This window comes from Eschscholzia californica, unplaced genomic scaffold, assembly GCF_041429995.1.
Source record: "Eschscholzia californica isolate CP2 unplaced genomic scaffold, dmEscCali1.0.p SCAF_3, whole genome shotgun sequence".
NCBI lineage: Eukaryota > Viridiplantae > Streptophyta > Magnoliopsida > Ranunculales > Papaveraceae > Eschscholzia > Eschscholzia californica.
This window is the reverse complement of record NW_028238420.1, coordinates 46677421-46748631: the sequence shown is the minus strand read 5'-3', so window position 1 is coordinate 46748631 and position 71211 is coordinate 46677421. Positions and strand designations below refer to the sequence as shown.

General features: G+C 34.9%; 7 protein-coding genes and 1 long non-coding RNA gene across 8 annotated transcripts in view; 3 read left to right on the top strand and 5 right to left on the bottom strand.

The window, feature by feature from the left end:
* Positions 1 to 24828: 24828 nt before the first annotated feature.
* LOC147550938 (putative glutathione S-transferase) lies at positions 24829 to 26606 on the bottom strand. The gene is made up of 2 exons (XM_086671122.1): positions 25955 to 26606; positions 24829 to 25676 (listed from the first exon to the last, which is right to left on the bottom strand). Exons 1-2 carry the CDS (start codon positions 26264 to 26266, stop codon positions 25275 to 25277), a joined length of 714 nt encoding a protein of 237 aa, XP_086527248.1. The 5' UTR covers positions 26267 to 26606; the 3' UTR covers positions 24829 to 25274.
* Positions 26607 to 29730: 3124 nt separating this feature from the next.
* On the top strand, positions 29731 to 30859 carry LOC147550937 (glutathione transferase GST 23-like). Its single transcript, XM_086671123.1, has 2 exons — positions 29731 to 30142; positions 30323 to 30859. The coding sequence occupies exons 1-2, from the start codon at positions 29834 to 29836 to the stop codon at positions 30707 to 30709; spliced, it is 696 nt and encodes a 231-aa protein (XP_086527249.1). The 5' UTR covers positions 29731 to 29833; the 3' UTR covers positions 30710 to 30859.
* Positions 30833 to 35022, bottom strand: LOC147550936 (monothiol glutaredoxin-S10-like). The gene is made up of 5 exons (XM_086671125.1): positions 34602 to 35022; positions 34382 to 34455; positions 33616 to 33690; positions 31351 to 31377; positions 30833 to 31089 (listed from the first exon to the last, which is right to left on the bottom strand). The coding sequence occupies exons 1-5, from the start codon at positions 34892 to 34894 to the stop codon at positions 31013 to 31015; spliced, it is 546 nt and encodes a 181-aa protein (XP_086527251.1). The 5' UTR covers positions 34895 to 35022; the 3' UTR covers positions 30833 to 31012.
* Positions 35023 to 43104: 8082 nt separating this feature from the next.
* LOC147550935 (protein BLISTER-like) lies at positions 43105 to 52270 on the top strand. Its single transcript, XM_086671121.1, has 13 exons — positions 43105 to 43783; positions 44423 to 45077; positions 45231 to 45832; positions 46900 to 47019; positions 47473 to 47538; positions 48188 to 48298; positions 48606 to 48682; positions 48918 to 48985; positions 49788 to 49898; positions 50355 to 50545; positions 50726 to 50794; positions 51180 to 51335; positions 51825 to 52270. Exons 1-13 carry the CDS (start codon positions 43709 to 43711, stop codon positions 51903 to 51905), a joined length of 2382 nt encoding a protein of 793 aa, XP_086527247.1. The 5' UTR covers positions 43105 to 43708; the 3' UTR covers positions 51906 to 52270.
* Positions 52271 to 52294: 24 nt separating this feature from the next.
* On the bottom strand, positions 52295 to 55774 carry LOC147550933 (glutathione transferase GST 23-like). Its single transcript, XM_086671124.1, has 2 exons — positions 53267 to 55774; positions 52295 to 52896 (listed from the first exon to the last, which is right to left on the bottom strand). Exons 1-2 carry the CDS (start codon positions 53582 to 53584, stop codon positions 52540 to 52542), a joined length of 675 nt encoding a protein of 224 aa, XP_086527250.1. The 5' UTR covers positions 53585 to 55774; the 3' UTR covers positions 52295 to 52539.
* Positions 54338 to 55482, bottom strand: LOC147550934 (putative F-box protein At1g19160). Its single transcript, XM_086668510.1, has 2 exons — positions 54982 to 55482; positions 54338 to 54928 (listed from the first exon to the last, which is right to left on the bottom strand). The coding sequence occupies exons 1-2, from the start codon at positions 55480 to 55482 to the stop codon at positions 54338 to 54340; spliced, it is 1092 nt and encodes a 363-aa protein (XP_086524636.1).
* Positions 55775 to 60275: 4501 nt separating the features above from the next.
* LOC147550932 (F-box protein At1g20360-like) lies at positions 60276 to 61905 on the bottom strand. Its single transcript, XM_086669489.1, has 2 exons — positions 61692 to 61905; positions 60276 to 61578 (listed from the first exon to the last, which is right to left on the bottom strand). The coding sequence occupies exons 1-2, from the start codon at positions 61798 to 61800 to the stop codon at positions 60404 to 60406; spliced, it is 1284 nt and encodes a 427-aa protein (XP_086525615.1). The 5' UTR covers positions 61801 to 61905; the 3' UTR covers positions 60276 to 60403.
* An 8178-nt stretch (positions 61906 to 70083) lies between these two features.
* LOC147550931 (uncharacterized) overlaps positions 70084 to 71211 on the top strand; it is a 1211-nt gene continuing 83 nt past the window's right edge. Inside the window, exons 1-2 of the long non-coding RNA XR_015238382.1 lie at positions 70084 to 70401; positions 71036 to 71211. The exon at positions 71036 to 71211 is cut by the window's right edge and continues 83 nt beyond it. This is a non-coding gene — a long non-coding RNA (uncharacterized LOC147550931). The remainder of the gene's footprint in view (positions 70402 to 71035) is intronic.

The window sequence follows — 71211 nt, the reverse complement described above, 5'->3', positions numbered from 1 at the left end:
TCTATAAAGAACTCCGTAATTGAAGAGTTTGACCAAACTAAACAATTAAATCAATGGACCATACCCGCAATAAAATCAAATAAAATCTATAAAAAAGGATTTTTTGATTTCATTAGTCAAAATAATATCAAGACTCTTGAACAGTCAATCGGACTTGACCAAGAAGTCAAAACCCTTAGACTTTTGAGTCTTAAAGATATTGAAAAGTATTTAAAATCTAAATACAACTACCTGCACGTTGGATGCATTCAAATAGCATTCAAACCTTTGACTTTGGCCGGATTAAATGCCAGTATCTTATCCTATTTGCGAGATGCTAGGTGTTTGGATTTCTTACCATCTTTAATGGGAATAATCCAAACTAGTTTATGCCATGGACCGGTTTATTTTAATGTTTACCCGAATTTGACCTTATCTTTGACAGATAGAAATCTGTTTGAGGCCGTGTCCCTGCATATTCAAACACAGGGATATAATTATCTCCCTGGATCTGAGACAATATCAGTAATATATAGGATTCATTATAAGGTAATGAATACCTTGACTCCTAACGCAATACTGCGTAGTGAACCAGGCAAGACTATAGTAATAGATAGTAATTGCTTGACTACTAATATTGCAATTCCGAAGTTAATTAAATGGGAAGAAATTGACTTTCCACATGAATGGGTTGTACAGGATGCTGTACCACCTGTCAATATTATGAACAGGAATTTAAATCAAATAACCCAAACACCTGAGGGAGATGTTGAAATAACATTTGCCCCTAATAAAATCAGTAAACTAAGCTTAACTAGAAGCTCTTCCGCCAAAAGGATAGAAGACTATAAAGTCTCATATCCTAGTAGTTTATCTAGATACTCTGTATCAAATGATGAACTTAAAGAGCAGATCATCCGAGGATTAAAGATTTCTGATCAACAAATTCCACATGGAGTATATGTTGAACAGACAACTGAACAGGAGAAAGAACAAAGGACTTCTCCGACTCAATCGGAAATGAGTTTCCATTTATAAAATTTTATGGATTATAGTCCAGGATCAATACCTAGACAGTGGCTTAATCAGGAGTTCATGATGACAAAACATGAAGCTTTCCGAAATTGGTTTTTTGCAGCCTTTAATAGTAGGACTCTTGAAAATATTAAAAATATTTATTATCAAGAGTTAGAAAGGGATCAAAAAATGACAACCTTTACTATTTGGTTTCATAATTGGTACCCTAATCAGAAAACTATCCATGTTATAGAAGATTATACAAAAATGTGGACTAAGAATGATGGAACTAAGATTAATTCTATTCATCCTCCACCTGAAGCCTTGACTCTTAAAAATGACAATGAAAGTAAAGCACTAGAAGCAGTTCCATATGCTATACCTAGTGAATCAGTAACTACCGTCATAAAACAGCACAATCATACCAATCTAAGTCTTCAGACTATTGGTAGTCAATTAATCAGAATTGAAAATACTATTCATAATCAATTGAGTAGTATTGAAGAAAAACTTAAGGATACACCTCAAGTTTTATCTACCAAGGTTGAATCCACTTCAAAAAATAAAGACAAAGAAATTGTTGAAGTAGATGTTAAACCTAGTCCAGAAATCAAAGACTTTAAACTGTCTGATAAACAGGATATAGACTTTGCTAATTTAATCATTGAAAGAATGAAAAATTTAAAGATTAATATTATTAGCCAAGATTCTAGTACTGAAAACTCTGATCTTGAGTCTGGACCAGATATCAGTAAAGTTCAAACCATGTTATATAAACTTGGTAATGAACCTAATACAGGTTTTAAGACCTATTATAAAAGACCTACTCCTCAAGATCTCCTCTTTGAGGAAGACTTTTATCAAAATCAGAATTCTTATAATGGTCGTTCCATTTATGAATGGAATATTGATGGTCTTTCAGAATATCAAATTTATGAAGTTGTTCATAAAATGTTAATGTATGCCAGCATTTGCAAAGCTAGTGGTAATGATGATTCGGCTGTGGCTAAATTCATTGTTACTGGTTTTGTTGGTGCCTTAAAAGGATGGTGGGATAATGTTCTCACTGTTGCCCAGCAGACTGAAATTTTCACAGCTACAAAACTTGAACCAAATACTGCACAAGTTAAACCTGATGCAGTTTATACTTTACTTCAGACTATTCTTTTGCATTTTGTGGGGAGTCATCCTCAAAGGCAAGAGAAAAGTCGAGAACTTTTACAGAACCTTAGATGTCCATCTTTAACCCATTTTAGATGGTATAAAGATGTCTTTATCTGTAAAGTTATGCAACGCAATGATGCTAATTCTGAATATTGGAAGGCTAAGTTCATTGATGGACTTCCTCCTCTTTTTGCTGAAAAAGTTAGACAAAGACTAAGAGATCAAAATAATGAAAACATCATCTCTTATAGTTATCTAACTTATGGACATATAATTACTACTTGTGTTCAAACTGGATTAGAAATTTGTAATGATATGAAATTACAATACCAATTGAAAAAACAGAATTTGCATGGGAAAAAAGAAATTGGTGAATTCTGTAGTCAATTTGCATATGATATGAAAATTGATTATCCAAAATCTCATAAAAGGAATTCTAGAGATTCGAAAGAGTATTCTCGAAAATCTTATTATAAGAAAAGAAGAAAATACAAACAGAATAAAGAAATTTATTATCAGAAGCCTCGACATAAGAAAAGATTTAAAGGAAATTATATTCCTAATAAATCTGAAACAAAATCAGGACAAAAAACAAGTAATAAAACTTGTTTTAAATGCGGAAAAATAGGGCATTATGCTAATAAATGTTCTACAAAAAGAAAACTGAATGAATTAAAAATTGATGACAATCTAAAAGCTGAATTAAGCAAAGTTTTCCTGACCTCTAATACTGAAGAAGAATCTTTATCTTCTAGTGACTCTGAGGATGTCAATGAAATTGACTTTCTATCTTCTAGCCAATCAGAAGAAATATCTGAAAAGGAACCTTGTTCAGGACAATGTTCTAAAAACCAAGACTATTGGAAAGCCATTGTAGAAATGAATGGCTTAAGTATTAATGTTTTAACGGATACTCAATCAGAAATAATATCTATGATAGATAAAGTAACAGACCCTCTGCTAAAAAGTAAAATATTACAATTTTGCTTAGAACAGACAAAAAACTCTCCTAGTTCCTTTGAGAAACCGAATATTACTAAACATTACAGTATGAAAGAAGTACTTCAAAGACTTGAAGGAAAACCAGAAACTTCTTTAAAACCTTCTACTTCTCAAGATTTAAGAAGTGAGGTAAATATAGTTAAATCTGAAATAAAACTCATCAGAGAAGAGTTAGATAACCAGAATATCAGACTTATTCAATTAGAAAGTCTAGCTGAAAAACATCAATCAAAAGATAAATCGATTGCTATTCTAAACACAGAACCATCTAGTATTTTAGATAATAATCTAATCTTTTTAAATACTATGCAGAAAATTACCTATCAGAAATGGTATATAAGTATTAATATTGTTATCAACAAAGAATATACCATTACTAATGCAGTAGCATTGGTGGATAGCGGAGCTGACATGAACTGTATTAGAGAAGGTTTAGTTCCGACTAAATACTTCGAAAAAACCGTACAATCTCTACATTCTGCAAGTGGAGATAAAATGCCAATTAATTATAAGCTACCTGAAGCTTATATTTGTAATAAAGGAATCTGTATTCCACAAACCTTTATTTTAATCCGAAATTTATCTCAAGAAGTTATTCTGGGAACTCCATTTATTAATTTATTTTTCCCTTATGACAAGATAGATGAAACCGGATTATATGCTAGTTTTCAGAATCATAAAATACATTTTGAATTTATTACTAGCCCTGAAACCAGGACTTTAAATGAGTTAGAATATTTAATTAATTCTAAAACTGCTCATTTAAACTTCTTACAAGAAGAAATACATAATTTGAATATTTCCGAGAAATTGAACTCCCCAGAAATAAAACTAAAAATCAAAGAAATTGAAAATCAATTTCTAACCGAAGTTTGTAGCAATATTCCCAATGCTTTTTGGGAAAGGAAAAAATATATTGTATCTTTACCTTATAAACCTGAATTTGATGAAAAAACTCAGATTCCGACTAAGGCTCGTCCTAGTCAAATGAATGCTGAATATCTTGAACTTTGTAAGAAAGAAATTCAAGATTTATTAGAAAAGAAGCTTATCAGAAAAAGTTATTCACCATGGAGTTGTACCGCTTTCTATGTGAATAAAGCAGCTGAAAAGGAAAGAGGTGTTCCAAGGCTTGTAGTAAATTACAAACCTTTGAATGATGCTCTGAAATGGATTAGATATCCTATTCCAAACAAAAAAGATCTTTTAGATAGATTGCATTCTGCAAAAATATTTTCTAAATTTGATCTTAAATCTGGATACTATCAGATTCAACTAACTGAAGAAGATAGATATAAAACTGCATTTACTGTACCCTTTGGGCATTATGAATGGAATGTTATGCCATTCGGTTTAAAAAATGCCCCTTCAGAATTTCAAAATATTATGAACGATATTTTTATTCCGTATTCAAATTTTACTATTGTCTATATAGATGATATATTAGTATTTTCATCTAATATAGATCAACATTTTAGACATCTTAGAATTACAAAAGATGTTATCAGAAAAAATGGTTTAGTCATATCTGCACCTAAAATGAAACTCTTTCAAACTGAAGTTAGATTTCTAGGACAGAATATTAGTCAAGGGACAATAATCCCTATTGACAGAAGCATTGAATTTGCCTCTAAATTTCCTGATGAAATTAGAGACAAAAATCAATTGCAAAGATTTTTAGGAAGTCTTAATTATATAGCAGACTACTACCAGAATATAGCAATGGATAGTGCTATTTTATATGATAGGCTTAAAAAGAATCCATTACCTTGGGATGATCAGCATACCCAAGCAGTCCGAAAAATCAAACTTAGAGTAAAACAATTACCATGTCTAGGGTTAGCAAACCCTCAATGGTTCAAAATTGTTGAAACGGATGCCTCTGATATTGGTTATGGAGGTATTCTAAAACAGAAAAACCCTTCTACTAATAAAGAAGAATTACTTAGATTCGCATCTGGAATGTGGAAGAATGCTCAGAAAAACTATTCCACCATCAAAAAAGAAATGTTATCAATAGTCAAATGCATTTCTAAATTTCAAGATGATTTATTAAATCAATCTTTTCTACTCCGTATTGACTGTAGTGCTGCAAAAGATATTTTGCAAAAGGATGTTAAAAATTTAGTTTCTAAACAAATTTTTGCAAGATGGCAATCTGAATTATCTGCATTCGATTTTAAAATTGAATATATTAAAGGAAATCAGAACTCTCTTCCTGATTTTTTAACCCGTGAATTTTTGCAGGATAAAGATGGAACCACCTGATAAAGGAGCAGGAGGATCTAGATATCCGAAGAAAGTAAATCAGAAAAAAGGGAAGTTTTCTTCTCTATCAGAATTCCCTGTAGTAGGATCATCCTCTCAGGATAAACTCAATCCGAAACTAACTGCTAAAGATATCCTAAAAAAGGAAATCATTTATGCTAAAAAGTTAATAACTGAAAAAATTCTATCTGTATCCTTAGAAGATGTCCAGTGGAGACATGATCCATGGCACATCAAAGAACGGTACTTAGGAGTACAAAACTATCCTATCCAAGATGGCAAGCATAGATATATCTATGAAGCCATTTTGAATGAAACAGAATCTGTACAAATGGTACACCACCATTATAATCTGAAAGACAGTAAGTCTCCTATAACACATTCTAAGTGTTATATAGTAAAAGTCTTACATATAACAGAATGGGCTCTTGACCCCTCAAGACCCAGAAGCCTGAAATTGAATGGTCAAAACTATAATTATTGGGATTATGTTTTGGCATGGTCATTCATGTTCTATTATCAGAATCCGATCAGGAAACATTCCTGGTTTATCAGTATTAACCCTGAAATTGTTAAAGGAAAAGGTTTCCCTCTCTGGTTTCTGCATTGGTGGGAGAAATTCGGACCAGAACTGAGTTTCTTACCAGATACACTGAAAGACCCTTGGCTAAAATGGTATGAGTATCATCCAAAGCTCAAGGGAAAAACTGCAGAAAAAACCCCAAAAGGGTTATCAGCACTCTGTTATATGGCAGAGTTCAAAATACCATGGATATGGAGATGGGATCTAGAATTTCACTTTGATGATCTATTAATTCCATGTATTAGCAGAACTTTTCATTACAAATGGTGGGATGGATTTCCTATTACAGATACCCATAAACTCATTTGTCAAACTGTAATTGAGTATGAAAATGCCTATAAGGCTACTCAAAAATCCGTATCTATTTCACCTTCTGATAATATTTTCCAATTTTTATTGGATGATATTCAGAAAAAATATCCGAACCTTTCATCTGTAGATCAACAGATTAAAGCTATGGAAATAATTAAAAATCAATTCCTAGCTCATCATCAGAAGCAAGATATAGAGACTGAAATTCTAGATGACTCGTCATCTCAAGAAAATCAGTATGCTGTATTGGCTGGAGAAAGCCAAGATCCGAATGAGGATTTCGATGACTCAAAATCAGCAAAATCGGATACCTCAATGGCAGATTACTGGGATGCTATCATCGAAGTGCATTCTCAGAAGTTACTAAAATCTGCAAAAGGCAAACAAAAAGATCAGTAGTTTGCTACAGTTACTGTACAATTGTACAGTAAATCCGTATTTCAGTATTATTCGACAGTATCAGCATCTAGAAGACACTATTCAAAATATTGATTGTCAGCTTAAATAGTAAAGGTCAAGACTGTTTCGACAGGAAGAGTCAAGAACTATTTTGACAGGAAGAGTCAAGAACTATTTTGACAGGAAGAGTCAAGAACTATTTCGACAGGAAGAGTCAAGAACTATTCTCAATAATAGAAGGCGGCTTACTGTGCCAACAGTAGATGGCGGCTTACTGTGACAAATAGTAAAAGGCAAATAGTAAAAGTCAATTTTACTATTCACTATTCATCAGAAGACGACGAAGTAGACCTGGAAACCGGAACTGTTCCGGTCATCTAAAAATTTTTATAAATTCCGAATGTTGGTTCATTCTGAACCTAAGTTTTTTCTTCTAAGTTTTTCCTTTTCAAGTTTTTAGTTTCTTCTCTGTTAAGCTCTGTAATAGTAGTTTGTAATTAAAGCTAGAAGATTAATAAAGCCGAAGTATTTTTGAAGATTAAGTCTGGTTTCTGCTCTCCCATCTTTGTAAGTCTGGTTTCTGCTCTCCCATCTTTGTAAGTTTTTTTGAAGATTAAGTCTGGTTTCTGCTCTCCCATCTTTGTAAGTTTTCTCTTTATCTCTTATGTTAAACGATCCTTCTAAAATTGGTATCAGAGCCAGGTTAGCTTAAATCCGAATTAGAGGAGAATATGTAGATATAGACTAAATCCGAATTATGATAGTTAGAAATTTCCTTTTAGAAATTTGTACTTAAAAATAATTTATTATAATCCTTGAATTATGGTACGTCACCCAAGTCGCGTATGGGTTTAGATCCGTTGTTGCCGGGTAGGCGTTGAGGATCGTTTGATACCCTTTAAACCGTTGACAGACGTGTAATTTAATGATTATATATAAATATTTTTAAGAATATAATTTTAAAGGAAATTACTAAAAATCATAATCTGCTATTTATGCTATGTCTATATGATTTCCTCTAATTTAATTCAATGAATCAATTGGATTCTCGAGACTTAACTGAAAGTTCTATAAAGAACTCCGTAATTGAAGAGTTTGACCAAACTAAACAATTAAATCAATGGACCATACCCGCAATAAAATCAAATAAAATCTATAAAAAAGGATTTTTTGATTTCATTAGTCAAAATAATATCAAGACTCTTGAACAGTCAATCGGACTTGACCAAGAAGTCAAAACCCTTAGACTTTTGAGTCTTAAAGATATTGAAAAGTATTTAAAATCTAAATACAACTACCTGCACGTTGGATGCATTCAAATAGCATTCAAACCTTTGACTTTGGCCGGATTAAATGCCAGTATCTTATCCTATTTGCGAGATGCTAGGTGTTTGGATTTCTTACCATCTTTAATGGGAATAATCCAAACTAGTTTATGCCATGGACCGGTTTATTTTAATGTTTACCCGAATTTGACCTTATCTTTGACAGATAGAAATCTGTTTGAGGCCGTGTCCCTGCATATTCAAACACAGGGATATAATTATCTCCCTGGATCTGAGACAATATCAGTAATATATAGGATTCATTATAAGGTAATGAATACCTTGACTCCTAACGCAATACTGCGTAGTGAACCAGGCAAGACTATAGTAATAGATAGTAATTGCTTGACTACTAATATTGCAATTCCGAAGTTAATTAAATGGGAAGAAATTGACTTTCCACATGAATGGGTTGTACAGGATGCTGTACCACCTGTCAATATTATGAACAGGAATTTAAATCAAATAACCCAAACACCTGAGGGAGATGTTGAAATAACATTTGCCCCTAATAAAATCAGTAAACTAAGCTTAACTAGAAGCTCTTCCGCCAAAAGGATAGAAGACTATAAAGTCTCATATCCTAGTAGTTTATCTAGATACTCTGTATCAAATGATGAACTTAAAGAGCAGATCATCCGAGGATTAAAGATTTCTGATCAACAAATTCCACATGGAGTATATGTTGAACAGACAACTGAACAGGAGAAAGAACAAAGGACTTCTCCGACTCAATCGGAAATGAGTTTCCATTTATAAAATTTTATGGATTATAGTCCAGGATCAATACCTAGACAGTGGCTTAATCAGGAGTTCATGATGACAAAACATGAAGCTTTCCGAAATTGGTTTTTTGCAGCCTTTAATAGTAGGACTCTTGAAAATATTAAAAATATTTATTATCAAGAGTTAGAAAGGGATCAAAAAATGACAACCTTTACTATTTGGTTTCATAATTGGTACCCTAATCAGAAAACTATCCATGTTATAGAAGATTATACAAAAATGTGGACTAAGAGTGATGGAACTAAGATTAATTCTATTCATCCTCCACCTGAAGCCTTGACTCTTAAAAATGACAATGAAAGTAAAGCACTAGAAGCAGTTCCATATGCTATACCTAGTGAATCAGTAACTACCGTCATAAAACAGCACAATCATACCAATCTAAGTCTTCAGACTATTGGTAGTCAATTAATCAGAATTGAAAATACTATTCATAATCAATTGAGTAGTATTGAAGAAAAACTTAAGGATACACCTCAAGTTTTATCTACCAAGGTTGAATCCACTTCAAAAAATAAAGACAAAGAAATTGTTGAAGTAGATGTTAAACCTAGTCCAGAAATCAAAGACTTTAAACTGTCTGATAAACAGGATATAGACTTTGCTAATTTAATCATTGAAAGAATGAAAAATTTAAAGATTAATATTATTAGCCAAGATTCTAGTACTGAAAACTCTGATCTTGAGTCTGGACCAGATATCAGTAAAGTTCAAACCATGTTATATAAACTTGGTAATGAACCTAATACAGGTTTTAAGACCTATTATAAAAGACCTACTCCTCAAGATCTCCTCTTTGAGGAAGACTTTTATCAAAATCAGAATTCTTATAATGGTCGTTCCATTTATGAATGGAATATTGATGGTCTTTCAGAATATCAAATTTATGAAGTTGTTCATAAAATGTTAATGTATGCCAGCATTTGCAAAGCTAGTGGTAATGATGATTCGGCTGTGGCTAAATTCATTGTTACTGGTTTTGTTGGTGCCTTAAAAGGATGGTGGGATAATGTTCTCACTGTTGCCCAGCAGACTGAAATTTTCACAGCTACAAAACCTGAACCAAATACTGCACAAGTTAAACCTGATGCAGTTTATACTTTACTTCAGACTATTCTTTTGCATTTTGTGGGGAGTCATCCTCAAAGGCAAGAGAAAAGTCGAGAACTTTTACAGAACCTTAGATGTCCATCTTTAACCCATTTTAGATGGTATAAAGATGTCTTTATCTGTAAAGTTATGCAACGCAATGATGCTAATTCTGAATATTGGAAGGCTAAGTTCATTGATGGACTTCCTCCTCTTTTTGCTGAAAAAGTTAGACAAAGACTAAGAGATCAAAATAATGAAAACATCATCTCTTATAGTTATCTAACTTATGGACATATAATTACTACTTGTGTTCAAACTGGATTAGAAATTTGTAATGATATGAAATTACAATACCAATTGAAAAAACAGAATTTGCATGGGAAAAAAGAAATTGGTGAATTCTGTAGTCAATTTGCATATGATATGAAAATTGATTATCCAAAATCTCATAAAAGGAATTCTAGAGATTCGAAAGAGTATTCTCGAAAATCTTATTATAAGAAAAGAAGAAAATACAAACAGAATAAAGAAATTTATTATCAGAAGCCTCGACATAAGAAAAGATTTAAAGGAAATTATATTCCTAATAAATCTGAAACAAAATCAGGACAAAAAACAAGTAATAAAACTTGTTTTAAATGCGGAAAAATAGGGCATTATGCTAATAAATGTTCTACAAAAAGAAAACTGAATGAATTAAAAATTGATGACAATCTAAAAGCTGAATTAAGCAAAGTTTTCCTGACCTCTAATACTGAAGAAGAATCTTTATCTTCTAGTGACTCTGAGGATGTCAATGAAATTGACTTTCTATCTTCTAGCCAATCAGAAGAAATATCTGAAAAGGAACCTTGTTCAGGACAATGTTCTAAAAACCAAGACTATTGGAAAGCCATTGTAGAAATGAATGGCTTAAGTATTAATGTTTTAACGGATACTCAATCAGAAATAATATCTATGATAGATAAAGTAACAGACCCTCTGCTAAAAAGTAAAATATTACAATTTTGCTTAGAACAGACAAAAAACTCTCCTAGTTCCTTTGAGAAACCGAATATTACTAAACATTACAGTATGAAAGAAGTACTTCAAAGACTTGAAGGAAAACCAGAAACTTCTTTAAAACCTTCTACTTCTCAAGATTTAAGAAGTGAGGTAAATATAGTTAAATCTGAAATAAAACTCATCAGAGAAGAGTTAGATAACCAGAATATCAGACTTATTCAATTAGAAAGTCTAGCTGAAAAACATCAATCAAAAGATAAATCGATTGCTATTCTAAACACAGAACCATCTAGTATTTTAGATAATAATCTTATCTTTTTAAATACTATGCAGAAAATTACCTATCAGAAATGGTATATAAGTATTAATATTGTTATCAACAAAGAATATACCATTACTAATGCAGTAGCATTGGTGGATAGCGGAGCTGACATGAACTGTATTAGAGAAGGTTTAGTTCCGACTAAATACTTCGAAAAAACCGTACAATCTCTACATTCTGCAAGTGGAGATAAAATGCCAATTAATTATAAGCTACCTGAAGCTTATATTTGTAATAAAGGAATCTGTATTCCACAAACCTTTATTTTAATCCGAAATTTATCTCAAGAAGTTATTCTGGGAACTCCATTTATTAATTTATTTTTCCCTTATGACAAGATAGATGAAACCGGATTATATGCTAGTTTTCAGAATCATAAAATACATTTTGAATTTATTACTAGCCCTGAAACCAGGACTTTAAATGAGTTAGAATATTTAATTAATTCTAAAACTGCTCATTTAAACTTCTTACAAGAAGAAATACATAATTTGAATATTTCCGAGAAATTGAACTCCCCAGAAATAAAACTAAAAATCAAAGAAATTGAAAATCAATTTCTAACCGAAGTTTGTAGCAATATTCCCAATGCTTTTTGGGAAAGGAAAAAATATATTGTATCTTTACCTTATAAACCTGAATTTGATGAAAAAACTCAGATTCCGACTAAGGCTCGTCCTAGTCAAATGAATGCTGAATATCTTGAACTTTGTAAGAAAGAAATTCAAGATTTATTAGAAAAGAAGCTTATCAGAAAAAGTTATTCACCATGGAGTTGTACCGCTTTCTATGTGAATAAAGCAGCTGAAAAGGAAAGAGGTGTTCCAAGGCTTGTAGTAAATTACAAACCTTTGAATGATGCTCTGAAATGGATTAGATATCCTATTCCAAACAAAAAAGATCTTTTAGATAGATTGCATTCTGCAAAAATATTTTCTAAATTTGATCTTAAATCTGGATACTATCAGATTCAACTAACTGAAGAAGATAGATATAAAACTGCATTTACTGTACCCTTTGGGCATTATGAATGGAATGTTATGCCATTCGGTTTAAAAAATGCCCCTTCAGAATTTCAAAATATTATGAACGATATTTTTATTCCGTATTCAAATTTTACTATTGTCTATATAGATGATATATTAGTATTTTCATCTAATATAGATCAACATTTTAGACATCTTAGAATTACAAAAGATGTTATCAGAAAAAATGGTTTAGTCATATCTGCACCTAAAATGAAACTCTTTCAAACTGAAGTTAGATTTCTAGGACAGAATATTAGTCAAGGGACAATAATCCCTATTGACAGAAGCATTGAATTTGCCTCTAAATTTCCTGATGAAATTAGAGACAAAAATCAATTGCAAAGATTTTTAGGAAGTCTTAATTATATAGCAGACTACTACCAGAATATAGCAATGGATAGTGCTATTTTATATGATAGGCTTAAAAAGAATCCATTACCTTGGGATGATCAGCATACCCAAGCAGTCCGAAAAATCAAACTTAGAGTAAAACAATTACCATGTCTAGGGTTAGCAAACCCTCAATGGTTCAAAATTGTTGAAACGGATGCCTCTGATATTGGTTATGGAGGTATTCTAAAACAGAAAAACCCTTCTACTAATAAAGAAGAATTACTTAGATTCGCATCTGGAATGTGGAAGAATGCTCAGAAAAACTATTCCACCATCAAAAAAGAAATGTTATCAATAGTCAAATGCATTTCTAAATTTCAAGATGATTTATTAAATCAATCTTTTCTACTCCGTATTGACTGTAGTGCTGCAAAAGATATTTTGCAAAAGGATGTTAAAAATTTAGTTTCTAAACAAATTTTTGCAAGATGGCAATCTGAATTATCTGCATTCGATTTTAAAATTGAATATATTAAAGGAAATCAGAACTCTCTTCCTGATTTTTTAACCCGTGAATTTTTGCAGGATAAAGATGGAACCACCTGATAAAGGATCAGGAGGATCTAGATATCCGAAGAAAGTAAATCAGAAAAAAGGGAAGTTTTCTTCTCTATCAGAATTCCCTGTAGTAGGATCATCCTCTCAGGATAAACTCAATCCGAAACTAACTGCTAAAGATATCCTAAAAAAGGAAATCATTTATGCTAAAAAGTTAATAACTGAAAAAATTCTATCTGTATCCTTAGAAGATGTCCAGTGGAGACATGATCCATGGCACATCAAAGAACGGTACTTAGGAGTACAAAACTATCCTATCCAAGATGGCAAGCATAGATATATCTATGAAGCCATTTTGAATGAAACAGAATCTGTACAAATGGTACACCACCATTATAATCTGAAAGACAGTAAGTCTCCTATAACACATTCTAAGTGTTATATAGTAAAAGTCTTACATATAACAGAATGGGCTCTTGACCCCTCAAGACCCAGAAGCCTGAAATTGAATGGTCAAAACTATAATTATTGGGATTATGTTTTGGCATGGTCATTCATGTTCTATTATCAGAATCCGATCAGGAAACATTCCTGGTTTATCAGTATTAACCCTGAAATTGTTAAAGGAAAAGGTTTCCCTCTCTGGTTTCTGCATTGGTGGGAGAAATTCGGACCAGAACTGAGTTTCTTACCAGATACACTGAAAGACCCTTGGCTAAAATGGTATGAGTATCATCCAAAGCTCAAGGGAAAAACTGCAGAAAAAACCCCAAAAGGGTTATCAGCACTCTGTTATATGGCAGAGTTCAAAATACCATGGATATGGAGATGGGATCTAGAATTTCACTTTGATGATCTATTAATTCCATGTATTAGCAGAACTTTTCATTACAAATGGTGGGATGGATTTCCTATTACAGATACCCATAAACTCATTTGTCAAACTGTAATTGAGTATGAAAATGCCTATAAGGCTACTCAAAAATCCGTATCTATTTCACCTTCTGATAATATTTTCCAATTTTTATTGGATGATATTCAGAAAAAATATCCGAACCTTTCATCTGTAGATCAACAGATTAAAGCTATGGAAATAATTAAAAATCAATTCCTAGCTCATCATCAGAAGCAAGATATAGAGACTGAAATTCTAGATGACTCGTCATCTCAAGAAAATCAGTATGCTGTATTGGCTGGAGAAAGCCAAGATCCGAATGAGGATTTCGATGACTCAAAATCAGCAAAATCGGATACCTCAATGGCAGATTACTGGGATGCTATCATCGAAGTGCATTCTCAGAAGTTACTAAAATCTGCAAAAGGCAAACAAAAAGATCAGTAGTTTGCTACAGTTACTGTACAATTGTACAGTAAATCCGTATTTCAGTATTATTCGACAGTATCAGCATCTAGAAGACACTATTCAAAATATTGATTGTCAGCTTAAATAGTAAAGGTCAAGACTGTTTCGACAGGAAGAGTCAAGAACTATTTTGACAGGAAGAGTCAAGAACTATTTTGACAGGAAGAGTCAAGAACTATTTCGACAGGAAGAGTCAAGAACTATTCTCAATAATAGAAGGCGGCTTACTGTGCCAACAGTAGATGGCGGCTTACTGTGACAAATAGTAAAAGGCAAATAGTAAAAGTCAATTTTACTATTCACTATTCATCAGAAGACGACGAAGTAGACCTGGAAACCGGAACTGTTCCGGTCATCTAAAAATTTTTATAAATTCCGAATGTTGGTTCATTCTGAACCTAAGTTTTTTCTTCTAAGTTTTTCCTTTTCAAGTTTTTAGTTTCTTCTCTGTTAAGCTCTGTAATAGTAGTTTGTAATTAAAGCTAGAAGATTAATAAAGCCGAAGTATTTTTGAAGATTAAGTCTGGTTTCTGCTCTCCCATCTTTGTAAGTCTGGTTTCTGCTCTCCCATCTTTGTAAGTTTTTTTGAAGATTAAGTCTGGTTTCTGCTCTCCCATCTTTGTAAGTTTTCTCTTTATCTCTTATGTTAAACGATCCTTCTAAAATTGGTATCAGAGCCAGGTTAGCTTAAATCCGAATTAGAGGAGAATATGTAGATATAGACTAAATCCGAATTATGATAGTTAGAAATTTCCTTTTAGAAATTTGTACTTAAAAATAATTTATTATAATCCTTGAATTATGGTACGTCACCCAAGTCGCGTATGGGTTTAGATCCGTTGTTGCCGGGTAGGCGTTGAGGATCGTTTGATACCCTTTAAACCGTTGACAGACGTGTAATTTAATGATTATATATAAATATTTTTAAGAATATAATTTTAAAGGAAATTACTAAAAATCATAATCTGCTATTTATGCTATGTCTATATGATTTCCTCTAATTTAATTCAATGAATCAATTGGATTCTCGAGACTTAACTGAAAGTTCTATAAAGAACTCCGTAATTGAAGAGTTTGACCAAACTAAACAATTAAATCAATGGACCATACCCGCAATAAAATCAAATAAAATCTATAAAAAAGGATTTTTTGATTTCATTAGTCAAAATAATATCAAGACTCTTGAACAGTCAATCGGACTTGACCAAGAAGTCAAAACCCTTAGACTTTTGAGTCTTAAAGATATTGAAAAGTATTTAAAATCTAAATACAACTACCTGCACGTTGGATGCATTCAAATAGCATTCAAACCTTTGACTTTGGCCGGATTAAATGCCAGTATCTTATCCTATTTGCGAGATGCTAGGTGTTTGGATTTCTTACCATCTTTAATGGGAATAATCCAAACTAGTTTATGCCATGGACCGGTTTATTTTAATGTTTACCCGAATTTGACCTTATCTTTGACAGATAGAAATCTGTTTGAGGCCGTGTCCCTGCATATTCAAACACAGGGATATAATTATCTCCCTGGATCTGAGACAATATCAGTAATATATAGGATTCATTATAAGGTAATGAATACCTTGACTCCTAACGCAATACTGCGTAGTGAACCAGGCAAGACTATAGTAATAGATAGTAATTGCTTGACTACTAATATTGCAATTCCGAAGTTAATTAAATGGGAAGAAATTGACTTTCCACATGAATGGGTTGTACAGGATGCTGTACCACCTGTCAATATTATGAACAGGAATTTAAATCAAATAACCCAAACACCTGAGGGAGATGTTGAAATAACATTTGCCCCTAATAAAATCAGTAAACTAAGCTTAACTAGAAGCTCTTCCGCCAAAAGGATAGAAGACTATAAAGTCTCATATCCTAGTAGTTTATCTAGATACTCTGTATCAAATGATGAACTTAAAGAGCAGATCATCCGAGGATTAAAGATTTCTGATCAACAAATTCCACATGGAGTATATGTTGAACAGACAACTGAACAGGAGAAAGAACAAAGGACTTCTCCGACTCAATCGGAAATGAGTTTCCATTTATAAAATTTTATGGATTATAGTCCAGGATCAATACCTAGACAGTGGCTTAATCAGGAGTTCATGATGACAAAACATGAAGCTTTCCGAAATTGGTTTTTTGCAGCCTTTAATAGTAGGACTCTTGAAAATATTAAAAATATTTATTATCAAGAGTTAGAAAGGGATCAAAAAATGACAACCTTTACTATTTGGTTTCATAATTGGTACCCTAATCAGAAAACTATCCATGTTATAGAAGATTATACAAAAATGTGGACTAAGAGTGATGGAACTAAGATTAATTCTATTCATCCTCCACCTGAAGCCTTGACTCTTAAAAATGACAATGAAAGTAAAGCACTAGAAGCAGTTCCATATGCTATACCTAGTGAATCAGTAACTACCGTCATAAAACAGCACAATCATACCAATCTAAGTCTTCAGACTATTGGTAGTCAATTAATCAGAATTGAAAATACTATTCATAATCAATTGAGTAGTATTGAAGAAAAACTTAAGGATACACCTCAAGTTTTATCTACCAAGGTTGAATCCACTTCAAAAAATAAAGACAAAGAAATTGTTGAAGTAGATGTTAAACCTAGTCCAGAAATCAAAGACTTTAAACTGTCTGATAAACAGGATATAGACTTTGCTAATTTAATCATTGAAAGAATGAAAAATTTAAAGATTAATATTATTAGCCAAGATTCTAGTACTGAAAACTCTGATCTTGAGTCTGGACCAGATATCAGTAAAGTTCAAACCATGTTATATAAACTTGGTAATGAACCTAATACAGGTTTTAAGACCTATTATAAAAGACCTACTCCTCAAGATCTCCTCTTTGAGGAAGACTTTTATCAAAATCAGAATTCTTATAATGGTCGTTCCATTTATGAATGGAATATTGATGGTCTTTCAGAATATCAAATTTATGAAGTTGTTCATAAAATGTTAATGTATGCCAGCATTTGCAAAGCTAGTGGTAATGATGATTCGGCTGTGGCTAAATTCATTGTTACTGGTTTTGTTGGTGCCTTAAAAGGATGGTGGGATAATGTTCTCACTGTTGCCCAGCAGACTGAAATTTTCACAGCTACAAAACCTGAACCAAATACTGCACAAGTTAAACCTGATGCAGTTTATACTTTACTTCAGACTATTCTTTTGCATTTTGTGGGGAGTCATCCTCAAAGGCAAGAGAAAAGTCGAGAACTTTTACAGAACCTTAGATGTCCATCTTTAACCCATTTTAGATGGTATAAAGATGTCTTTATCTGTAAAGTTATGCAACGCAATGATGCTAATTCTGAATATTGGAAGGCTAAGTTCATTGATGGACTTCCTCCTCTTTTTGCTGAAAAAGTTAGACAAAGACTAAGAGATCAAAATAATGAAAACATCATCTCTTATAGTTATCTAACTTATGGACATATAATTACTACTTGTGTTCAAACTGGATTAGAAATTTGTAATGATATGAAATTACAATACCAATTGAAAAAACAGAATTTGCATGGGAAAAAAGAAATTGGTGAATTCTGTAGTCAATTTGCATATGATATGAAAATTGATTATCCAAAATCTCATAAAAGGAATTCTAGAGATTCGAAAGAGTATTCTCGAAAATCTTATTATAAGAAAAGAAGAAAATACAAACAGAATAAAGAAATTTATTATCAGAAGCCTCGACATAAGAAAAGATTTAAAGGAAATTATATTCCTAATAAATCTGAAACAAAATCAGGACAAAAAACAAGTAATAAAACTTGTTTTAAATGCGGAAAAATAGGGCATTATGCTAATAAATGTTCTACAAAAAGAAAACTGAATGAATTAAAAATTGATGACAATCTAAAAGCTGAATTAAGCAAAGTTTTCCTGACCTCTAATACTGAAGAAGAATCTTTATCTTCTAGTGACTCTGAGGATGTCAATGAAATTGACTTTCTATCTTCTAGCCAATCAGAAGAAATATCTGAAAAGGAACCTTGTTCAGGACAATGTTCTAAAAACCAAGACTATTGGAAAGCCATTGTAGAAATGAATGGCTTAAGTATTAATGTTTTAACGGATACTCAATCAGAAATAATATCTATGATAGATAAAGTAACAGACCCTCTGCTAAAAAGTAAAATATTACAATTTTACTTAGAACAGACAAAAAACTCTCCTAGTTCCTTTGAGAAACCGAATATTACTAAACATTACAGTATGAAAGAAGTACTTCAAAGACTTGAAGGAAAACCAGAAACTTCTTTAAAACCTTCTACTTCTCAAGATTTAAGAAGTGAGGTAAATATAGTTAAATCTGAAATAAAACTCATCAGAGAAGAGTTAGATAACCAGAATATCAGACTTATTCAATTAGAAAGTCTAGCTGAAAAACATCAATCAAAAGATAAATCGATTGCTATTCTAAACACAGAACCATCTAGTATTTTAGATAATAATCTTATCTTTTTAAATACTATGCAGAAAATTACCTATCAGAAATGGTATATAAGTATTAATATTGTTATCAACAAAGAATATACCATTACTAATGCAGTAGCATTGGTGGATAGCGGAGCTGACATGAACTGTATTAGAGAAGGTTTAGTTCCGACTAAATACTTCGAAAAAACCGTACAATCTCTACATTCTGCAAGTGGAGATAAAATGCCAATTAATTATAAGCTACCTGAAGCTTATATTTGTAATAAAGGAATCTGTATTCCACAAACCTTTATTTTAATCCGAAATTTATCTCAAGAAGTTATTCTGGGAACTCCATTTATTAATTTATTTTTCCCTTATGACAAGATAGATGAAACCGGATTATATGCTAGTTTTCAGAATCATAAAATACATTTTGAATTTATTACTAGCCCTGAAACCAGGACTTTAAATGAGTTAGAATATTTAATTAATTCTAAAACTGCTCATTTAAACTTCTTACAAGAAGAAATACATAATTTGAATATTTCCGAGAAATTGAACTCCCCAGAAATAAAACTAAAAATCAAAGAAATTGAAAATCAATTTCTAACCGAAGTTTGTAGCAATATTCCCAATGCTTTTTGGGAAAGGAAAAAATATATTGTATCTTTACCTTATAAACCTGAATTTGATGAAAAAACTCAGATTCCGACTAAGGCTCGTCCTAGTCAAATGAATGCTGAATATCTTGAACTTTGTAAGAAAGAAATTCAAGATTTATTAGAAAAGAAGCTTATCAGAAAAAGTTATTCACCATGGAGTTGTACCGCTTTCTATGTGAATAAAGCAGCTGAAAAGGAAAGAGGTGTTCCAAGGCTTGTAGTAAATTACAAACCTTTGAATGATGCTCTGAAATGGATTAGATATCCTATTCCAAACAAAAAAGATCTTTTAGATAGATTGCATTCTGCAAAAATATTTTCTAAATTTGATCTTAAATCTGGATACTATCAGATTCAACTAACTGAAGAAGATAGATATAAAACTGCATTTACTGTACCCTTTGGGCATTATGAATGGAATGTTATGCCATTCGGTTTAAAAAATGCCCCTTCAGAATTTCAAAATATTATGAACGATATTTTTATTCCGTATTCAAATTTTACTATTGTCTATATAGATGATATATTAGTATTTTCATCTAATATAGATCAACATTTTAGACATCTTAGAATTACAAAAGATGTTATCAGAAAAAATGGTTTAGTCATATCTGCACCTAAAATGAAACTCTTTCAAACTGAAGTTAGATTTCTAGGACAGAATATTAGTCAAGGGACAATAATCCCTATTGACAGAAGCATTGAATTTGCCTCTAAATTTCCTGATGAAATTAGAGACAAAAATCAATTGCAAAGATTTTTAGGAAGTCTTAATTATATAGCAGACTACTACCAGAATATAGCAATGGATAGTGCTATTTTATATGATAGGCTTAAAAAGAATCCATTACCTTGGGATGATCAGCATACCCAAGCAGTCCGAAAAATCAAACTTAGAGTAAAACAATTACCATGTCTAGGGTTAGCAAACCCTCAATGGTTCAAAATTGTTGAAACGGATGCCTCTGATATTGGTTATGGAGGTATTCTAAAACAGAAAAACCCTTCTACTAATAAAGAAGAATTACTTAGATTCGCATCTGGAATGTGGAAGAATGCTCAGAAAAACTATTCCACCATCAAAAAAGAAATGTTATCAATAGTCAAATGCATTTCTAAATTTCAAGATGATTTATTAAATCAATCTTTTCTACTCCGTATTGACTGTAGTGCTGCAAAAGATATTTTGCAAAAGGATGTTAAAAATTTAGTTTCTAAACAAATTTTTGCAAGATGGCAATCTGAATTATCTGCATTCGATTTTAAAATTGAATATATTAAAGGAAATCAGAACTCTCTTCCTGATTTTTTAACCCGTGAATTTTTGCAGGATAAAGATGGAACCACCTGATAAAGGAGCAGGAGGATCTAGATATCCGAAGAAAGTAAATCAGAAAAAAGGGAAGTTTTCTTCTCTATCAGAATTCCCTGTAGTAGGATCATCCTCTCAGGATAAACTCAATCCGAAACTAACTGCTAAAGATATCCTAAAAAAGGAAATCATTTATGCTAAAAAGTTAATAACTGAAAAAATTCTATCTGTATCCTTAGAAGATGTCCAGTGGAGACATGATCCATGGCACATCAAAGAACGGTACTTAGGAGTACAAAACTATCCTATCCAAGATGGCAAGCATAGATATATCTATGAAGCCATTTTGAATGAAACAGAATCTGTACAAATGGTACACCACCATTATAATCTGAAAGACAGTAAGTCTCCTATAACACATTCTAAGTGTTATATAGTAAAAGTCTTACATATAACAGAATGGGCTCTTGACCCCTCAAGACCCAGAAGCCTGAAATTGAATGGTCAAAACTATAATTATTGGGATTATGTTTTGGCATGGTCATTCATGTTCTATTATCAGAATCCGATCAGGAAACATTCCTGGTTTATCAGTATTAACCCTGAAATTGTTAAAGGAAAAGGTTTCCCTCTCTGGTTTCTGCATTGGTGGGAGAAATTCGGACCAGAACTGAGTTTCTTACCAGATACACTGAAAGACCCTTGGCTAAAATGGTATGAGTATCATCCAAAGCTCAAGGGAAAAACTGCAGAAAAAACCCCAAAAGGGTTATCAGCACTCTGTTATATGGCAGAGTTCAAAATACCATGGATATGGAGATGGGATCTAGAATTTCACTTTGATGATCTATTAATTCCATGTATTAGCAGAACTTTTCATTACAAATGGTGGGATGGATTTCCTATTACAGATACCCATAAACTCATTTGTCAAACTGTAATTGAGTATGAAAATGCCTATAAGGCTACTCAAAAATCCGTATCTATTTCACCTTCTGATAATATTTTCCAATTTTTATTGGATGATATTCAGAAAAAATATCCGAACCTTTCATCTGTAGATCAACAGATTAAAGCTATGGAAATAATTAAAAATCAATTCCTAGCTCATCATCAGAAGCAAGATATAGAGACTGAAATTCTAGATGACTCGTCATCTCAAGAAAATCAGTATGCTGTATTGGCTGGAGAAAGCCAAGATCCGAATGAGGATTTCGATGACTCAAAATCAGCAAAATCGGATACCTCAATGGCAGATTACTGGGATGCTATCATCGAAGTGCATTCTCAGAAGTTACTAAAATCTGCAAAAGGCAAACAAAAAGATCAGTAGTTTGCTACAGTTACTGTACAATTGTACAGTAAATCCGTATTTCAGTATTATTCGACAGTATCAGCATCTAGAAGACACTATTCAAAATATTGATTGTCAGCTTAAATAGTAAAGGTCAAGACTGTTTCGACAGGAAGAGTCAAGAACTATTTTGACAGGAAGAGTCAAGAACTATTTTGACAGGAAGAGTCAAGAACTATTTCGACAGGAAGAGTCAAGAACTATTCTCAATAATAGAAGGCGGCTTACTGTGCCAACAGTAGATGGCGGCTTACTGTGACAAATAGTAAAAGGCAAATAGTAAAAGTCAATTTTACTATTCACTATTCATCAGAAGACGACGAAGTAGACCTGGAAACCGGAACTGTTCCGGTCATCTAAAAATTTTTATAAATTCCGAATGTTGGTTCATTCTGAACCTAAGTTTTTTCTTCTAAGTTTTTCCTTTTCAAGTTTTTAGTTTCTTCTCTGTTAAGCTCTGTAATAGTAGTTTGTAATTAAAGCTAGAAGATTAATAAAGCCGAAGTATTTTTGAAGATTAAGTCTGGTTTCTGCTCTCCCATCTTTGTAAGTCTGGTTTCTGCTCTCCCATCTTTGTAAGTTTTTTTGAAGATTAAGTCTGGTTTCTGCTCTCCCATCTTTGTAAGTTTTCTCTTTATCTCTTATGTTAAACGATCCTTCTGAAAAAATTCTATCTGTATCCTTAGAAGATGTCCAGTGGAGACATGATCCATGGCACATCAAAGAACGGTACTTAGGAGTACAAAACTATCCTATCCAAGATGGCAAGCATAGATATATCTATGAAGCCATTTTGAATGAAACAGAATCTGTACAAATGGTACACCACCATTATAATCTGAAAGACAGTAAGTCTCCTATAACACATTCTAAGTGTTATATAGTAAAAGTCTTACATATAACAGAATGGGCTCTTGACCCCTCAAGACCCAGAAGCCTGAAATTGAATGGTCAAAACTATAATTATTGGGATTATGTTTTGGCATGGTCATTCATGTTCTATTATCAGAATCCGATCAGGAAACATTCCTGGTTTATCAGTATTAACCCTGAAATTGTTAAAGGAAAAGGTTTCCCTCTCTGGTTTCTGCATTGGTGGGAGAAATTCGGACCAGAACTGAGTTTCTTACCAGATACACTGAAAGACCCTTGGCTAAAATGGTATGAGTATCATCCAAAGCTCAAGGGAAAAACTGCAGAAAAAACCCCAAAAGGGTTATCAGCACTCTGTTATATGGCAGAGTTCAAAATACCATGGATATGGAGATGGGATCTAGAATTTCACTTTGATGATCTATTAATTCCATGTATTAGCAGAACTTTTCATTACAAATGGTGGGATGGATTTCCTATTACAGATACCCATAAACTCATTTGTCAAACTGTAATTGAGTATGAAAATGCCTATAAGGCTACTCAAAAATCCGTATCTATTTCACCTTCTGATAATATTTTCCAATTTTTATTGGATGATATTCAGAAAAAATATCCGAACCTTTCATCTGTAGATCAACAGATTAAAGCTATGGAAATAATTAAAAATCAATTCCTAGCTCATCATCAGAAGCAAGATATAGAGACTGAAATTCTAGATGACTCGTCATCTCAAGAAAATCAGTATGCTGTATTGGCTGGAGAAAGCCAAGATCCGAATGAGGATTTCGATGACTCAAAATCAGCAAAATCGGATACCTCAATGGCAGATTACTGGGATGCTATCATCGAAGTGCATTCTCAGAAGTTACTAAAATCTGCAAAAGGCAAACAAAAAGATCAGTAGTTTGCTACAGTTACTGTACAATTGTACAGTAAATCCGTATTTCAGTATTATTCGACAGTATCAGCATCTAGAAGACACTATTCAAAATATTGATTGTCAGCTTAAATAGTAAAGGTCAAGACTGTTTCGACAGGAAGAGTCAAGAACTATTTTGACAGGAAGAGTCAAGAACTATTTTGACAGGAAGAGTCAAGAACTATTTCGACAGGAAGAGTCAAGAACTATTCTCAATAATAGAAGGCGGCTTACTGTGCCAACAGTAGATGGCGGCTTACTGTGACAAATAGTAAAAGGCAAATAGTAAAAGTCAATTTTACTATTCACTATTCATCAGAAGACGACGAAGTAGACCTGGAAACCGGAACTGTTCCGGTCATCTAAAAATTTTTATAAATTCCGAATGTTGGTTCATTCTGAACCTAAGTTTTTTCTTCTAAGTTTTTCCTTTTCAAGTTTTTAGTTTCTTCTCTGTTAAGCTCTGTAATAGTAGTTTGTAATTAAAGCTAGAAGATTAATAAAGCCGAAGTATTTTTGAAGATTAAGTCTGGTTTCTGCTCTCCCATCTTTGTAAGTCTGGTTTCTGCTCTCCCATCTTTGTAAGTTTTCTCTTTATCTCTTATGTTAAACGATCCTTCTAAAATTGTACCAATTTTAGAAGGATCGTTTAACATAAGAGATAAAGAGAAAACTTACAAAGATGGGAGAGCAGAAACCAGACTTAATCTTCAAAAATACTTCGGCTTTATTAATCTTCTAGCTTTAATTACAAACTACTATTACAGAGCTTAACAGAGAAGAAACTAAAAACTTGAAAAGGAAAAACTTAGAAGAAAAAACTTAGGTTCAGAATGAACCAACATTCGGAATTTATAAAAATTTTTAGATGACCGGAACAGTTCCGGTTTCCAGGTCTACTTCGTCGTCTTCTGATGAATAGTGAATAGTAAAATTGACTTTTACTATTTGCCTTTTACTATTTGTCACAGTAAGCCGCCATCTACTGTTGGCACAGTAAGCCGCCTTCTATTATTGAGAATAGTTCTTGACTCTTCCTGTCGAAATAGTTCTTGACTCTTCCTGTCAAAATAGTTCTTGACTCTTCCTGTCAAAATAGTTCTTGACTCTTCCTGTCGAAACAGTCTTGACCTTTACTATTTAAGCTGACAATCAATATTTTGAATAGTGTCTTCTAGATGCTGATACTGTCGAATAATACTGAAATACGGATAGTATCCTCTCTCTTGCTTGCTTGAAATAAACAACCAAGTCTTCATGTTTGGGTAAGATTTCTTTAATTGCAGGAACTTCTTTAAACCTTTTCATCCATGAATTCAAGTGAGGGAAAGTATGAGCTTCAAATATCTTCACTCCAATTACTTCTTCAAAAGGTCCTAACCAATGAGCTATAACTACAAATGCCAAGTCTGCTAATCCAATTTCATTTCCCCCAAAGAATTTCTTCTCACCAAGTCCTGCATGTTCTTCAATGATCTTCAAAATTTCTTGGGTTTCTTTTATGGCTTTCTCTTGTTCTTCTCCACTTGTGAAGAAACATGTAAAGATAGCAACCTATATGCCCCCAAAAGAAAGAGAATATATAGTTAGGAAAGCATCTTATGTGAAACTACTAAATAAGAGTAGCTATAGGGTAGAAGTTAAGTCAGATAAAAGTTAGAAAGAAAATGGAATTCTGCCCATCATATTTTTTTCGGCTAAATTTTAGGGAGAGTACGTACGTGACAAGCAGGATTTAAAGAGAGAAAATGTCATGTCAATCCACACATACCAGTTGGGTTCAGCGGGAATATGTATTAGATAGAGTATTAGGATAGAAAAAAAAAACGTACCTCCTTTGTCTCCACAAATTTAGTCCAAAATCGAGCAACCGATCTTTCGTAAGGATCTGACGGTAACAATGGATTCTCAGGCCACGTCTCATCGATATATTCGACAATAACAGTAGACTCTACAATGGGTTTTCCTTGATGAATAAGAACAGGAGTTTTCTTATGAATTGGGTTGGTTTGTAAAAGCAATGGACTCTTGTTAAAACGATCTTCATCTACTAATTCACAACTAACACCTTTAAGTTTAAGAGCTGATTCAACTCTAAAACTAAAAGGACTGTACCAAAATCTCAATAACTTCAATTCTTCCATTGTTTGATTTTTGAGTGAGACTAGTATTGATGTACTTGTCTATTTATATTTGATTGATATTGGAGATCCATATTCTTAATAAAGATCAATTGCGTCACCCCTTAGCTAATATATCTGTCACAATCATATTAAAAAGTTCCTATCTTTTGTATCAAGTTTGTCCTTGATATACGTGATGCGCACAGTTTTGAAAATATATTTTCTATAACTATTATGTCTGAATTGGGTATGACTATGAGAATCGGGTTGCTACTCTTTCTCAACAATTGTAGAGAAGGTTTGCAAGAAAGAAACCGAACAAAAAAAATTGATAACCACTTAACCTGATAAAATTCTAAGTGATCTAGGCTATATTGAAATATCAAGCTTCATAGATTGGTGTAAACATTTTAAAGAAAATAAGTTTAGTGGTTCTAAACAATTAGACTAGTTTTCATTAGCTGCAATGAAACTTGTCCTTGGTATTAAACACAATGTTATACCAAACTGGAACTGTCCCAACTTCAACAATAAAGAATAAGAACAATAGTCACACTAATTAGATACTCAAAGCTTGAAACTTGTCACAAACATTTAGATGCAATGTACCAAAAACCTAGACCAAAATTGTGTTGACCTAACTTTGTTGATAGTAATTCTACGAAAACAAAAAATGCAGTTCACTGTTCACAAGATCCACTTTGATATTTTATGTGGACGAGAAAAATGCTAGGCTAGTGATTAACTTTATCTTGAATAAACTTATGGTGTGTTTAGCTGCAGGATTCCTAAGTAGGATTTCTATCGAAAGTGAGATTTGGTAGGAATCATGAATCCTTGGTCTGTTTGGCTACTAAGAATCCCAGGACTCTTAAATCTTAAAGATTCCTAATTCCAAAATTTGTATTGTACTAAAATCCCACCCTACCCCCTAGGATTTGCTAGGATTTTGAATTAATAAATCTAAATTTCAAACTTAAAATAAACGAAAAAATATTTCCTTCTACAAAATAATTATTTTAAATTTCAAAAATATTTTTATTTTTCAAAAATCATTTTTTTCCCACGAAAATTATTTTTTCTCCAAAAAATCATTTTTTTTCTTTAAAAATCGTTTTTTTTCCCAAAATCTGATTTTCCCGACAACCATTTTTCCCCTGAAATCGATTCTTCCCCAAATAAGTTTTTTTCAAATATCTAATTTTTTTTTCCAGAAAACAGATTTTCCATTAAAAACAGTAAAGTTAGGTGGAATAATTATTATGAATCAATCATAATGAAGAATAATTGTTCTTAACAGTCGCAATTATTTCACGTACGCCTAACACAACCTTTGTATTTTTGTCAAAAATAATAAATATAATGTGATAATCTCAATTAGCCACCGTGGTGGGAAGTAAACTCAAACCAGTTAGTGAGGAGGGGGTAAACTCAAAAAAAACCCTTTATAATATTCGAATATGTTTTTATATGGTCAATAATCAATACCCAATAACGTGGTAGGATCCACAAAAATTTTAAGTCATGTTCATTCAATTTTAAGTCATGTTCATTCAATAACGTGGTAGGATCCACAAAAATTTTAAGTCATGTTCATTCAATTAATCTGCTCAAAAGTAAAAGTGTGCAACCCCCACTACCTGACTAGACTTGATTGGTTAAAGTAGTCTAGTCCAACTTGATTGGTTAAATTAGATAATTGGAATCACAGTTTCTTATCCCAAGCAGGTCGCACGTTAGTCATCTCGACTATAGCAGCGGCTGTACCCCGATACCAAATGCAATGCTTTGCCCTTCCCAAGGGCATTTGCAAGAGCATTACGACTTTGCAAAAGTCGTTCTGGTGGGGTAAGTCCAAAGGCATTTGCACCAAATCCTGGTCTTCCATATGCCTTCCTAAATCCAAGGGTGGTCTGGGCATTCACTCCATTGAGTTGGATAACCAGGCAATGTTAAGCAAACTAGCCTGGAGAATCAAAACCGAGCCGGAATCTTTGTGGGTTAAACTTTTAAAATCCAAATACTTTGATCGATCAGATAACCCAGGCCCGACAAAACCATCTCATTCATGGATATGGAAAAACATCAATAGATATCTCAAGATGATTGAAAATTTTACCGTTTGGGAGGTACATAACGGTAAGAGTATTAATATTTGGACCGATAACTGGATTCCCAACACCCCGTCGATACCACATAACCACAATTCTAACCTAACCGCAGTAGCTCAACTCATTTCCAACGGAAAATGGGACGAAACCTTACTGAACCAAGAATTCGATAATGAGACTAAAAACCATATCCTCACTATCCCGATAGTGTCAGACAGTGAAGACCAAAGGAAATGGACTCTCACGAAAAATGGTAAATTCAGTGTCAAATCTATGTATCAACATCTGAGGCTCAGTATGAATTCGCCCCAACCCTGGTCCCCTAATTGGAACCTTCTTTGGTCCCTTCCGGTGGTTCCTAGAGTACAAATCTTCATTTCGAAAATCTGTAATAACGCTCTCCCCACCAAAGATAGAATAGGAAAATACACAGATAACACTCAAAATTGCCCAAACTGCAATGAAACAGAAACCATAGAACATGCCATACTACATTGCCCTATAGCGAAAAATATCTGGTTCTATTTTAATATTATTTCTGAACACATATCTTCAGTCAGAGACTGGATCTTCTCATGGGATAACAATAATATGAACGACTGCAAGGTGAACAATATCCATTTTGCCACCATCATGTGGAACATCTGGAAAATAAGATGCGACCACTGCTTCCAGCACGAAATCAATAAGCTAGAAAATATGATCTCGATCATTACGACATTCCCTCAAGTACAACAGGATCAAATACCCAAAAACAAAATAGAACAAGGCAAATGGGAACCCCCATTATCGCCTTTTGTCAAGATAAACGTAGATGCATCTTTCTTAGATATGCAACATATAACAGGAATTAGTCTAGTCATCCACGACAATGATTCTAAATTTATAGAAGCGGCAACCTTCTCAGCTAGATGCAGAAACTCAGAGGAAGGTGAGGCAATTGCAGTCCTTCATGGAATGCAATGGGCAGAATCTCATGAATATAAAAGAATCATAATAGAAAGTGACAATATCAATATTATAAAATTTCTTCAGAACGGAAAGAATAACATCCAATGGCAATCTCAAGTGCATCTAAACAAAATTCGAGAAATAAAAAGCAGATTGGAAGCAGTCAAATTCTCTCACACAAGCAGAAAATTCAATGGAGTGGCAGATAAGCTGGCTAAATGGGCTCGAATGAAAAACAGATCGAAAGTGTGGAAACACGTTCCTTATTTCCTTTGTAAAATGTATTGTAATAGAATTCTCATTTCCTTCTAATATATTATATCTTTTCAACAAAAAAAAAAAGTAGTCTAGTCCAAAATTTTGACTTGATCACTAATAGTTATACTTAAGGACTTGTTTTTTTTTTGTTGAAATACTTATAGACTTGTTGCCCAAGCAAGAATTCTAACTAGATCAACATATATAACCTAATGATGAAGTTATAAGAAGAAAGAACTTCCATTTAGGATCTAAAGAAAAAATTCACATGGAAGAAGTGAAATTGTTTGGATCTTGGCCTAGCCCTTTTAGTTATAGAATCATTTGGGCTCTTAAGCTAAAGGGTGTGAAATATGAATATATAGATGAAAATCTCAATAACAAGAGCCCTTTGCTCTTACAATATAACCCAGTTTATAAGAAGATTCCTGTTCTTGTCCATGCTGGAAAACCAATCGCTGAGTCGACTGTTATCCTCGAATACATCGAAGAAACATGGCCGGAGAACCCATTGTTGCCGAGAGACCCTTACGAGAAAGCTATCGCTCGATTTTGGATCAAGTTCGGAGTAGATAAGGTACAGTAATTTGCATTACAGTTAATATAAGCCTCTTCAAGTACACACATTGCTAAACTGTGGCGTAAAAGTCCGATGACAATAGTTCTAACGTTGTGGATTTTATATTAATCAAAGTTTAAAAAGGATTATTCAGGCAATAGATGTTTACTAATCTAACCTGTGTTTATGATCATGTAGGGGCCTAGCTTTTTCGGGTGGTTCGCTTCTGCTGGTGAAGCACAAGAGAAAGCAACTAAGGAAACCATTGAAGCTTTGAAGATCATTGAAGAACTTGGACTTGGTGACAAGAAATTCTTCGGTGGAAACACGATTGGATTAGTAGATATAAACTTTGGATGGTTGGCTCATTGGTTGGGAATCATCGAGGAAATAGTAGGCGTGAAAATAGTAGACGCCCATACTTTCCCTCAGTTGCACAGATGGATTGAGAATTTCAGAGAAGTAGATGTTATCAAAGAAAACTTACCTGAACATGACGGAACACTACTCCATTTGAAACGTCAGAGAGAGAAGTTTATAGCGATGGCATCTTCGACATTAATAGAAGACGATGTTTCTGGCTGAATTGAAATAAAATCGAACTATTTTTCGACATTATCTATTTAAATCATTATGTAAGGAACAAAACTTTATATTTTTCAAGTAAAATAAATGATCCAGACGGGTTTCAATAAATAAAAGAAAAGATGAAGAATTGATTATTGATTGCATAAATTTGTTTTGATAAGTTGTATATATACCATCACCTCTGTGACTAAAGAATTTTAACATTAAGGTGTGTAAACTTATAATAGCAGATAACATCATAAGATAGAAAAGTTAGTAATGGACATTTACCGATTACGAATAACGAAATTGTGAGATTCTTTAGCTCTCTGTGCTTCCTTCTTGTGTGTCTGACAACATCGGTTCCAGTTCTCCCTTCCGGTGGAGCTTCACTGTATCTATAACAATAGAAAAAGTCGTAAAAAATATTAAACCTAACTTTACTTCATCTCCACTAATCATCATAAACAGTATTGAAAATGGCTTCTACAACAAATTATTTCGGTTGTCCAACTTCCGTTCCTTGAAAATCCCATTTTTGTTGCCACGAGAGTCTAAAACGATAATAATGAATGTTTCTTATTTCTTAAACCTATAAGCTTCCCTAGAATACCATGAGATTGTGTCTCTGTCATAAACCGTTAAGGGAAGTAATGTACCTGTACAACCACCTATGTGCTTCCCACCTGGTAAGAAAGGAAACATAAAATCTTTAGGAAAACAAAAAACATCCTAGATCTCTAGTCACACCTTTCAACATTATATAGTGTACATGATGAATTGCTAAATATAAGCAGGTTTTCGTTTTGTTTTTTTTTCCCTAACAGATCAAGTAGGATAAAAAATGAAAACAAATAAGAGATGCACCATAAGAATTGATTTTGAGAATGTTTAATCAAAATCTAGGAGATCAAAGTTCACCCTATACATTATGTGAAGCACATTAGAAGCCTAACAACCTAATAGAAGCAAGAAGCTGCAAGATATGGAACTTACAAATCACGGAAGAAGCCAAGCAAAATATATCAGAAGTAGTTTTACATAAAAATCTATATGCGCGTACCAAAAGTTAATAAAACTCATTAATCGTTACAATCTTAGACTCTAAAAAAACGACACTGTAATCGCAAGATCCCAGACAAAAAAGGAAATAATAAGCAATATATCACAAGTTTGACTCGTAGATGCAGTAAAGTGAATAACTGAATATGACGTGAGTTCTAGTAGAAGTTCTTATTTCCTACAGCATTTAACGTTATGGAGTGATATGGATTCATAAACGGCTTTATATTTACTATTATCCAAAAAAAATAAGCAGAAATGAAAACAGGTGAATAACAAAAGCAAAATGTATCCACGCCAACAAAGTGTTACACTAATCAATTATCATTTTGAATTTCCCACCATACAGATTCTAAAGTTTCCCCTAGTGATGAGGGGATTTCGAACATTTCCGCCGTTGCTATTCAAATGATGAGCAGACGGGGATTATCAAACAAATGATCTTTGTAAACGCTAATGTTATCGATTGCTTAAGACAGCTGGTGTACAAAATGAACTTGAAGTATGCAAGACCAAAAGGTAAAGTTTCTTCAATACTGTGCAACAGAGTTACCTGTATAGTTTGAATACTTGCATGTCATGACGAAGAACGAGCAATCACGAAAGTAGTCAAGAAAGTAAACAATCACACAGAACACAAGAGTTTTGCGTGGTTCGGTTTATTAAACCCACTAACAATGGCGCAATGATTTCCACTATGAATGAAGAACAAGTTACAAAGATATCTCTAAGATTTCAGTTTATATAGCTCACTGGAAATCCCACCGCCTCTCTTTCTAATTCCAAAATACATTGGCACCACTTACTTTAATAACAGCAGTAATAGGACCAGGGCAAACATAAACTAAACGTGTCAGGCCAAATATTTCATGATAACGGTTTCACGGAGGGTTGGATATCGACCTATATTCAAGACACTTTCAACATTACATATGCTCACTTCTCCAATATATTCAGGCCTTAAAACAAGCCTTCTTCTCAAATTCAGAATTGTTCTTTAAGGTGAAAAGTGAAAACACATGCATCGGATACAAATACTTGTTTCAATATCTTAAAATAAAAGCATGCAAAACAACTAAAATTACACATTGAATTGTTTCAGGTTCAGATTTGAAAAAAAAACGACATCTCAGCTTTTCAATTTGGGCTGGTGACATAGATAACCACTGCTAATACCAGTTTGAGATTCAATAATGGATCTATATTTTTGTTTTAAAGATACCTAATTGATCTATATTTTTTCTTTAATCTAATCCAGGAGATGCTGCGGGCAAATACATTCCATGATCAAAGATATCTCTTGATATGTAAAGCTGGGTATTGGTATGGAAACTGGTACAAGGTACCAGATGTGTTATATACATGGAGCAGGGTACTGGGTTCGACGAATAGTAATGTTTCACATGTTCTGTGTTTGGGTCTCTATGTCAGCCGGTGCATAAATGATAAGTCCATAGTTATTTTTTGCTGGTTGCGTTGGTAGGTTGGTTTTGTTACCCTTTGTGCATCTCTTCTTCTGCTTCCTCAAAATAATCCATTCTTGAAAAAGATACAGTTAAATAGAGAAGGCCAGTACAAGTACACAACTTGTCAACTTACACTCACATATATTTATAGTGGTGCACTGGTGCTTTGTGGTCCTACCATGATTATCCACACAAGATGTAAAAACAAAACCTAAAACTATACCTATTGAAGTTGTCCTAATGTCTGACAAGGGTAACCGAAGTTTAAGATACGAGAATCCAAGTACTGGAGTATCCAGTAAGGCAAAACCTTTTTTTATAATGTACCCGTGTTACATAGGAGTATAGGACCCTAGGTAACTATAAGTATCAAGTATTTTCAGAAAAAGTGCTTACCAATAAAAACATTTGGCACAGTATGTTGCCCGGTCAGCCTTTCCAGCACCTTCTGCAATTGTGGTCCTTGGGGGCCTGGAAAATAGCATACGACCGGATCAAACGAACTGTTTACTGTTTACAACAATTTAAGAAACCGAACACTCGTAAAAGTAAGCATAGTCAAGTATCATTCGCAATTTTCATGTTGCTACGCGTGGCCTTTTCACAGACCGCTCTCTCTTGGTATTGTTTCCTTGGGGTGTGCTGAGCCCTGGGGTCCGTTTCCCACCGGGCCACCCCGGATGGGGGGTGGAAGGAGGGGGCTGATACTCTCTGAGCAGGGAGCGCCACCCCACTGCCATTCTGATTTACAAGTTCGCAGCTCATGCTGCATTTGCAGATTTTGACAAAGAGAAACTTTGTACTAAAGTTCTACTATTTCTTAATCCTCATAGAGATGGCTTTAGTACTGAACATGGACTACATTTCAGACTTTCAGTTAAGTTTTAGGTCACCCAATTAAAATATAATTAGGTTTTCGGAAACCCAAATTGAAGGAAAAATAATTGAATTATTTTATTTTGAAACCAAGTGAACCATTTCATTCATTAGTGATTAGATCACAATGTTACATGGATAATTCATAATTGAATCTTATTAGTCTCTGAAAGAAATGATTAAAAAAATATGACCTAAAACTAAAAGCAACAATACATTATACATATATGAAAGAGACAAAACACATAATTAGAACAATATATAACCAGATTATAAATTGACCTACCCAATTCGTCCAATTCTATAACAAGTGGTTCCACACCAATCCTCTTGAACAAAGACTTCACTTCAGAAGAATACCTAAAATTCCAAATTCAAACATTACACAAATTTACACGCAAAAATCAATCAAACAACCAAATTATTCGAACCCCACATTCATGAGATAGATAAAAAAGCAAATCAATAGATGAAATTGAGAGAAGAATCTGATATTAGTAACTTACGAACACCAAGTCTTAGAGTAAATAACGACACGATTATCAGAAATTGTTTTCTTAACATTATCTTCTAACCGAGATCCAAAAGACGCAGTCATGGATCGTATGACAGCAATTCTTCTTCCTTCATTTCTTCTTGTGGTTTCGCCGTGAGTGATGGTAATCTTCTTCCCTGTTAGATTAGTGATGAAGTTGAGAGATCTGAGAGAAGAGGTTTTGGTGGGAAGAAATGGGGAAGAAGTTGTTCTGAGAGATGAAGAAGTAGTGAGTGTTGTTGTCAGGTAATACGATTCCGCCATTGTGTTTCTGCTTGCTTTTTCAGGTAAATTAGCTTTTTAAAAGTTTAGCTTCTACCCCACATTTTCGGATGATGGGACGATAGAGAGGTGCCACTCCAGATAGTACTTCCCGCCTAGCGGTCGAGATCGGTCTGGGTCTGGTAGGTCGAGTTCGTGTCATTCTCCGGATCGGGCTGGTCGGACTTTGAAAATCTCTGTCATTTCGAGTTCTCGGACTTAATCGGAATTAAGTCCGACGGATGGATTATTTTAAAATCTAGTGTCTGAAATCCGTCCAAGTTCGTGAAACTTTTCGGATTTCTCGAGTATCAAGTTATATGTATTAGGTATCCACCGCGTCTTTTTGGCTATCGCCTTCATGTAATATATCTGAAGATTGATTTAAACCTCTTTTTTTTTGTTGAACTAAGATTGGTTTAAACCTGAAAATGAAAATAAGAAAATCAGAACCTATAAAAAAACAAATAATAGAAAAGAGGATAATTAACTACTTGTGTAGAAAAATTTAGGTGGTCAATAAGTGGACAACCGTCTTTTTATATGAACAACTATCTTACGTGGACAACCAAAATAATTAACTTTTTATATGCATGCCAGTTTCTAAGGGGACAACTCTTTATTATTTTCACTCAAGTCCTCTTAGAATTAGATATATTATTTTAACACCTCCCTCTTTTCTCCATAAACCCTAAGTAAGTTTGGTCTTCTACTACTTCATCTTCACCATCCACCCAAAATTCTAGAGAGAGAATTTTTTTAGAGAAGATTATGACATCAAACAAAGGAAAGGGAATTGTTGAAGAATATTCCCAACCAGAAAGATCAGATCTAAAAACTCTAAAACCCGTTAAACTTTTAAAATCTAGAAATCAAAATTTTCAAAATCCTAGATTTTTTTTTTTACAAACAAGTAGAGCTGCTCGTGCTTCGTGAAAAATCGACGAAACACGAGAGATCTTAACTTCTGACTTTTTGTAAAAAAAAAATTCTGACTTGCCAATCTCGTAGATTTTCCACGAAAATTTGGCAAGAATGAAGGGAACTTGCCACGAAAATCTAGCACATTTTCGTGGATTTCCCACGAAATTCTGGGAATTTCTTCTTCACCACGATTTTTTGCCTTGAGATCGTTTTGTATTCTTTCAAACTGCCCAAACAAAAATACAAAATAAAATTGAAAAAGTTAGAGTTTTCGCTCATCAATGTAGGGTTCGATAAAAACCATCTAAGATTTGATAAAAAACAAAAGAAAGTAATAGAAACTATAGTTCACTAAAAATAAAGAGAAGTGGTAGAAACTAGGGTTATTTCCCAAATAGCCCCCAACTTTTTGACCGGTTTCCTGCCTAGCCCCTTACTTTGTCAAATATACCCCCTTTTTGAGTTACCGTTATAACACCGTTAACCAGTCATCAGTTCTCTCTCTTCCATCTCATCATCTCTCTCTGCCACCTTATATTTTGGCCACCTCATCGTCTTCACCGGCGAAGGTCGTTGACCCAGCCGGCGACCTTCAAACATAAAAAAAAAAAAAAAATTCTATCTCCTTTCTCTCTCTCTAAAAAAAAAAATTACAAATTTTTTTCCCTCCTCTCTCTCATTAAAAAAATAAATTTTAAAATTTTTTTTCCCTCCTCTCTCTCTATACTCCGGCAAAGGGAAATCGAACTGACCTTGAACAGATCTATTCAAGGTCTGCCCGAGACCTTGAACAGGTCTGTTCGAGACCTTGAACAGCTCTGTTCGAGACCTTGAATAGACCTCTTCTCTTTCTCTCTAGATCTGTTCTAGAGAGAGAGGAAAGAAAAAAAATTAGAGAGAGGAAAAAAAATATGAAGGTTTTTTTTTTTGGTTTGAAGGTCGCCGGCCGGAAAATTGGCCGGTCAGCGACATTGCCAGTGAAGACGATGAGGTGGCAAGAAGATGAGGTGATGAGATGGAAGAGAGAGAAATGATGACTAGTTAACGGTGGTATAACGGAATCTTAAAAAGGGGGTCATTTAGGTATTTTTGATAAAGTATGGGGCTAGGCAGGAAACAGGTCACAAAATTGGGGTCTATTTGGGAAATAACCCTAGAAACTATAGTTTATTAAAAAAAACAAAGGAAGTGGAGATTGATGAGTTTTATCTTCTTCATCCATCTAGAGTAGGGGTGGGAATTCTGCCCATGAGCCCGCAGCCGTTCACGGGCACCCGAACCCAAAGAGGACCATGGACGCCTGCGCCCGTCTCGGGCACAACCCGCCCAGCCCGCCAAGTTTGGGTCACCCACTTAACGTCGTCCAACGATAACCAGCCAAATTACATCAACTTTTTGGGGTTGATGAAGCCCAACATTCCATGTCGCTAGTACTAGTTAAGATGGTAAACAATATGTTTAAGGGCAACCATACGAACCAATGCATTGTTTTGCAATGACCCAAGAGAATTTCTAGTACGTTACTGAAGTAGTGTTTGACTTTGAAGGGGCAAGGAGAGATATACGTGAGGTTAAATTTCCTGACAATTCTTCATTAGTGATTAATGTGAGATTAAATTTCTAAAAGAAAAAAGCAACACAAGTAATGTCTAGTCTTAATCCCAAATTGTCTCTTTAGAATTAGGAAAGGTGTTTGGAGACTTTATAAAAGGAGGGGAAAAAGTGAACTTTTTCAAGTCATGAGCTTACCCACCACCCGCCCGCCTATACCCGAATTACCCGAGCTTCTTAATTGGCTTGGGCAGGTAATGGACAAGGCAAATTTCAAAATTGTCCGCCCGATTAACCTGCTTACCCTAATAGCCATTGAATATTTGTGTCTAATCCGCCCGACCCGATGCTTCAAGTGCCCATGGACGCCCGTACCCGCCCAATTCCCATCCCTGATCTAGAGTTTGATAAAAAAAAACCAAAAGAGAATGGTAGAAACTATAGTTTACTTTTAGTAGCAGTAAAAGAATAAGAATAAGACTAATAAGAATAAGAATAAGACTAATAAGAAGTCAACAGTTGGTAACCCAAGTGGTTCCAAGGTGTTGACATCAACTCCAGAAAGCCCTGGAGGTCCAGGTTCGAATCCCAGAGAAGGTGGAATCTTTGGTTATTTGAATTGGGATTATGAGGGTATAAAATAATGTTGTTGGGCTTCAGGACATTGTCTTGTTAGGCTACAGGCCCGGTCTTGTCAATGTATAAGTGGGCAGTTATCGAGCTTATCACATCTATGATGTATCAAATGCCGAATATCACGACGTACCTAGATCGTAGTCGTCTTCCAAAAAAAGACTAATAAGAAGGAAGAAGAAGAAGATGATGGAGAAAACAACAACTTAGGTTTTCCATTTTTAACTATTATTTTTGTCAATGGTCTACAAGTTGGAAACTGTTACATATTTAAGACTTTATGGAGTTGTCCCTTTATAAAATCAAAGTCAACTAAGTCAAGCACAATTGACTAGCAACGGGTCCGAAAATAGTTGTTCATATAAAAAAACAGTTGTCCACGTATTAGCCACCAAAATCTAAGGGAGTTTGGAGAAATATATAAGAAAGATAATTGTGTATTTGAATTAGTTGTATTCAAATTTCTCCAACTAATTAAGTAGTGGAGAGAGAAATATGTGAAAAGGAAGAAGATTTAGTGGGTAGTTTGTAACTACTAATTATCTAATAACGGGGGATGTAACTAAACCGTTAGATAAGAAAAAATTAGATTACAATGTAAAGGAGACGAATATCCAAAACATAAATCTACGGTCCAGCTAGAAAAAAACCATTGCGTTTTATATAATAAATATATCTATATAACAAATGACATAGGTTTTGGTGCCATGTCATAATTTTAGTTTATAAATCTCGGTCGTCCAATTTTCTTTTGTAAATCATGGCCCTTCATTTTAAAGAGTCTTTGAAAAGATGCAGTCAAAATTACTAGCCACTCCCTAAAAACTTTCTAACTCTTTTTCTCTCTTTCATCTTTTCTCCCTTCAAATCATGGCCCTTCATTTTCTTTTGTAAATCATGACCCTTCATTTTAAATGTATTTTTGTTACTTCAATATTTGTATAAGACCATTACATCTAAATAATAAATCTCAACTATACATTTTATATATTAGTATGAATAAATTTAAATTTTTATTATTTTTTTATATTACTTGTCGGAAATGGATATTTATCGGATCGAATATTAGTGTATCCGTATCCGATAAGCAAATATCCGATAAGGAATACCCAAATCGGTATCCGATATCCGAAATTTCAGTTTTTTTTAATTCGAATGCAGATGCGGATCGAATTTCGAACATTCAGATATCCGTTGACAGACTTATATATATATATATATGTGTGTGTGTGTGTGTTATACATTCATACATAAATACATACAAGCAAACATACATATATACATAGGTATTATTATATAAATGGATGAGATGTCAGGTAAATATTAACGGGCAGATTCGGGCGGAGTGTCGGGTAACACTTCAAGCCCCGAGTTTGACCCATTTATTTCACCGGGATAGTCGGGTTAAACCCGCCTTTGAGTTTCGGGTACCTGTAGGCTCAAATAGACTCGGGTACCTCTGATGGGTTTTGGATTTTTGGATTTTTTTCCCAACCTTCCCGCCACTATCCAAACTTGGACAACTTCATCAATGTCTGGATATGTGACACTTTTTCTCCAAATTATGTTTGGTCACATACTTTGACCAAGATTCAACCCAACCAGTGTCTCGATAAAGTCTAACTTTTCATGATAAAAGTACATGTGGCAGATTAAGTAGCAACATGTGACAGGTCTATTAGTCCCTATGCAAGACTCAATTTGAGAAAATTTAAGTGTCACCTATGATTTATTGAGTTTTTAGAGAAAAAAACTCTTAAATGCAACACTCAATTAGGTGAAAAAAAAAAGTGATGTGGCATCATTTAAGAGCATCTCAATGGAACACTATAAGAAAATCCTAAATGTCCTAGTTGTCGAGGGTAAATTAAGATTTTCTTTCCAAGTGTCGATATATAGACGTTCTAACTTTTTATTGTCCCCAACAGAGATCTCCAGTACCGGCCTGACTTTTGGCGGGGAGAGGGGGGTTGGGCGAAATGGAGGATTTTCAGATCTCCATCGAAGACATAAAGTTTGAAGAAACTCAATTTAGTCATCTAAGAAAGAAAATCTCAAAAGAGAATTGACACGTAGGACTAATTGAGTTTTTCTTTTGAATTTTGCACGGGAGATACTCTAAGATCGAGAAATGTTAGACAAACTCCCTAGATGGAATCCTTCCACGTCATTTTCCAATTGTATTTGAGCATGATTTTTCAGACCTCCTAACATTTTTATAAAACAATAATTATATGGAAGTAGAAAAGAGGGGCATAACCACAGGCAAAATATCGACACGGCGAAGCATTTTATGTGGCCAGCGCTTTGGAGAAATCAAAATAGTTTCCGGAGTGTGAAGACTTTGTCAAAAACTGGTCAACCAAATTTTCAAAATGTTAGGGGAAAAGCAAATTTTTTGACAATTTCTTCACCGTTCCGGCAAGGTTGTCGGAATCCGGCCACCACTATCATCACCGAAATCCGGCCACCACCATCATCACCAAATTCGGCCACCACCATCATCACCAAAATCCGGCCACCACCATCATCGCCAAAATCCGACCACCACCACCTTCACCAAACCCTAATATTCCGTTTCGCTCTCATTCATCCTAAACTCGTTCTATCTCCCTCGACCCCTCTATCTTACCATATTTTTTTCTCTCTCTCATAAACAGTTCTGACGAAGGAAAGCTTTTCCTTCGTCAGAACTGTTTATGAGAGAGAGAAATATGATAAGAGAGAGTGGGGTCGAGGGAGAGAGAGATTGGTATTTAGGGTTAGGGTTTGTATATGAAGGTCTAAGAGAGAGACGGTACGAGTGAGAGGGGCAGAGATAGAGAGACAAACTATAAGAGAGAGAGTGGGGAGAGGAGGAAGAAAATAGTGGTGGTTGTGGCCGGAGATGGTGGCCGGAAATGGTGGCCGGAGTTGAAGATGATGAAGAAGAAGACGAGGAAAAAACAATGTTTGATTTCCCTTCAAAATTTGTTTCCTCGAAAAATTTCTAAAATTTCACATATTCCCTTTAAAATTTCGCACCACGGAAACTATTTTGTTTTCCCCAAAGTGCTGGACTTTTATGTATGAAACATTTCTCAAATCTCTCTCCCTTCTCGATGTCAGATCGGTATTCATCTTATGGTTTGTCACTCTTTTCTACTTTTATACCATTATTGTTCATAAAACTTATTTTATACATAAAACTTATTTTATACATAAAACTCGCAATAGTAAAAATGCTAAGCAAAAATGAACTCAGTCCATAATTACGCAAGTGACTACTAAAGAAAAATCGACTAAGATCTTCATTGTTTTTGTTGGACAGGTTCCGGTATTTCAGTCTTCTCTAGTTTTTCTTTTTTTGAGAAATCGATTACGATATACGTTAGTCGTTACAAGACATTGATGCACCATGAAAATGTGATGAACACGATAACCGCCTAATAATGAAATGGACCTAAAACCCATCAACATGAAAAAGGCCTAAAACTTGACAAATTTATTACATTGTTTATATTGTTAATAACCCAAATACAATAGTCATGAAATCCACCTACTCTATGAATGAAAAAGGCCTAAAACTTGACAAATTTATTACATTGTTTATATTGTTAATAACCCAAATACAATAGTCATGAAATCCACCTACTCTATGAACGGAACCTGAGACCTCCATAATTCTGGAGTTGATGTTAACACTATCGGGGAATTTAGTCAAAACTCCCTAAGAAATTATGATTTTGGTTAAAAAGGATTCATCAAAGTTTTTTAGGCTTCACCTCCCTGATGGCAATTATGTAATTTTCAATTTCAGTAAAAAGACCAACCTAACCCTAGTCTAAGAAAATACCTTGCAAACACCTTGCACTGCCTTGCAAACACTTTGCACTGCCTTGCAAAGCCTTGCAAACACCTTGCAGAGCCTTGCAAACACCTTGCATGATTTTTGCAAACACCTTGGATAGCCTTGCAAACAAATTGCAGAGCCTTGCGAACACCTTGCAGAGCCTTGCAAAAACTTTGCAGAGCCTTGCGAACACCTTGCATGACTTTTGCAAATACCTTGCACAACCTTGCGAACACCTTGCAGAGCCTTGCAAAGCTTCGCAAATACCTTGCAGAGCCTTGCAAACACCTTGCAAAGCCTTGCAAACACCTTGCAGAGCCTTGCAAACACCTTGCATTGCAATGCAAATGGTTTGCAAATTAGTTTTGAATTGATTTAACATGAAATTTGTTAAAAATTATTATATTTTGTCTAATAGAATGTTGTATCGAAAAACTAGCTAAAACCCCTACAAATTCATAATAGTCATTTTATAAGCTCTAGCACCATCATTTTACTTTTCTTCGAAAAACTTCCAAAGCTTTCATGAAATTCTCAATTTGAACATAAATACCAATCATGATTGTCAAAGAAAAAAATATTTCTCACAAGCATTTCATCTAACAACTTTATAGCTATTTCAACCAACCTACGTCTTGTATAACCAACTAACGTTGCATTCCAAGCAACAACATCTCTTTCAAGCATTTTATCAAACACATTGCTTGCATCAACTATACTTTCACAACTTCCATATAAATCCAACAAATAAGTTTGAACATAAACATCAAAACTAACAAATTGTTATCCATCATTCATAACTCAATGAAAATAAAGCAATGAAGAAGTTGGATTATACCTTGAAACACTATCAAATTCTCCTTCCATTGAAAGTATATAAAACTTTCTCTCTCTAGAATTTAGAACCAAAAACTAAATCAAACCCCTTAAAAGCCTCTTCAAACAACAAGCAAATAGATTAAATCACCAAAACCTAAAAACATTAACCTATCTTATAGCCAAAATCGATTCAAACCCCAGAAATTTTAATCGGCGTCGACAATCCAACTCGGTTCGTTCATGAGAAAAACTCAAGTTCCTGATTTATTAGTTAGATTATTACTAGGTATTTCTAATTGAATGAAGGGTATTTTTGACTCTTAAAAAGTTGGTGCCTTTAAAAATGTCCTTCAAGCCTATTTTTATAACTTACTTGGGGCCTAGCTAGTTAAAAAGATGGGTTGTCTTTTTAACAAAAAAATACAAGAAATTGGGCCTCCTGCCCAATTTCCTCAACACTATCAACCACTTCTACAATCAAGTGGTGACAGTCTTCTCTTGTTGACTCGGTCGTCCGAGTCTACCAGGAAGCGGTGGCACGATGAGCTGGCGCTTCACAAAAACTACGGGAGTTTTCACCAGTAACGTTGTCATTTCCACGTGTACAATTTTAATTGGTCATATTTCAAATTAACGTGGCTCTGCAATTTAACAAAGTACCAAATTAAAATTCTCAGAACTGAGAAGAGAGAGAGAGAGAGATTTTGCATGAAAAATTTCTCAAATCTCTCTCACTTCTCCGTGTCAGATCGGTATTCAAAACCCTAGAGATCTCAATCTTACACAGAATTCAGGGTTATTAATTTAACAGATTCGTAATCCTTTTGATTATTCCCAATCAGTTCAAAAGTGAAACAGCAAAGATTTGGAGATTGAATTGAGGTGATGTTATAGGCTTTGATATTTAGTATTTATGGGGATTTGATTTGATGATGCCGTTGTCGGAACGGTGAATTTTGTTTGTTTCAACTAGGGTTTCTTTTGTTCTGTGTGTTAAATTTGTGAGAGAAAAAATCATATCTTTGTTGAATTACAAGTGAAATTTTGCTTTGATTCTAATGGCGTCGGTTCAAGTTTTGCCCAACCCGGTATCTTCTTCACGTAAGCAGAATCTCGAAGCTGGAAAGCGCAGGGTATGGTATTTAACTCATTGCATTTGGATGATGATTAGGGTTAAGATATTAGTTTAGGAACATTATGAATCTACCAACTTGATTTTTAAGTTAGATAATTTCAGTATGAAAGTGAAAGAATCAAAGTAAATGGTAGTAAAAATAGGTATCAATGAGCCAATTGAGCAAACATTAGCTCATATCTCACGCCCCAACTAGAATTTAGTATTAGCTTATTAGTAGGAGTGTCTCAGTTTTTACCATGATTGATATACTCGATTATTTAGTAGTATCCCCAAAGATATGTTTAGACTGTATAATAGGATTTGGGCTTGAATATAATTGAGAGGATTTACAGTTAAAGTGATTGAAAATAATAGAAGTTTATCAACTTTGGTCTGATAGAGAACTGAGATTTACGAACCAAACAATATCAACACACAATGCATAGTTGATTTTACTTTTGGCCGAGTCAATTGACTTGATTGGAAACTAGTTTCTGACATTAAAATGGTGTGTAAAAAATTTGTGAATTATACAAATAAATTAGAATTTAACCAGTAGTCGAGATTCATAAGTTTTATGCGATTGTTGCTTTCTTTTTAATTCTGTTAGGCTCGAGAGGTTATCCACTCCTATGATAAATTTTCCCCTTTTCAGCTGGAAGAGTTTCGTAAGAAAAAAGCAGAGGGACGGGCCAAAAAAGTTGGGTCAACTGGCAAAGCGCAGTCTATTGATGTTAACCAATATCAGAAAAAGTCTGATACTGTACGACTTTCAGATTCAAATGGGGCTTCTACATCTGAAAGAGATGGTTTTTCTTATAATGAACCTCTTGCAGTAGTCACAATTGGTAAAGCCGAGGTGTTTGATTTGCCGCATACCACTGAGACAGGTTTCTCTAGTGGGAAAAACAGTAGCCCTCTTGTCAATGCCAAATCATTTTATTCTGAGACATTTCACAACCCCAAAATTGACCATTCTAGATTGTATGGTGATTCAACTCGTTCCGAATCACCATATGTTAATTACAGTCATTTACATGAAGATAACAATGGTAGCTTTGGCAATGATAGAGTTCGAGAACCAGCATATAACAGTCCGTTAGACCATTATGGTGCTATTAATTCAGTATATGGAACAGGAGACATTGCTAGGGATGATTATCAATCTAGTTATTTCAACAAAGATAAAGGTGGACAAGATGAAAACTCGACAAAGAAATATTTAGCTAAAGAGCCAGATACATCTCCAGTGAAAAAAGACACTGGTTTGGGCAGCATATCAAGAGGCAGTTCTGCTACCTCGTACGCAGGTAAAACTTTTAAGGTGTGAAGAAGTTATACTTATACCTGCTTGATTCCTACTCTCTCCCATGCACACATACACACAGGTACACACATGTACACACATGTACACACATGTACACACATGTTTAGGCCTGAGAATTTGTTTTTATGCATTGTAGATTCTATTCAATCTAACACCAACATAACGGAGCCTGTTTCCAAAGTCGAGTATATGCATGGTGGTCTGGATTTCAGCGGTGCTGCAATCCTTGAAGGAAGAAGGAAGTTTAGTAGCTCTATTAATCATCAATCAGAAACAGACAGTGCACCTGGGCTGTCACTGGAGTCAAACTACATGAATTTTAGTTTAGATTACAAAAGCTCTTTTAATCCTGTCCCACTATATCCAGCCATACCTGAAACTGGGAATCGGCGAACTCGCCCATCTTTCCTCGACTCACTTAATGTGAATAGAGTCTCTTCAGAGTTCAACTCTTCCCTAACTGACTCAAAATCTGAACCATTTTTTTCTAAAAGTTCCTTGGAAAATCCAGTTTCATCTGCTTCTCAGCAACCATGTGCTAATACTGTTACTACTAAACTCTTGGATAACATAGTAATTCCCATTACACTTAGTACGCCGGAGTCTCTTATTAATTCTTCACATTCTGAGGGGAATGGGGGTGAACTTCCGGGACAGAATTCAAAGGATAATTTTGTGGAGTGGAAGCACGAGTCTTCTTTGCGGAAACATGATGAAGACTTCGCTGCATTGGAACAGGTTTATATTCTTTTCCGTTTTGTGTGTCACTTCTTCTTTTTGGATAAGATTTGTGTTTTTACTATGTGCTGTTCACAGATTTTTTTATTATGATCTGTTTGAGTGTGAAGTTAGGATATGGTTTTCGTTAGATAAATCTTCTCGATAGGCGCTCATGAATCTCTTCAACTCTTCATGTAGGACAAGAAAGGGGAAAGAGAACTAAAGACGAAAAATAATAGTATTATAAGATAGAAAGCACTAGCATCACACGAATACGAGCTAGGAATCACTCCTAGAGCCTTTAGGCATCACACCTTTGGGATATTTGCATCACACAAATACATATAGCTTGAATAGCTGCTGGAAAACTCTTTCTCTGTCCTCAAACAGCAGGAATACAGGCCTTATATAGGCATAAAACCCGCCCCTGACATCTTTACTTGTAGACTTTTGAACTTCTAAACTCTTAGGACACTAAAAGATATCATAAGAGACATTAAAGAGACACTATAAGACATTAGAGACATTAAAGAGACACTAAAAGACATTAAAACTTTAAACAAAGTGGAACCATTTTGGATTAGACCCACATTATTCAATGTGGGCCCTTCATTTAAGACATGCCAAATCAAAATTTGGGCCTTAGAATCTTTCTTTTGACGCCTCCAATACACCTTTTGTGGTTGTTGCTGCCATTCATCTCTATCAACTCTCCCTGGCTTGAGGAAACTCGACCCCGACGAGTTAATTGCATGAAACTTCTCATAAAGGTCTTGGTCGAGTCTTTGAAACTCATCAACTATATTTTGGGTAATGCCATTGTTTGGTATTTGAGGATAATACTGTTCTCCTCTGGGGAATTTAGGCTTCTCAACTCTTCTAATAGTGAACTTCTGGATTTTTTCCTTTGCATTGAAGTACATTCTTTTCTTTGAGGAGCTTGATTTCTTTACTGATCTGGTGGTAAAACTCTGAAGTGCAATAGAATACTGTAGTTTCTCAGTTGCTAATTGTTTACTCTTTTATTTAATTTGATGTGATTTTTCTTAAACAATTGCTTCTTATAGTAGTTTACTTTGTTGCAGCATATTGAAGATTTGACACAAGAAAAATTCTCACTCCGGCGAGCTCTTGATTCTTCACAAGTTTTAGCAGAATCATTGGCTGGAGAAAATTCATCCCTCACGGATAGCTATAACCAACAGGTGGATTTCATGAGTTATTTCTGGTATTAAGATTACATCGACCAGCCTACTACTCCGTGAATGTTTGGTTTGTCGAACTGCAATCAGTTTTTAATTCTCGACTCTTGAGCTTGCTATAGAATGTTCCCTTTTTTGCATGATAAAGTAGCAGCCGAGATGTTCTTTTCAATTTTTAAGAATTGTCGGAGAAATTGTTCCCTTAAATTACTTTCATGCATGCCCGTAATTGTCTCTTTTTCTGGTTAGATTTAACCCAAGTTGATCGATTGGTGAAAATGAGAACAACTTCCTTTATGTAAAATGAAAAACTAATTGAATCATGATGGCTAGGATCCTTTTATTCTTCTCCTCCACCTCCTTCTCTGTGTTGGTTTATTATAAAGTGACAGTCCCTGTATGTTATATGTAATATATTTTGGTTTTGTTATTTACATTCATCCTGGATTTTATCAGGGGGCGATGGTTAACCAAATAAAATTTGACATGGAAAGATTGCAGGATGAAATCAGAGGTCAGCTGGTTAGTAGACCCTCCCACTCTATAGCTGATATTAAGTCTTATTATATCCTTCTTTTTGTGATTTTCTGTTCGAACCATCTGGTATGTGTTGTTTAATAATTTGGGGAATAAAATGTGTTATTGGATTTTGGATTGAAAAGGAATAGTGAACCTTGAGATTTAGGTTTAGCAATTTTGTTATGCATGCAGAAATTTATATTTATGCTCTTCAGCTTTAGTGCTAGTGTTTTATAAACTCCTCATTTAAAATTTTATTCTTAGGTCAGGTAAAGTAAATGTTTACCTCTGCGTTCTGTATGCCAAAATATATTGATTTTCATTTAGGTTAGCATATTTACGCCGTGCCTCTTCCATTTAGCAGTGCGTTTTTACTTCCTCAGATTGTATCAACAGGAAGGACTTCTTTTACTTCCACAATAGTCACAAATCCTGAAACATACAAATATTTGTTTTTAAAATTGTCTTTTACCTTCAAAATATCAAGAGTCAAGACCTATAAGTTGTATTTTGTTACTAAAGGAAACTCTTGTCGTTCTTCATACTTGTTCAAGTTAGATTGGGTTTTGATAAGTTATTCTGACCTTGTGTTTTCTATTTATTCATCATTGGGTTCCCTATATTCCAATTTAATTTTGTTCTTTGGTGACAGCTTGAAATCGAGTCTATCAAAATAGAGTATGCTAATGCACAATTAGAATGTTCCGCAGCTGATGAACGGGCAAAAATATTGGCTTCTGAAGTTATTGGTTTAGAGGAAAAGGTATTATGCTCTTTTGGTCGTTATATTTATTTCGGTAGACGACTCACCTTCTGCAAAACTCTAGTTTTGGATGTCACTGATTAAGGACTATTACAGTCTACAGTTTTAGATGTTTATTGATAAACATCAACTACTTCATACTCCTTAATTTATACATACAGGGGTAATTATATTATCTGTATGGCAGTATCAGTGCGCCATCTATTCTATGCACACGGCAGACAGCACATACACAAGTATATAGACGAGCATGCACGCTGTTCATGACTTCATGCCAATTTACTTCAGTTTTAATAATTTTATGTAGGCACTTAGATTGAGGTCGAGTGAGCTAAAGTTGGAGAGGCAATTGGAGAATTCAAGTGCTGAGATTACTTCATACAAGTACGCTCAACGTCTTCCAGTTTCATATTCTTCTTGATGTCCTGAAATACGTATTCTGCTTTACCGAGATAGGAACATCTTGACATCTTACTCCACTTGAATAATCAGCTTATCGAGATCGCTTCTACTTATCTCCGTTTTTCTTCTTCAGTCATATTTCATGATTCATGTATGCTTGTTCAGATTCTGCACCCCTTACCAAGTAACTGGAATTCTTAAACCTTAATTCATACAGGAAAAAAGTCTCTATCCTTGAAAAAGAGCGTCAAGATCTGCAATTGACAGTTGGTGCACTACAAGAAGGTAAGTTGACGTGTTACATGGCCATATTTTGTGGAGTAGTAGTTTTTGGTATATATACTTTGTGGGAGCTTGTCATATTAGTTCAAGATATTCTTCAATATAATTTTCTTATGTAGTTTAGTAAAAGTTACATGAGCGATCATTTGCTTATGTAGTCCTCGATGGCTTTTGAAACAATGTTTTCGCAGTGTGGGTGATTTAAATAGGTGCCACTTTGGAAATCTTAGCAGTTGTAGTCTTGCAATTAGCAGGATTGTTAACTAAAAACAGAAAAATCCTGATTCCCTAGCTATGGTCAAGAATAGAAAGACCTAGATGAATTGGAAGTCATTAAGGGAAAAGACCATGTAGTAGGTCTTTCAGACAAGTTTGCTACTTGCAAATGTCTTCACTTCAGCATACCGGCAATTGGCCCTGTCCCAGAGTTTTGCTATCTGGCTCGGGGAGTCTCCAGTGTTCTGACAGTTTAAGACTGTGTAGCTATATTACCAAAGCAAGTGCTAAAGTGATTTAGGAGGGGACAGAGACAGTAGTGCAGTAGTTAAACACTGGGAAAAGGGGGCTAATGTACTCCCCACAAAGGGGGATCATCCTCATTAAAATTTATATGGGTAAAATCAAAAGGGGGATCATCCTCATTAAAATTTATATGGGTAAATCAAGGCGGAGGCTAGAGGCACAGGGAAGGGTTTAGTCTGTGTATAAATAGAATATGTACATTATAATTATTAAGTGCCTACTTGCAGTGTTTTAGATGATGTCAGTTAGTTATTACTTATCTTGTCCTACTTACTGAATGCAGAGAAAAAGCTATTGCAATCTAAGTTACGGAAAGCATTTGGAGGTGGAAAATCAATTGATGCTATTAAATCTCCGTCTGTTAAAGATATCTCAACTTCTACAGAAGATTTAGGTATCCTTTTTATATTCTTCTCAAGGAACAGATATTCGCCCTTTTGTTTGAGTCAAGTAGACATATCCTATTAATCTTACTTAGAGTGCCTGAAGATGTGATGTTTAATTGATGGGTTAAGCACTTAAGCCTTCTATTGGACTTTGGCCCAAACTGGATTCCTGACCACGAGGGTTGTTATTCGTTCACTATTTATTGCATTGAGCTGGTTGAGTTAGTCTTGAATGCATTCAAACCGTAAGACCAAACTTAGCTGAGATTATGGTGAACCTAGCAAAGTTATATGATTCTTGACATGGATTTCTTGCTTCAAATTTTTTGTACTTTATATTTCACTTCAGAAGATTCAAAGTAATGAAACACCACAAGCCATCTATAACCATTTTTTAAACTCTATTTTTCTTAGGGTTGTAATTGAAAACTCACTGAGCTGCAATTAATTATCTCGTCATTCAGGTATTGAAGTTTCCGATTTGACTCCTGGGGAGGCAAGTGGCGGGAATGTAATGTCGGGTTCCTCTGATATGGAAATGCAAGATATTGCATCTCTGCTCCCCAGTGGTGGCTCCGATCTTTCAGTATCATCTGCAGCTATCCCAGCTGAACAAATGAGAATGATAGGGAACATTAATTATTTGATTTCTGAGGTACTGCAATTTCTGTCATTTCGCATTTCGTGTTTTTCATGTATCCTTGTGGAACCAAATTGGTATTTACTGATGAAGTCAGAATATTAAATTCCTTTTTACAAGTTTTCTAGTGATCATATTATTATCGATCACGGGGAATAGAATATATACAAAGATTAAGATATTGCATATTTGCAGTTAGCATTGGAGAAAGAAGAACTGATACGAACTTTGGCTTTTGAATCATCTAATAGTTCAAATCTGAAGGTAACTTCTTACTAATGGAGTTTGAGATAGTTACGCGTGAATTTCGCCAATAAATCTTGCATCTTTTTGTTGTTGCCATTGTATTTTACTGTTTATGCATATCTCAACAAGTTCCGACAGTTGCAAAAATATAATCAACAATATCTATATCGTGCACGTCTAGGAACTGGTAAGTTTAGCAATCTTTGAGTTCAATTTTCTCATATGGTAGGTGATCAAAATTATGATAAGAGCATTAGAAATCTCTTGCACTTAAGGGAACCTTATTCCAAATTGACCTCAAAACCATTGTGCGAGTCTTGACATGGTATAACTGATTCGGAAATGTTACATATATATTTTTTAGTTGTGTTCATTTTCATTTCTTTCTCATCTTTTCGTGAAGGAATTGAACAAGGAATTATCCCGTAAACTAGAAGCTCAGACTCAAAGATTAGAACTGTTGACAGCTCAAAGTATGGTAAATGGAAATATCCAGACTAGACAATCAGATACTCTCATAATGCAAGATAGTACATCATATACAGATGAAGGAGATGAGGTATCCTATCTTATCATATATTAAAGTTCATTTTATTTTTTCTCAAGAAACTTGGATATATTTCACGGTGGTTCACACTTCCGTCGAGTGATAGAGATAGAGTCATAGACTAATAGTATATATCATATCAGGATGTAGTAGATAGGTTTTATGTGTTTATAGCATGTTTGGTGTACAGTGTACTTAGAAATTAGTTAAGGTTGTGTTGGGTATTAATTCTTTTATCTTGTTCGTTAATTACATTTATCTTTTGGTAAATTGAATAGAATGAGTTAGGGCTATCGTCCTGTCTCCTTGTATTCTCATGGCTTCACTTCTTTTCCCTTTCTCTTCTCCTCCCCCTCATCTGACTCTTGCGTAGTGGCTATAACTACTAGTATACATAATCTTCTAGTTCGAAAATTGAAATAGTGTCTTGATGTTCTTCTACCACTGTAAAGTGCAAGCGATTACTTCTATAACATTTTATTGGTTTACTTTTTCGACCAGGTAGTGGAGAGAGTATTAGGTTGGATAATGAAGTTGTTCCCAGGCGGTCCATCGAAGCGCCGAACAAGCAAGCTTCTGTAATTATGAGTAATAGAATACCTGCAACACAAAAAGTTATGTGTTCTTTTTCCAAACTTTTTCTCGTTGAAGGCGTGGGTGGAATTCACCATCTGTATATTGAGAGGCGTAAAGTTTAGCTCCATTCTCTACACAATTTGTTCCGGGTCGTGTATTGTTCACATTTAAAAAACTGTTTGTTTTGCTTTTTCTTTTAGATATTGTATAACAGAATGAGAAAAGTCATGCTAGCTTAGCACATGGAGTGTTTTGTGCATCAATATCTGTTATTGGTTTTTGTCTATCAACATTTGTGTTATATTTTGTGAAGACAATGGGGGGAGTAAATGATATCAATCTTAAAGATATAATGGTTCTTCTTTTGCTTATCTCTTTCTCAATGTTATCTTGTCTTTTAGGTTTAAATGCATATCAACCGATGTCATACGTCATAAGTGGTTGAAATTTGTACATTCAAGCAAGTAACCACGGAACCATCTCGTGTGAGAGGTCGTGTATGTAATAACAACTACATTACCATTGTCTCAAACAATTTAATGATATGATCGACACCACGAGGTCGTCATCTCAAGATAATTTCTTGACAAAATACATATAGTGATAGAAATAAGCAAGAGGTGGTGGACCAATCCACATACTAATTTTCCAAAACCTGCTCCCTCAAACGTTTGAGAAGAGCTGCAAACTTCTCCTGATCATATATGTTCTCTTTGATTGTTGGTACTTGTTTGAAATTTTCTGTCCATGCATGCAACTTGGGGAATGTTTGGATCTCAATCAACTTTATACCAATCGCATCTTCAATCGCAATCACCCAGTAAGCCATCAATCCAAATACCAAATCTGTCATTCCAATCATCTCGCCCCCGAAAAACTTCTCTCTGAATATTCCCATAGCTTGTTCTTCAATAATCTTTAACATTCCTAATGCATCTTTTATCTTTTTCTCTTGTTCTTCCCCTTGTGTGGTAAAGATTGTCCAGAAAATCATGCCCTACACGAAAAAAAGTCATTTATAGTAATGTAATACTATAACCCCATTGCAAAGTTTGGATTTACATAGATATTTATCGAGTAGGCGTTTTCTTATTGTAATTATAGTCACATATCTAAGGACGATCTAAGGTGTAATAAGTGTTGGTCGATGAGGCTGCTGTCAGCTAGACCGTGACCAAGTAGTCCCTCGGGTCACACCAAGTGTGACATATTAACACCGGTATATCCCGGTTCGTAAAGCAATAAGCACAAGTACTGCATGATATATTACTATCACACAGTCAACTGATTTGATCAAAATCCAAGTTAGTAGACAAAGGTCATCGTAGATAATAATAAACCGTTACAAAAGTACAACATAACGTTACCTGATCTTCGAAAAACTTAGTCCAAAACCGTGACACCGATCTCTGATAAGGATCTTTCGGCAGTAACGGATAACCATCCGGCCATGTTTCTTCGATGTATTCGAGGATAACGGTGGATTCAGAAATTGGTCTTCCATCATGAACAAGGACTGGTACTTTCTTATGAATTGGATTGTAGTGTAAGAGTAGATCACTCTTGTTAAAGATATCTTCTTCTATGTACTCAAATTTTATACCCTTTAGTTTCAAAGCCCAAATAACTCTGAAAACGAAAGGACTGCACCAATTTCCAAAGAGCTTCAAATTTACTTCTTCCATGTTTTTAATGGTTTGAACTTGGAAAACAATAGCTACCCTTAAACCCTAATTAAAGGCCTAGAAGAACTCTTCCCTTTTTATATTGAACCATCATTATAAAAAATCAGAATACTAGAACCTTGGATAATGGGGAAGTGGACTTTTTTGTATTTCCTTCACCTACAAGGTTCTCTCATTTTGAAGTCAAAGTTTTTATGAGATAATCTAAACTATTTTACATTATTCAATGGAGTATTTTAGTCATTTTTATCAATTGTGTCAGTATCAATTGATCTGAATAAAGAGGAGAAATATGATAAAAAGCAGTCCCGAAGCAAAGCAGTGGGGCCGTCCGAGGGTCCCCGGACTAGCATGAGTTTCTACTATTCAAGCTTAGCACGGATCATGCCTAGTCTAAGTGCCTTCGGACTGTGCCTATTCCTGGAAGTAAAAAGAGCGAGACAGGTCCAAGAGTAAAAAATGTGGGGCGCCATAGACGTATTTACACCCCTTCTCAATGACGAATTTACACTGTTCTGCACAGTGTCTTATGTTATTCCAACCGATCGTGAAGAAATACAGTCTGTTATTCATCATCTCAAAAGTGAAAAAAGAAACATACTGATGGTTTTGGATTTATTTTTTGTGTTCACAGGATACTTAGCCATTAGTAGAAGAGGATTTGGTTAACATGGTAAAATTCTTCTTTCAAGCTTCAATGGTGAATCGGGAAACAAATCAAACTAATATAACCAAAACGGAACTATTGTGCCTCTAAACCTCAGTAAGAGTGCTTGTAATAGGAACACACAATAAAGAACCTGCCAAAGATGATCTATCTTTGGAAGGTAAAGGTTTTGAAACACCAGTTCGGACATCATGTTCAACCCGTACACGTACATAGCACCCAAAGTCGTAGGGGATGGTGGTTGAGATGTTTAACAAAAATCTCTGACCATCAAAGAACAGTGGTCTAATATGACGTACGGGATCACTCACAGGATTTATCACATCTTTTCTCTTAATTTTCCACTTGTTGTTTTCATAATCATGGAGTACCCAAGTTACTATTTCATGTTTAGAGGTAGCCACGACAAGAATAACTTCATCTTCTAAAACTCCAAGCCAAGTACATTCCCACCAAGCTATGTCCACTTCAACTGTTATTACGGTCTTTGGTATTTCAATCATCCTACTCTCTTCTTTATCCAAATTGAATGCAACAATATATCCTTGTTCAGTTAACCAATATATGATCCCTCGATAACAAACAGGAAGAGTATCTTGACATAAAAAATGTCTTTTCGACCCGTTAATACCATAGTTTATCCTGGAAGACATGTTGGAGTCTCTCCAACGCCTTTCCTTGGCAAAAAAATCATGAATTTAAAAGCCATGTATGCTTCAACCAAACAAACCAAAGTGTAGTGACTGTAGTCATACTGGCCGGAGGAAGTTGACCCATAAAAGATTATTCCATAATTAGGAGATAACTTTTTGTAGGGAGATGGAATATATTTATATTTCTTGGTTAAAGGGTTGTAGATGTAAGTGTAGTATCCAGTGTCAACAATGAGAAGGCCACCACCACTAGCAGAAAATGATGGTTGAGGAACAATGAATGGTGTACAGTAGTTATGAGGCGGTAAGCTTAGGGTAAAGGTGGTTTCACTAAGGAGATTGGGTGAATGGCAATCAAAAGATAACAGAGTTGGAAGACGTTCTCGTGATACTGAAATAAACGTAGAATGACCTCCTCGAGCTGCTGTTTGAAGAAGACTAGTAGTGTGTTTGGTGACAAAGGAAGGATCAGAGATGAAAGAGTACCATCTTTTGTTGATAACTTTTAATTGTCCTAATGTTTTTGCAAGCAGTCTTATGAGGATTTCACAGAGGAGGTCATCGTTTAGGTTGTCCATCTTGTCATAGTTTGGTTACTACTACAATTACTACTACTAATATCGTTGTTGTTGTTGTTGATGATGTTGTTGTTGTCGTGGGGTTTGATGATGACCATTGAATCCTGGTGTTTGGCGAAGGTAAACAAAAAAGGGTTTAGGGTTTATGAGATTATGAAGTTTATAACAATGATAACCAATGGACAACTCATTGAATGTCTGCCTTGAATTAACTGATTAGCCCAAATCCAAGTTCTTCCCAAAGTAGATGAGAGAGAGAGGGAGAGACAAATATGTGATTTGCTTTTGAGGTGAAGAGAGGAAAGAAACGGGTGAGTTGTCTTGTTATTTATAGGTGGGAAAGATTTGGGGCCTTAAGTAATTTTAATCGGGAAGTCCTGACTCCTACAACAGTGAAATTTGTAAAATTTTCCGTCAAGATCTACCAAAATCAAAAATATAATATCAGAGCAACTCCTGTACGGGGTTGGAGTCGTTCTAACTAGGGAGCCATAGAACTGGACTCCCTGAGGAGATCCCTAAGGGGAGGGGCACTACTCCCAAACCCCAACGGTCATCTCATTCTCTTTTTTTTTCCTCTTCTCTTTCATCTATTCTCTCATCTATTCTCTCTTTCAATCTTGGTCTACTTTTTTTCTTATTCACTAATGGTCAATCTAAACTCCGGTTTTAATATAGAAATATCGTCATTCTCTATATCGTCATTTTCAATATCCACAACTGCGAAGCAATTGGGAAACGACCTAATAAAATATAGAAATACAAAATCAGTTTTGTTTGCTGCAAAAAAGGATATTAGGTAAACATTCTCAGAAATGTTAACACAGAAATTGGGAAAGCAATTGAAATATTTAAATTTCGGAACATTAAGAAACACAACGACAACATTACGGTAAATGTTTCTAACATGTTATAAAATGTTGGCAGAAAGATAATAATGTTAAAGTAAGGTGTGAAAATGCAAATATACCGTTGTTTCCATTCATGGTAACAGCAGCTAAGATGCAACTATTAAAACGTGTTTTCGCGAATGTCCCATCAATATAGATTACATGACGACAATGTTGAAAGTCAAGGATAGATGCATGAAGGGAAATAAGAACTCGAACAAATCTATTAGAAGTGGGATCGATTTGCAAATCGATTCAACTATGAGGATTAGTAGTTGCTGCTGATGTCGAAAATTGGCTCTCGGTTAAATCAGAATGGAAAAGGGAGTTGATGCATGACAACCTCCATTATGATGGTATATTCTGTTTAGTGAGGGGAGATTCCTCTGCTTAGCTCTGCTTTTCTACTCTGCGTCGCTCCTTAGCTCTGCTTCTCTGCTCTGCTTCTCTGCTCTGCTCCTCTGCTCTGCTCCGCTCCTCTGCTCCGCTTCTCTGCTCCGCTCCTCTTCTCTGCTCCGCTCCTCTGCTCTGCTTCTCTGCTCCTTGCTCCAGTTCCTTACTCCTTGCTCCAGCTCCTGATTCCTTGCTCTTGTTCGTCTGTTTCCGAGGGGGGAAAACCTGCAAAGGGTTCGAAAACCGCTCCGACGCTCAAGACAATCAGGGTGCTCTTTGCAGTAAAAGAATGAATGTTGATCGATCCTTTTGGGGGGCGAGTTATGAGAACTCTGAGTATGGGGTGATCTTTTCTGGAGTGAAGAGATCGTGTCCTGCGAAGAACGAAGTAGGGGGCCTTTTATAGGCGAAGTTAGGCCGACTATGATTAATGGCGGTGGTGAGGCGGTGGCCGTCAAACCGTAAAGGAAGTTACCTCTTTTCCGTATCTAGGGTTTCTCTTCGAGTCTATCCCGGATCTTTGATAAGTGAAAGTTCATAAGTTTAAGGATACTTTGTATATATCTTGCCGGAGTGATAGACTTTAAAGGAGAAGTTTCCTCTTCTAGATACGTGGAGTCCAATCGGGCTTAAACACTTCAAGATGTGAAGCCGACTGAGATCTTTCTAGAAAGTACGGGATTAAGTCATTAGGTCGCGTTGATATCTCCCCAGTCCTGGGCGTAAGATATGGGCCGAACCTGTGAAGACCCCCCCTTATTCCTTTTAAGATCCCAAGGTTGATCTATCCATGCCAAGGGCGTTTACTGCAGAGCTGATATCTTTCGGCCGATCTCCCAGTTAGGGGAACGTATGGTGGACCGTCAGGTGTTTAGCTGTCCTGCTGCCTTAAGCCGAATCGTTCCAAGAGACTTCAGGTCTGGTCTTTGACTCTTCAGTCGTTAGTCAATGGATGAACATTTTATGCATCATCAGTTGTCAAAGCATCTACGTACCACTTCAGTTTTGCATAAGAATCACCCTCCTGCCCAAATACTTTATCCATTGCCACTTTCTTACCACCGAAAGAAAAGTAATAGCTCAACTCAACACCGTAGTCATCCCGAAACTTCTCTTTAACTTCAGTTGTACTCCAATTAGTATGTTTTCTAATGTCTTGATCGATGAGACTACCAACCAATTTACTAGACAACTTGGGATCTGAAGGTTTGAGAACGACATCCGAACAATCATGTTTCAGTTCATACTTTTTCAATAAAAACACATGTTAACATCCCAATGGTGCCACAGCATGGACTTTCCAATTACATCCAGGTTTTGAGCAAACGGCAGTCACACGGCCCGATTCATTCTTGATAAATTTGTAGTTATTCTTTGCGGTAATGGTATATCGACCAAGAGCGTGTCGAAAAGCTTTCACACCACCGGGGAATGTTTGGCCATACTCAGTAAATATGTCGCCCCATGATTCACAAACTAATTTCTTGTCATTGTTTTGAGAAGTAGCAAGTGCTCTATCCGGTTCCATAGTTGAAAATTCTGCAAGTGGAATGAACAAATGATTATATACAATAAGAATATGAACAAATGCTCAAGACATTAAAAAGAATGTTATTAGCATTTTGTGAAATGTTTAGATGTACTGGAAAAATGTCAAAGACATTCTCATTCAGAAACAACCCCGAATATGAAGAGCAAAAATATACATTTAATTGAGAAAAGTCTTCTCATTAGTGAAGAAGTGTCGGTATTTTGAAAGTAATGCTTCTTGCAATTCAACAAATGTTTCAACCACTACTTAAAATGTTTGCATAATAGTAGAGTGTTCTGAACAAAACGAGTAGTTCTAGGAATAATTTCACAAATTGTGCGGACGACACAAAATGTTATAGAAACAAAGGATTTTGTTTAAAACACTTCAAATAATGTTTACGTAAACATAATTGTGTATGTATAACACCCACAAACTAAAACATTGTTAAATGGAAAATCTGGATATAAATGGTTCAACATTTTTAAAAATATTCTTTGCATTGCGTAGAATGTTTACATAAACTGTAGAGTATTGTGAACTAGATGATAAGTTGTAAGAAAAATTAACAAAACTTGTACGGAAAAACTAAAATGTTACAGAAACATTCTCACCAAAAAGGATGAACAACATCAAAAATCTCAAAATCTTCAAGAAAGGTGAAGGATATATAAGAGGAAAACCAAGAAATAGAAACATTACCTGAACTTATCGGTGAAGAAGATGACAAAATCGAGATGTTTAGAGAGAGAAGATGATGAATCTCTGTCTTTTGGATGAAACAGAGATTAAGATAAAGGCTGAAAAGACGAAGAAGATGAAGCTTTTGAAGGTCTACAAACGAAGATAATGAGAAAACTTTTGAAGGTCTTAAAACGAAGAAAATGATTGAATATGATGAAGCTCCCTCGAACAAGTTCTGGTTTCTTCAAAAACGAGAAAGATGATGAAACCAGACTCGGTTTCTTTCCAAACGAGAAAGAGATATGAAGAGGTTTAGGAAATGTAGAGAGAGAAAAACAGGAAAAGATTTTAGAGAGAGAAAGAGATATGGAATTCCGGTTTTATAGAAAGAAAGAGAGTTGATTTTATAGAGAGAGAATGGAAAGTTGATGAATATATATAGGAGGGTAAAAGAGGGAATATGAAAGTATAGGAGGTCTCGGAGATGCGTTTTTGGGAGGGATGGTGCCTAGAGATCCGTATTTGGGTTTGATTTGGGATAATATTTGAGTATATGGTTTTATGTGGGTTATTATTGCGGGTTGTTTTTTTTTCTATTTGGGCCCAAAATTTGGGTGTTTCATCAAAATTTTTGTATCAATTTATCTCAAGAAAGTGGAGAAATATGATAAAAAGCAGTCTGGAGGCAAAGCAGTGGGGCCGCCCGAGGGCCCCGAACTGGCATGAGTTTTTGATATTCAAGCCTAGCACGGATCATGTCGAGTCTAAGTGCCCTCGGAATGTGCCTATTCGTGGAAACACAAAGAATGAGACAAGTCCAAGAGTAAAAAATGAGGGGCCGCCTATAGACGAATTCACACCCCCTTTTCATGTACAATATCGTTTTCTTTGTTGAGAGTACAACATCGTTGTTGAAACCAAAGTCTCACAATCGGGGGTCACGGATAATGAAGGTCCTTCTCATCTTATCCATGTAGTCATTCTTTTTACATCGCAATGAAAGTCATGCTAAGAATGAAGATGAGCTAAAGTTCACTCAGATCTAGAACAATAATGACGTTTTTATTAGGCTTTTCAAAGAACAAACGTAATGATCCGATTTTTGAAACTGTCATAGTTTGAATATGAATTTAGGTTTTTCTTTGTGTTATTCCAACTGATCGTTAAATGGTTTTGGACTTATTTTTTGTTCACAAGGTAATTAGCCATTAGTAGAAGAGGATTTGGTTAACATGGTAAAATTCTTCTTTCAAGCTTCAATGATGAATCAGGAAACAAATCATACTAATATAACCAAAAGAAAACTGTTGTACAATTCATAATAAATACAGTACCCAGTACAATAAAAAATAAAATTGATTTTTAACCAAAAGTAAATACCTAAGTTTCATGATAAGTTCCTAACCAAATTTCAGTTACCCCTCTAAACCTCAGTAAGAGTGCTTGTAATAGGAACACACAATAAAGAACCTGCCAAAGATGACCTATCTTTGGAAGGTAAAGGTTTTGAAACACCAGTTCGGACATCATGTTCAATCCGTACACGTACATAACACCCAAAGTCGTAGGGGATGGTGGTCGAGATGTTTAACAAAAATCTCTGACCATCAAAGAACAGTGGTCTAATATGACGTACGGGATCACTCACAGGATTTATCACATCTTTTCTCTTAATTTTCCACTTGTTGTTTTCATAATCATGAAGTACCCAAGTTACTATTTCATGTTTAGAGGTAGCCACGACAAGAATAACTTCATCTTCTAACACTCCAAGCCAAGTACAATCCCACCAAGCTATGTCCACTTCAACTGTTATTACGGTCTTTGGTATTTCAATCATCCTACTCTCTTCTTTATCCAAATTGAATGCAACAATATATCCCTGTTCAGTTAACCAATGTATGATCCCTCGATGACAAATAGGAAGAGTACCTTGACATAAAAAATGTCTTTTCGACCCGTTAATACCATAGTTTATCCTCGAAGACTTGTTGGAGTCTCTCCAACGCCTTTCCTTTGGCAAGAAAATCATGAATTTAAAAACCTTGTATTCATCAACCAAACAAACCAAAGTGTAGTGATTACAGTCATACTCGCCGGAGGAAGTTGACCCACCAAAGATTATTCCATAATTAGGAGGTGACATTTTGTAGGGAGATGGAATAGATTTATATTTCTTGGTTAAAGGGTTATAGATGTAAGTGGTGTATCCATCCTTAACAATAAGAAGGCCACCACCACTAGCAAAAAATAATGGTTGAGGAACATAGTGTGGTGTACCGTAGTTATGAGGTGGTAAGCTTAGGGTAAAGGTGGTTTCACTCAGGAGATTGGGTGAATGGCAATCAAAAGATAACAGAGTGGGAAGACGGTCATATGTTTGCGAAATAAAAGTAGAAACACCTCGAGCTGTTTGAAGACTAGTGTGTTTGGCGACAAAGTAAGGATGAGAGATGAAGGAGTACCATCTTTTATTGATAACTTTTAATCTACCTAATGTTTTTGGAGACAGTCTTATCAGGATTTCACAAAGGAGATCGTCGTTTAGGTTGTCCATGAATGGTGTTGTCGTTGTTGGGATACAGTAGTAGTAATATTCTGCAAAGAAAAGAAAGAGATCAAAAACTAGTTATAGATAATGAATCATGGGAGAAGAAAAAAGTATGTATTATAGAATAGGAGGATAATAAACCCTAGCTGGCTGCCAGTACCTTCTCCTCCTTGTATTCTCCTTCTCACATTCCTCATGGTTTGGTTACTACTACTACTCCTAGTATCGTTGATGATGTTGTTGTTGTCGTGGGGTTTGATGATGACCATTGAATCCTAGTGTTTGGCGAAGATAAAAAAAAAGGTTTAGGGTTTATGAGATTATGAAGTTTATAACCATGATAATCAATGGAAAACTCATTGATGTCTTGAATTAACTGATTAGCCGAAATCCAAGTTTTCCCAAAGTAGATGAGAGAGATAGGGAGAGACAAGTATCTGATTTGCTTTTGAGAGGAAGAGGAAAGAAACGAGTTGCCCTGTTATTTATAGGTGGGAAAGCTTTGGGGCCAAAGTAAGTTTAATCTGGAAGTCCCGATTCCTACAACAGTGAAATTTGTAACAAATTTCCGCCTAAGATCCAAATATAATGTCAGAGCAACTCCAATGTACGGGGCTGGAGCCGTTCTAACTAGGGAGCCACCGAACTGGACTCCCTGAGGAGAGCCCTAAGGGGAGGGGCACTCCCAAACCCCAACGGTCATCCTATTCCCTTTTTTTTTCTCTTCTCTTTCATCTACTCTCTCTTTCAATCTTGATCTATTTTTTTCTTATTCATTAATGGATAATCTAAACCCCGGTTTTAATGACAATGATATTTTTAAGATATGTTAAATATGAGTCATCAATTTGATTTAACGAATGATGAGGTCGAAAAAACTTTAGATTTTTTTTTGAAATATCGAACTCATTTGTTATTGCTAAGCATTATACTCCACTAGATGATGTTGTGCTCATTAACAATTACTTGCACATCGCAACTTATTCGGTTATTGGAAATGACAAAAAATGATGTATTTTTTGGAATAAAATTGTCCAATACTTGAACAAATGTACAAACGAAAATCGTGCTTCGAAGCGTCTTAAATGTTATTAGATCGAGATTAACAAGCAATGCTCGAAATTTTGTGCTTATTTGGTCATGTTACAATGAAACCCAAAAAGTGGAGAAAACAATTGTGATCGGAGAATTATTTTTCCTGGACCCGTGTCTTTATTTTTTATTTTTGAAATCATTATCTGCTTATTTTATTTTGCAGTCGACGTATGCACATGAATTGTTTAAACAAAACAATCTCAGCAAAACTATTAAATTCGGTAATTGTTATAAAATTTCGAAAGACCGCCACAAAAGAAAACCTTCTATCTACCCGGACGAAGGTTCACAATCTATAAGTACCCAACAAAGGCCACTTGAGAGAAAGTAAACAAAACAAAAGGTAAAGTCGAAGAAAATTCTGCAACTTTTATGACATCTAAGTTTTGGGATAAGAAAGACGTGCATTAGGAGAAGAGGGTTAGACTTATTCAAGATTCAGTATCTAGACTTGATGGGTAAAGATACTTCAGACATGACTTCCTTACAACTAGCTATTAGAAAGTGGTGGAAGAATATTTAAATGGGAATTCGACAATTAATGTTAAACATTTAGATGGGAATTCAACCGTCGGATAGTTATTTTCCGAGGAATAAATTCTCTAAGGAATCCATATTTTTTTGCACATCCTCCGGGTCATATTTTATTTTAGTCCAAAAATTCACTTGATCAAACATTGTCCCCTAATCTTCATCTTTTTTATCACCCTCTTTCCTCTCTTCTCATCTTTAACTTATTGCCCTCTCTTGTTGCTTTCGTTTTTTTTCTCTATCTTTCTCCCTCTTCACTGACTATATATATATATATATATATATATATATATATATATATATATATATATATATATATATATATATTCACTGACTATTTCTCTGTCGTTCTTACTCTAGATCTCTCTCTCTCTTGCATTGTAGATCACTCTCTCACTAACTATATCTCTTTCTTTCACGCAGTCTCCCTCTCTTCCTCGGTTTGTATAGATTTCTCTGTGGAAATCACGGAGTTCGTAGCCACGAAACGTTTTGTATCTACGAATTATTTTGTAGTCACGAAATCGTCAAGCCCACGAAACGTTTTGTGGCCACGAAATAGTCATGTCACGAAATGTTTTGTAGCCATGAAATGGTCATGGTCACGAAATGGTTCGTGGCCATGACATCGTCGAGGAGGGTCTCACCAAAAACCCTCATCGATGTTGGGTTTCAACGAAGGGAACGCTTTCCTTTGTAAGAACGGTGTCTGTGCGAGAGGGGAGAGAAACAATGAAATTGAGTATGAATGAAGGAGAACTTGTCTCCGATTATGTTTCAAGAGTATTGTCTAATGTTAACGAAATGAAAAAGTGTGGTGAAAATGTGATGATGTTCGGACGATGGAGAAGATTCTACGGTCTTTGACACCTAAATTTGATAATGTGGTTATTGTCGTTGAAGAATCAAAAGACTTGGAATCCATGATTGTTCGGTTGATCAAGTACTTCAAGCAAAACTCACTTTAGAAGAAAAACAATATACACCCAAAAAACAAAGAGACTATGAGTGTTATGGTAGAGGTTATGATAATCGTAGAAGAGGCTTTGGAAGCCAAAGAGGAAGAAATTTTTTTAATAGAGGAGAACAACTAAACCAAGAGGAAGAGGTAGAGGAAACTTTACTAGACCTTACAATAGTCAAGGTATAAACAAAAGGGATATTGAATGCTATAATTGTCAGAAGCTTGGGCATTATAGTAATGAATGTTGGTATAAAAATGAAGTTAAAGAAGAATCAAACCTTGTTGAAGATGAAGTAAAATTAATATTGATCTTACATTGTTATTTTCGTGTGATGGTCTTGATGAATCACAAAAAAACGCCTGGTATTTCGACACAGGTGCAAGTAATCGTATTTGTGGAAAAAGAGAATTGTTTGTTGAAGTGTGAAAGGGTGTGTAAAGTTCGTTGACTCCTCAAAGATATCGGTGCTACGAAAGGTAATATCCCCATTCAATTAAAAAATGAAAAACATAACTATATTTCCGATGTTTATTATGTTCCCGCAATGAAAAATAACATTTTGAGTTTGGGACAACTTTTAAAAAAGGCTATGATATAAGATTGAAGGATCTTCATGTGACACATTAAGACATAGAAGTGGAATTCTAATTGCTAAGGTGACGATGGCAAAGAATAGATTATTTCCCTTAAACATTCAACATGGCGATGCAAAATGCTTAAACTCTATTGTGAAAGATGAATCTTGGTTGTGGCACTTGAGACTTGGGCATCTAAACTTTGATGGGATGAAGACCTTGGAAAGCAAGAATTTGGTAAGGGGTTTACCATGTATTGATCACCCAAACAAAGTGTGTGAAGGGTGTATCTTTGGCAAGCATCATCGAACAAGTTCTCTAAAGAAGGAAGGTGGAGAACATCTAATATATTGGAGCTTGTGCATATCGATGTTTGTGGTCCATTGAAGCCAATGACAAATGTAGGTAACAATTACTTTCTCACTTTTATTGATGATTTTAGTAGAAAAACATGAGTTTATTTCTTCAAAAATAAATCCGAAGTATTTGAAGTATTCACAGAGTTCAAGAACATAGTTGAGAAACAAAGTGGTTTTATGATAAAGAAATTAAGGTCCGATAGAGGTAGAAAATATACCTCAAGAGCATTTGATATGTTTTGTAGAGAACATGGGATTGTTCATGAACTTACTCCGTCATACACACCACAACTAAATGGAGTTGCCGAAAGGAAAAATCGCACCATATTAAACATGGCAAGAAGCATGTTAAAAGAAAAAAGTTTTCCTAGAGAATTTTGGGGTGAAGCCGTTGCATGTGTCGTATACTTATTAAATTGATGTCCCACTAAAAGTGTCTATGTGAAGACCCCTCAAGAGGCATGGGGTTATTACAAGCTTAGTGTATCTCATTTAAAGATATTTGGATGTATTGCTTATGCAAAGATACCGGAAGCAAGAAGAACAAAACTTGATGACAAGTGTGAGAAATGTATCTTTCTTGGGTATAATGAGCAAACGAAATGTTACAAGTTGTTTAATCCAATTGTCAATAAAGTTCTCTTTAGTAGAGATGTGATATTTGAAGATGATTTGACATGAGAATGGAAAGGAAAAGAAATTATTCAAGTTGAACGTACACTTGAAGGAGAAGAAGAAGAAGATGCACCACCAAGAGAATTCCAAAGAGACACACAAACACCATCGTCCTCATCTCCATCATCCTCATCATCGGGGGGAAGTTCTAATGAAAGGCCAATGAAAACTGGGAAAATGCAATGAATGGAGAAATTAGTGCAATTGAAAAAAATGATACTTGGGAATTGACAAGTTTGCTAAAGGGATATAAACCTATTGGTGTCAAGTGAGTGTATAAGACAAAGAAGAATGCAAGTGGAGAAGTCCAAAGATATAAAGCAAGACTTGTAGCTAAAGGTTACAAGCAAAGAGCCGACATTGATTATAGTGAGGTATTTGCTCCCGTTGCTCGTATGAAAATAATAAGATTGTTAATCACTATAGCGGCTCAATATTCATGGAAGATTTATCAACTTGATGTCAAGTCGGCATTTTTGAATGGTAACTTAGAGGAAGAGATATATGTGTACAACCTTTGGGGTATGTTAGATAGGGAAAAGAAGATAAAGTTTATAGGTTGAAGAAGGCCCTTTATGGGTTAAAGCAAGCTCCACGTGCATGGAATGCAAGAATTGATAAGTATTTTCAAGAACATGGGTTTGAAAAGTGTCCTCACGAGCACACTTTATATATGAAAATGAAAGAAGATTAAGGTATGTTATTTGTTTGTCTCTATGTTGATGATTTGATATTCACCGGTAATGATTCAAGATTATTTGAAGAGTTTAAGAAGAACATGGTTAAGGAATTTGATATGACAGATATTGGATTAATGGGTCATTTTCTTGGTATTGAAGTGAAGCAAATGGAAAATGACATATTTATTTCTCCAAGTGGATATGCTAAGGGAGTCCTTAAAAGGTTTAAAATGGAGTCATGTAATCCGGTAAACACCCCTCTTGAAAGTGGAGTGGAATTGAGAAAATGCACAAGAAGAAGTGATGTTGATCATACATATTTCAAAAGTTTGATTGGAAGTCTACGTTATCTTATATGAACAAGACCGGATATTCTTTATGGAGTTGGGCTAGTGAGTTGGTACATGGAGACACTAGATGAATCTCATCTTAATGTTGCAAAGAGGCTCCTTCGATATATTAAAGGTACGCTCAATGATGGTTTATTTTTCTCTCGTGCACAAGATTTTAAGCTTATCGGTTATTTTGATAGTGATTGGGGTCGAGACTTAGATGAAAGAAATAGTACATCGAGATCTGTATTTTTTAAGGGTTACACGGCATTTACTTGGTCTTCCAAGAAATAACCCATTATGACTTTATCTACTTGTGAAGCGGAATATGTAGCCGTTAGCTCTATGGTTTGTCATGCAATTTGGTTAGGAAATATGTTGAAGCATCTTCAATACCCTCAAGTTGGTCCAACAGAAGTGTTCATTGATAACAAATCGGTTATTGCTTTAGTCAAGAATCTCGTTTGTCATGAAAGAAGCAAGCACATTGATACACGCTACCATTTTATTCGGAACATGTTAAAGAAGGTGATATTGAAGTAATGTATTGCAAGTCTCAAGATCAAATAGCAGATATATTTACGAAGCCCTTGAAGCATGATGTCTTTGAAAGATTGAAATGGATGTTAGGTATGAGAAGCTATGGTAATTTGGTTTAAGGGAGGATGTTGAAAGTGGGCTTCTAGACCAAATTTGGGTTTGGGGCTAATATAAAATGTGGGCTTGAGTGATGTTATCAAAATAGAAGGGGCAAAGAAGAAAAATGACTCCTTGAAATTAATTAAAAGAAGTAGTAGAGTTCCTTATGTCTACAACTTGAGTAAACTTAGAGAGGCCTTCTTTGGAGATCCCTTTGTGAAGAAATTTGAAGTAATCAACTGGTGTGTACTTATAGCTATTATCTAATGTTTTTGAATGTCTTTTTCTTTGTTAATGAAAGAACAACAACAATGTTAGTGTTTATGTTAAATCAAGATTTGTAATTGAAGGATGGTTAGTTTAAGTATATCGTGTTAGATCTCTTATGTTATTGTTGTTATTTGTTCTTAATCTCCAACAAAAACAAGGAAGAAAGAAAAAATAAGAAGAAGAAACAATTATAATTTTTGGAGAAAGGTAATTTGGGAAAGAAAAAAAACCATGCGTTGAAATTAACTGACAGTTTTTTAAAAATGAGTCAGTTTTGAATTTATGAAAAAGAAGAGACCAAAAAGGAAGCTGATCACAAACTAGGGAACTAAAAAAGAAATAACTCTTTTTTTAATTAGCCAAAGTCGCAACCATATATTAAGTTTTATTAGTTGTTATAATCTTTTTTTTTTTTTTGAAGCCAAGGGAACCATTTCCATTAATAAGTGATAAAATCACATTGTTTACATGGATGATACATCATTCTTATTTCTCTCTTCTGAAAACTTCATGAGAGTTACATACCTTTAAATGCAAAGTGCCTCATGAAGAGAAAGAAATGGGACTAGACACAGACTCAATAAAATGACCCTAAAGGTCGAGAATGAGAAGACCCTGAAGGTCGAGAATGAGAAGACCCTAAAGGTCGTGAATGAGAAGACCCTAAAGGTCGACAAAAAGAAATAATAATACAAAAACTAATATTAAAATCACCACCGTAGTCTACACCGGAAAGTCGTCGCCGTCACCGGAAAAACCGTTTCATCACCGGAAAACCGTCTTCATCGTCGGAGAACCGCCCCCATCACCGGAGAACCGCCCCCATCACCGGAGAACCACCACCACCGGGGAACCGCCGTCAATGTAACCACCCACTGCCTCATATCTTAAATCACCGGAAAATCGCCTATGTCGCCGGAAAACCGTCAACACCACCATCACGGAATCCACAAAGTCCCCCACCACCACCATCATTGGATTATGTAATAACAAAAGATCTGTTCAATGATCGAACTTGTTCTTCAAAAAGGTTGAAAACCTGTCTGCAAGTAATGAAAATAAAATTAATGGATGGAGGTTTTGGATCTGTGTTGGTATTTGGTAAAGAAAGAAAAGAAAGACGATGGAAGAATGTGGTGGCGTTGGATCTCTCTCTGTTAGGGACTTAGGGTTGCTTGAAAGAGAAGAATCGGAAATGATGAAGAAAATTAGGGTTTCCCAGAGAGATTCAATGATACAACATAAGTGGTTTGACAGACAAGCGTTTCGATCAGACTAATTATTAAAACAAAGAAAAAGAGGAATCCGGCGAAGGGAAGACCCTTCGCCGGAGAAGCCAACCAAGATCTGGAACTGTAACGAGAATCTTCTAAAAAAACCACAAAGCCTATCTCCTACTCCTGTTTTCCTCTCGGATCTTTGTGGTTGTCAATACTTATTTGGATTATTGACATCCAGAAGAAGAAGAAGACTCGAACAGCACACCCCCACCACCCACTGGCCATTGCCACCGGTAGAGAGAGAGAGAGAGAGTTCGGGAGACTATCTTTTTTTTTAGTTGTTATAATCACGTCCCACTTTTAATGAATTTTAATTGTAATAATTGCAAATTTGGATTGAGAGTCCGTCATTGTAATTGAAAAAAACTAAAAACTCCCAAAATCAAGAGATTCCCAAAATTTGGAGTTTGAGCCCAACACATAGGATTTGCTATTATGAGTTGAAATAGATAGACGTCAACCAAAATTTGTAACAAAATTGGTCTAATTCACCGATTTGATCAGCAATCAGTAGTGGTGGTAGAGTTCAACCACAAAATCGATCCGGAACCACCAAACTTTGTACCAAAAAATGTCTGGTCTCTTCGTTTAGCCGGTAATAGACCATTTTACAAACACTTCCTCAAATTATTGAAGTTCAATAAAAAAATCTAAATTAAAACCACAAGTTACCCAATTTAGATTCGTGAGAGAGAAAGAGGAGCTTCAAAATTAATCTCAACTTTAGAGGCTTTATTGTTAAAAAAAATGGTTAGTGTTTCTTAACTCATCTCACAAATTCAACTTGAGCAAAAACGAAAGCAACCATTGGTATTCTATCATGGACTCGTGGTTAATGGAGCAGGAACAGCTTCAAAAAGAGCACCAATACTGTATACAATGACAACCATCAAGTTGAACCAATTGAACCAAATTCGACACAATAACTTCCAGATATAAAGAGGGGTTGGGCAAACGCCCCAAAATGACCCCATAAATAAGAACGAAATCCGGGTCAGGAAAAAAATGAGGAGCAGGCCCATGGTGTCAGGTTTCACATTTAAAAGACAAAACCAACCTTCTGAATTTCGGTATTAACAAAAATACCAATGAAAAATCCCGTAAAATATTCAATTTTTTTTTTTTAAAGTCTGATGCCACTCAGTTTGGAAGTGACTGATTAAGGAAACCATCCATTCTCCATTAATCACTCAACCACCCTCTTTCCAAAAGCAAGTTCTTTCCCAAAATCACTTTCCTTCTCAATTCCAACTTTTCTTTTCTTCTTCTTCTCTCTCTCTCTAGAATTTTATTGTTTCTTCAAACCAAGATTTCATAACAGATCTGAATGATTCAACATCAAACCAAAATTTTATTTTTTTCTTTCTCTCTCTCTCTAATTTTTTTTTATTGAAATCTTTGTTTCCATGTTTCATAACAAACCCTAGGAGAACAAAAGGGTAAAGTGAACAAATCCTAAGAAGAAAGAGGTAAATATGGCTAACTTTATATTTTCATTATGGTAGTTTATCATTGATTTCCTGGTAGTTTATCATTGATTATTATTTAAGAACCCTAAATTTAAAAACATTTCAATTTGAATTTTTAAGAATCCTAAATCTGAAAAAACTTTCGTCCTCGTTAAATTTAAGAACCTTAAATCTGACAAAAATTTTCTGTTTCATTTTTATTGGAGAAACCTAAATCCGACAAAACTTTTTCGTAAGATCTTTTCGGTACCTAGTTTCCTGTCCTGTAAATTGTTTTTTTCCCGGTAAACAGTTTCATGTACATATACCCAGTCGTTCCTGTTAAACTGTTTCATGTCCTGTAAACTGTTTTCTTCCCGTTAAACTGTTTTCTTCCTGACAATTTCTGCCTAACTATTGTGTTTTAGGCAGTTTCATGTACATATTTTTGTTCCTTGTACATAGTTTGTCCACTGGACAGGATTTTAAAAGGTTTATTTCCCTGTACACATGTTTGTTCCTGAGAAATATTTTTATGTATGTTATATTTGAAATATGAATGAAAGTGTGTTAGTTTTTGGTGTATTTAATGTACATAATTCATTGGATGGTTCTAATAGAGATGTACTTACCACTAAATCTTCCTCTTTTACAGTAAGCACATAAGGAGTCCACTACCTCTTTCGTGAGTAAGCCAAAGAACACGACAACAGTATGACTAACGTGATATGCACGAGTCGCAAGAGAGATGGAGAATGAGAATTAAAGATGAAGTGTCTTAAATGCACGAGTCGCATTCGCTTAGTAGCACTTTTTGTAACATTTAATGTA

Excerpts from the sequence above, each read along its gene's own strand:
- LOC147550938 (XM_086671122.1), bottom strand. The coding sequence starts at position 26,266 with ATGGAAGAATTGAAGTTATTGAGATTTTGGTACAGTCCTTTTAGTTTT. Across the intron at positions 25,677-25,954 it reads AATTTGTGGAGACAAAGGAG|GTTGCTATCTTTACATGTTT; the intron begins GTACGTTTTTTT and ends GGGGGCATATAG.
- LOC147550937 (XM_086671123.1), top strand. The coding sequence starts at position 29,834 with ATGGAAGAAGTGAAATTGTTTGGATCTTGGCCTAGCCCTTTTAGTTAT. Across the intron at positions 30,143-30,322 it reads TCAAGTTCGGAGTAGATAAG|GGGCCTAGCTTTTTCGGGTG; the intron begins GTACAGTAATTT and ends ATGATCATGTAG.
- LOC147550936 (XM_086671125.1), bottom strand. The coding sequence starts at position 34,894 with ATGGCGGAATCGTATTACCTGACAACAACACTCACTACTTCTTCATCT. Across the intron at positions 34,456-34,601 it reads TACTCTAAGACTTGGTGTTC|GTATTCTTCTGAAGTGAAGT; the intron begins GTAAGTTACTAA and ends TTGGAATTTTAG. Across the intron at positions 31,090-31,350 it reads GCACATAGGTGGTTGTACAG|ATACAGTGAAGCTCCACCGG; the intron begins GTACATTACTTC and ends CTATTGTTATAG.
- LOC147550935 (XM_086671121.1), top strand. The coding sequence starts at position 43,709 with ATGGCGTCGGTTCAAGTTTTGCCCAACCCGGTATCTTCTTCACGTAAG. Across the intron at positions 47,020-47,472 it reads CGGATAGCTATAACCAACAG|GGGGCGATGGTTAACCAAAT; the intron begins GTGGATTTCATG and ends GGATTTTATCAG. Across the intron at positions 48,683-48,917 it reads GCTGAGATTACTTCATACAA|GAAAAAAGTCTCTATCCTTG; the intron begins GTACGCTCAACG and ends TAATTCATACAG.
- LOC147550933 (XM_086671124.1), bottom strand. The coding sequence starts at position 53,584 with ATGGAAGAAGTAAATTTGAAGCTCTTTGGAAATTGGTGCAGTCCTTTC. Across the intron at positions 52,897-53,266 it reads CTAAGTTTTTCGAAGATCAG|GGCATGATTTTCTGGACAAT; the intron begins GTAACGTTATGT and ends TTTTTCGTGTAG.
- LOC147550934 (XM_086668510.1), bottom strand. The coding sequence starts at position 55,482 with ATGGACAACCTAAACGATGACCTCCTCTGTGAAATCCTCATAAGACTG. Across the intron at positions 54,929-54,981 it reads ACTACAGTCACTACACTTTG|GAAAGGCGTTGGAGAGACTC; the intron begins GTTTGTTTGGTT and ends TTTTTTGCCAAG.
- LOC147550932 (XM_086669489.1), bottom strand. The coding sequence starts at position 61,800 with ATGGTCATCATCAAACCCCACGACAACAACAACATCATCAACGATACT. Across the intron at positions 61,579-61,691 it reads GAGAATACAAGGAGGAGAAG|AATATTACTACTACTGTATC; the intron begins GTACTGGCAGCC and ends TTTTCTTTGCAG.